Genomic DNA, 64081 nt, shown 5'->3' on the forward strand with positions numbered 1-64081 from the left:
TTATCAGTGATAGTTATAAGGGCAAGTCAAACAAGCACTGATTAATTTCTTCTGCTGCCCAATGATGCAAGCATCTTCCATATTTGCATGATGCCAGAGGTGTGAGGCAGGGAAGGAGAGGGAGTGTTGAAGGGGAAGATAGCCAGAGTGAATACAAGGAGATCTACAGTCTCCAATCTCACACATCTGTGTGATGCCAGACAAGCTCTCTGGCTTTCTGGATCTGTTTGCTCATCTGTCAAATGACAGCGGGATTTCTAAAGTCTAACTCCATTTTTAAAAAAATGTTAACGTTTACATTGAAAACCTTCTCAACTGGGGCACCTGGGTGGCTCAGTCAATTAAACAGTCCACTCTTGTTGTCAGCTCAGGTCATGATCTCAGGGTCGTGGGATCAAGCCCTGCGATGGCTCTCTCTGCGCTCAGCGGGCAACTCCCTGAGGATTCTCCGCTCCCCATTGCTTGTGCTTGAGTGTGTGGGCCCTCTCTCTCTCTCTCTCATTTTCTCTAAAATAAATAAATGTTTTTTGTAAGATTTGACAGAGAGTGAGAGAGTGTACAAGCAGGGGGAGCAACAGAGGGAGAAGGAGAAGCAGGCTCCCTGCTGAGCAGGGATCTGAATGTGGGGCTCGATCCCAGGACCCCGGGATCATGACCTGAGCAGAAGGAAGATGCTTAACCAACTGAGCCACCCAGGCGCTTTATAAAAATTAAAAAAAAAAATAAAAGCATTCTCAATTAGAACTCTTTTGGTTATCAATAACAGAAACTCACTGGTGCTAGCTAAAGCTAAAAAGAGATACTTGATGGAAACTCTAATGCGCAAGGAATGGCACATCAGTGTATTTCCTTTGACTCAAACAAAACCTGATTCTGATCCTTCTTCCCATTGTGCTGGCAGGAACATGCAGGGTAGGATGTCTGAGAGGGAAGGGATGAGGATTTGGGAAGCAAGATGATACACAGAATATTTAAAACCCACCGAAGCCACAAAGGTGCATACCAGTTCAACATCAGCTTGGGTAGAAAGCGTTGGAAGTTGAGGAAATGGTGGGGGGGAGATTTTTTAAAAAGTAGTTCTTCTCCTTTCTGGTTCTTTTCCTCAAAAACAAGAATTTTAGGGGTGCCTGGGTGGCTCAGTGGGTTAAGCCTCTACCTTCAGCTCAGGTCATGATCTCAGGGTCCTGGGATCAAACCCCACGTCAGGCTCTCTGCTGAGCAGGGAGCCTGCTTTCCCCCCGCCCCCCGCCCCGCCTGCCTCTCTGCCTACTTGTGATCTCTGTCAAATAAATAAATAAAAATCTTAAAAAAATTTTTTTTAAATTTTTAAAAAACAAGAATTTTGGTACCTTAATAAATTAAGTCAACACATAAAGATACATAAGCTTTTAATGGAATTTAAGGGTAGAGAAAGAGCCAGCCAAGGGTTTGGATGGCCTTAAGACTCTTGTTCCATCTCTTGCAGGCTTCTCTCAGTACGAAGGACTCCCTCACTGTCTTATTTCTCCTATTTGCTCCAACTGGCTTTGTCTAGTTTTCCAGTGTGCGTGCTGCCAGTAGATCTCCTGAATTTACTTTCCTGTTGTTCAAAACATCACATAGATTAAGGATGAACCAAATCCAAATGCTTCATGAAAGGGAACTAATTGTCAAAGCCTGGGTCAAGTGCCTTTTCCTGGACCATCTAGCTGTGACCAGCGCAGCATAGTCATATTGGAAAACAAACAAACAACCCGGCTGTATACTGTTGTGGCTACAGTGTAAATGACAGCACAGGAGTGGTAAAGAAAATATTTAACAGTTGCTATGGGATGAGCACCAACCACTGAGAATGAACACCAGCCATGAAGAACCAATACAGCTGGATAAGGGCATTCTAGCTGGATATCAGCCTGGAATAGGGATAGAAGAGGACCAGTTTCTAGAAAATGGGAAATAATCATGAACTAGGCAATTATCCAGAAGCAGTCTATCACAGAGTCTAGGAAAAAAATAGTCAAATCCATTTTTAAAATGAATAGCGTCCCTGGAAATGTTTTCGCGATTAGAGAGAGAATTTAAGTGTCATTTTGGTTCCTATTTGATAGTAGGAATAATTCAGTAGGATGTTGTGTTCAGTGTTGCAAACAATAGAAGAAAAATATAGCACAGGACACTCCCTACCCTCTCTGATTTGAGAAGGAAGCTTTCACTCTGATTTGAGAAGGAAGGCAGGGGAAATGTATAGAACCAGGCATTTAATTGCATGGTGCCTACAGTGTATGCCCTGGGGGTCAGAAAAAGAAGACATCCTTGTGGGCTGAAGAAGTCAGGGACGCCTTCAGAGAGTAGCTGAGGATGATTTTCATGGCTCCTGTCAGCAAATTCTATAGATGAATGAAGGGACCCACCTTCTCGACTTTGAGGGATATACTCCAAAGGTCCAAGAGAGCCTTAGAAGTCAAAGATGGGAATGCAGAAACTTTGCTAAAGATGAAACACCAGCCTTCTGAATGAAGTGCAGATGCCTGCTACGGCATAGAGGAACCTTGAAAACCCCATGCTAACTGAAGAAGCCAGACATGAAAGCCGCCTATTAGATGACTCCGTTTACATAAAATATCCAGAATAAGCAAATCCAAGGGAGCAGAAAGATAATTTGTGGTTGCCAGAGGCTGGAGGAAACAGGGAATGGGGAGTGGCCTTCTTTAATATCGCACGTGCCTGCGTGATTGATTATGTCTCTTCGTTCCTTGTCAAGGGCCGTAAGCAGGACTTACATCCACGCATGCCCTACGCACTGGCCCTTGTCATACCCTGCTAGTGCGCTGCTGTTGCTGTGCCTCTCAGCTTCTGTACCTGCTCTTCCCTCAGGCCAGAATGCTTCTCTCTTCTCCCATCTGCTCCTTAGTTCTCATCCTGCATGACTTCCCTTGAGCTTTTCCTGACCCTCTCAACACAATAAGCCAGGTGACAAAGGAGCTCGGTGAGGCTTCTCCCCTGTTTTTCCATACAGGGAAAAACATCCAGTATCTGTCTCTTATAGCCCTTGCCAGAGAGTATCATAATTATTTGTATAAATGTCTTCTCCACTGGATGGGAGGGTAGGGATCGCTTCAAGTGGACCTCTTTATCCTCAGGTCTTAGCAGGATGCTCTTAGCACCTAGGTGGTCAGAAAAAATGTTTTCTGAATAGACGAAAAAGTTAATAATAGAATAATAGACACAGGTCCCTTTGTCTCCAGACCAAATCTTATATAGTGCCCTCACAGCTCCAAGTAAGGTATTTCCCTCCTTACCTCACCTCAACGATTTGCTGACCCCCTTGTCAAACATGTAGAGATATCAGGGCTAATTGGATTTTTTAAAAAATATTTTATTTATTTATTTGACAGACAGAGATCACAAGTAGGCAGAGAAACAGGCAGAGAGAGGAGGAAGGAAGTAGGCTCCCTGCTGAGCAGAGAGCCTGATGCGGGGATGTGGGGCTCGATCCCAGGACCCTGGGATCATGACCTGAGCTCCCAGAACCCTGGGATCATGACCTGAGCTAAAGACAGAGGCTTTAACCCACTGAGCTACCCAGGCGCCCCTAATTGGATTTTTCTTAAGAGGAAGAGAAGAGAGAGAGACTTAAAGCAGCCCATCCTCATCTTGCTGCAAAGTTTACTGGGCCCAATCTCAATAAAATTGGATCAGCCAGCACAGTTCTCTTCTAGCCCCAACTTAATAGAGGGAAGAAGAGATGTCAAATGCACCATTAAAGAGGAACATGGCAGGAAGGGAAACCATTTAGATTCAAAGGAGCTGACTGAAGGAGCCAGTCATGCCCATTAGTGGCCGTTAAGAGGAGCACATTGCCTATTGAACTCAGTGTCCCCTCCAAGAACCTCAGGTTCTTGGAATCTAAGCATGCTGATTTTGACCTCCCTGCCACCTGCTTCCCCGTACCACTGATGATGGAGTGACTCTGACACTGTTTATGGTTGCCTTGAGCTAGTTACCTCTTTTAACATCTATTTTAAAAAGAGAATAAAGATACTTGTTTGTTGTTGTTATGAGCTCAGAAGCACTGACACATCACAATTGCTGTAATTAACTTCATTGTATTTTTGTCCTATAGAAATCTACAATTAATTATAGTCCATTAGAATTATATTTAGGTGCAAAACAATGAACAACAGTCATTTGTTTATGTGTTTATTTTATTAAGGATTTTTTGAAAAATGTTGAAAATTATTTTAAAAAATTAAGTTCTCCTGGAATATCATCATCTAGAAATAACCAATATGAGTGTACAACTTTCTTTTTCTTTTCTTTCTTTATTTTTTTTTTCCCTTTGGTGCATAGATCTCTCTCTCTCTCCTTTTTTTGTTTCCAGATTTTAGTTTTAAGTAATCGCTACACCCAATGAGGGGCTCAAACTCACAACCCTAAGTTCAAGAGTCACACTCTCCACCAATTGAGACAGCCAAGTACCCCCCATATAGGTCTTTTTTTTTTTTTTTTTTAAGATTGTATTTGTTTATTTGACACACCCACACACAGAGATCACAAGTAGGCGGAGAGAGAGATGGAGAAACAGGCTCCCCGCCAAGGAGAGAGCCCAATGTGGGGCTCCATCCCAGGACCTGGAATCATGACCTGAGCCAAAGGCAGAGGCTTAACCCTCTGAGCCACCAGGTACCCCCATAATTTAAAAAAAAATTGGATCACACTGCATAATCTGGTGTTTTACTAAACTGTAGTACTGCAGACTGCAAGTTTCTCTATGCCACGTACGTGGTCGGCACAATTTTTGATGACAATACAGTATTCCGTCTCATGTATGGACCCTTGTTAATTTGGTCAGGACTCAGTCATCATATTTTACTCCAAAGACTATTTGCCCTGTGAGATTCCTGTTGAAACTCCCCATTGGCATCGCCAGGGTTCTAAGATTCTGGTCAAAATACCCAGGCCGTTAGATTATTCTTGGAGGCTCTCAGGAACATTTAGGGAGAAAACCCCAATAAAGTTGGATCTCTATGTCTAGTGTGGCTTCCAGATTCCTCCCTGGGTGTCTTCAGGGCTGGAGAATCATGATCTAGTGGGAAGAGTAACCAGAGAAATTTAACTGAGAGGGAGAATAAAGGAGGGAGAGAAATTTACTTTAGTTTTTTGTTTGTTTGTTTGTTTGTTTGTTTTTAAATTTATTTATTTGACAAAGAGAGAGAGATCGTAAGTAGGCAGAGGCAGGCAGAGAGAGAGTCGGGGGGGGGGGGAGCAGGCTCCCTGCCGAGCAGAGAGCCCCATGTGGGGCTGATGTGGGGCTCAATCCCAGGACCCTGGAATCATGACCTGAGCCAAAAGCAGAGACTTTAACCCACTGAGCCACCCAGGTGACCCTAGTTGTTTTTTGTTGTTTTTTTTTAAGGTATTTATTTTTAAGTAATCTCTGCCTAATGTGGGTCTCAAACTCATAACCTCAAGATCAAGAATCACATGCTCTACTGACCGAGCCAGCCAGGCACCCAAGAATTTTACTTTAGTTTGAACTCTTCAGGATGAATTCCGCAACTCAGTTTACTTTTCAGTTCAATTCAGTTTGACTTAAAAAAAAAAAAAAAAAATTGGAGTGGTCTATTTCTGTAGCATGTCCTGCTAGGGACCCAGAATTACCCTTGCTCATTCTTTTTTATTCTCTCTTCCCCTCTCCCAAATGGAAAAACATGCTTCTTCTCAGTTGCTTTTTCTTGTCCTCATTGTTTCCACCCCAGGGGCATAGTCTTTTCTGTTCCATTTCTAGATCATTCTACCATCCTCTAAGGTTCTGGAGTGGCTAATCATGGACTCCTGGGCTCACTGGACTCCAAATATGCAGAGCATTCACATTATTTGTTCACTTATTTGGTGATATTTTTTCCAGCACATACTATGTGCTAGGTTATATGTGTGTGGCAATGAACGGCTGCCACAAACCTTGCTGCCTAGGAGCCTACAGTCTAATGGAGCTGAGGGAATTACAAAATGATGTAATGACATAAGAGAGGTCAGTTCAAGAAGCTTTATCTCATTAGGCCAAAGGTCACTTTTGACCAAACTTAAAACTTTAAATCTGGCACAACATTCAGGTCACTGGACTCATTCAGAGAGGTATATATATGAACTGGAGAGGACTTCAATTTGTCTATTCTACTCCTGTAGTCTGGACTGAGGTAGTCCTAGATCTTCCCTCTTCTCCCCCATACTCTCCTTGAGTATAGCCCTAGATCTCCAGATCTCCAGATGGCTACTTGGATGGGCCAGTTCTGGCTCCCTGGCTTCTCACTAAGCAGTAACAACAGACTCGGTGAACGTGAGCTGGCTTAAACTGGTCAGTTGTTGCATTAATTTTTTTTTCTTTTAAAAATCATTAAAACCCTGAAACCAGGCCAGAATCAAGCATGAATAATGCAATTGTAAGTCATGTTGGCCAGAATTGCCATTTTCATCTTTCCAGGCTCTTTAAAAGAGCTGAGAGCCAAGATAAGTCTCTTTTAGACAGACATCAACTAAAAGGAAATGGATGGAACATTCTACCACTGTAGGGGATTCTGGCCCTACCCCACCACTGTTTAACAGAGGATAGTCTGTGCCTTTGCTCAAGAACCTGACTTAGATGATAGATGATAAACAGGAATGAACTAAAAGGGGTTGTATACTTCCCTCTGCAGCACCGAGTGGGGGCATGGCGAAAGCCAGAGTTTCAGTTTTCCATCCTGGGTGACTTCGCATTGCTCTTTTTCTGCAGTCCTAAAGCTGAGAAACGTCCCTCCTAAATCTCCCTTTATTTTTTATTTTTAGAATCCAAAAATCGTTTATATCAATTTGTCCTTTTTTTTTCTTCTTGTTTGTTGTTGTTATGAGCTCAGAAGCTCATAACAGTGTTCTAAGATTCATTGTTTATGCACTACACCCAGTGCTCCATGCAATATGTGCCCTCCTTGATACCCACCACCAGGCTCACCCAACCTCCCACTCCCCTCAGTTTGTTTCTCAGAGTCCACAGTCTCTCATGCTTCGTCTCCTCCTCTGATTTCCCCCAATTCATTTATCCTTTCCTTCTCCTAATGTCCTGCATGCTCCACAAGTAAGTGAAACCGTATGATAATTGACTCTCTCTGCTTGACTTATTTCATTCAGCATAATCTCCTCCAGTCCCGTCCATGTTGATACAAAAGTTGGGTATTCATCCTTTCTGATGGAGGCATAATACTCCATGGTGTATATGGACCACATCTTCCTTATCCATTCGTCTGTTGAAGGGCATCTTGGTTCTTTCCACAGTTTGGCCAATTGTGGCCATTGCTGCTATGAACATTGGGGTACATATGACCCCTCTTTTCACTACATCTGTATCTTTGGGGTAAATATCCAGTAGTGTAATTGCAGGGTCATAATGTAGCTCTATTTTTAATCTTTTCTTTTTAAAGATTTTATTTATTTATTTGACAGAGAGAGAGAGAGATCACAAGCAGGCAGAAGGGCAGGCAGAGAGAAAGGGGGAATTAGGCTCCCTACTTGAGCAAAGAGCCTGATGTGGGGCTCAATCCCAGGACCCTGAGATCATGACCCAAGCCGAAGGCAGAGGCTTAACCCACTGAGCCACCCAGGTGCCCTGCTCTATTTCTAATTTCTTAAGGAATCTCCGCACTGTTTTCCAAAGTGGCTGCACCAACTTGCATTCCCACCAACAGTGTAAGAGGGTTCCCCTTTCTCCACATTCTCTCCAACACACGTTGTTTACTGTCTTGTTGATTTGGGCCATTCTAACGGGTATGAGGTGGTATCTCAATGTGGTTTTGATTCGAATTTTCCTGATGGCTAATGATGATGAACATTTTTTAATGTGTCTGTTAGCCTAAATCTCCCTTTAGAATACAGTCCAGATTGAATTGAAGTTGGGCAGACTAAAAAGTGTTTACTTCCCCAAATTTTTGACCTCAGTCTTAAAAGTTCAATTCCTCTGATTTTCCCTCCACCACCCTCCCGCAGGATGTAATGACTAAGAATCAGGAGCAAAATGAAGGGAAGAAACTTAATTGTTAGGACCTTTCAGGATGGGGGCAACCACCTTATTTACTCTGAGGCTTTTCATTCTTCTAAAGAATAAGTAAGGGGCGCTTGGGTGGCTTAGTGGATTAAAGCCTCTGCCTTCGGCTTAGGTCATGATCCCAGGGTCCTGGGATTAGGGCCACATCTGCTTTCTGCAGCGGGGAGCCTGCATCCCTCCCTCTCTCTGCCTGCCTCTCTGCCTACTTGTGATCTCTCTCTGTGTGTCAAATAAATAAATACAATCTTTAAAAAAAGAAAATCCCTTCCTGTTGATCATAGCTGCTGGAGTACCACAAGGGCTAGAAGTCAACATGTCAAGGAAGGTCCAGCATGAAGAAGTGTATATTTAAAAATAAATAAATAATTAAAAATAAATAAATTAATTTTAAAAATCTTAAAAAAAAAAGAATAAGTAAAAACCTCATATTTTAATAGCCACACTTCTATTTGCCATTCAATTATCATGACCCAATTATAAACCATATTTTCTAAATTTAAGGCTTGTTTAGAACAAATGTTAAAATTAACACTTAATACTTCGAACATCCTTGGAATGTAGGAATTTATACTGTTTTATTGATTATATAAAGGGTAACAGGTTGCCTATTTTATCATTCATCCTTAGAGTTTTCCACTGAAGCTCTTCCAAAAGAGTGGGAGGTCAAATGCAGGGCCACACAACCTAACACATGCCCAGGAGCAATTGCTGCATTTTGTCTCTCGCATCTACATGTGTTAATTGGTTTGCTTCCTGAATTGTTAGTTAACTGTTATCATTAAGAAATAAAATGGGGGGGGGGGCGCCTGGGTGACTCAGTGGGTTAAGCCGCTGCCTTCGGCTCAGGTCATGATCTCAGGGTCCTGGGATCGAGTCCCGCATCGGGCTCTCTGCTCAGCGGGGAGCCTGCTTCCTCCTCTCTCTCTCTCTCTGCCTGCCTCTCTGCCTACTTGTGATCTCTCTCTGTCAAATAAATAAATAAAATCTTTAAAAAATAAAATAAAATAAAATAAAATGGGAAAATGGAGTAAACCACTCCAGATGAAATTAAATTAATGAACCTCTACCATTTCACTATTTAATAAGAAACGTAGACACACAATACAAGAATACCATTATTTTTATTTTTATTTTTTATTTGGTTCAGTTCATTAGAAGCCTATGTGTGAAATTAGTATCATCGTCATTTCCCCACTTGGCCAGCTGCCAGTTTAGAAAATAGAAAAGCTGAGTGTGGGGGTGCCTGGATGGCTCAGTTGCTTAAGCTTCCTACTCTTGATCTCAGCTCCAGTGTTGATCTCAGGGTCGTGAGTTCAACCCTGTGTTGGGCTCCATGCTGGATGTGGTGCCTACAAGGAAGGAAGGGAGAGAGGGAGGGAGTGGAGGAGAAAGAGGGAAGGAGGAAGGGAGGAAGAGAGAGAAAAAGAGGGAGAGAAAGAACTAAGTGTGGATGTCTGTGTGAGGAAGGAATGTTAAGGAATGGATAGATTTGACTTAACAGTTAAAAATACAGATATTCGGGGCACCTGGGTGGCTCATTGGGTTAAGCCTCTGCCTTCGGCTTAGGTCAGGATCCCAGGGTCCTGGGATGGAGCCCTGCATCTGTCTCTCTGCTTGGCAGGGAGCCTGCTTCTCCCCCCTTCCCTGCCACCACACCTCTACCTGCCTCTCTGCATACTTGTGATCTCTCTCTCTCTCCATCAAATAAATAAATAAAATCTTTAAAAAAAAATACAGATATTCAACTTTCTCCAGATTACTCCTATGCAGTCCACTGGAATAATTATATCTTCTCTTCAAGTAGAAAGTATTAGAACAAAGATCCTATAAGCAACCATTTACAGGAAGCCCTTGCTTTTTTACTCACCTTTATCAAGCCCTCATTATGTGAAAAGCATAATGCTGAGTGCTTAATGTGTGTTATTTCACTTAATCCTAGCTATATATATATGAAGCAGGTATAATTATTATTTCCATTTTACAGATAAGGAGCCTGAAGTACAGTACCAAAGGCTCTAAGTGATGGTAATAAGACTCAGATTCAAGATGGCCTGATTTTCAAGCCCAAACTTTTTTTTAAATTAAAGTATAATTGATGTATAACACTATATTAGTTTCAGGTGTTCAAATAATGATTTGCTATTTGTAGATTGCAAACTTATCACCACAATGAGTCTAGTTTCTTCTGTCACCATATAACATTACATAATATGCATCACAATATTATTGACCGTAGTCACCAAGCTCTAAATTGCATCCCCATGACTTATTTATTTTATGATTGGAAATTTGCACCTCTTGGCTCCCTTCCAAGCCCCCTCCCCTTTAGCAACCACCAATCTGTTCTCTGCACCTATGAATTTCTGCTTGTTTTTGTTTGTTCATTTGTTTTGTTTTCTAGATTCCATATATACATGAAATCATACTTTCTCTGCCTGACTTATCTCACTTAGCATAATTCCCTCAGGATCCATCCATGTTTTTACAAATGGCAAGATTTCATTCTTTTTTATGGCTAAATAGTATGTCATTGTGTGTATGGGAGTGCTAGTGCGCACGCGCATGTGTGTGTGTGTGTGTGTGTGTATGCCACATCTTCTTTGTACAATCATTTATTGATGGACACTTTGGTTATTTCTATATCTTGGCTATGTGAATAACACTGCAATGAATGTAGGAGTGCATGTGTTTTTCCTAATTAGTGTTTTCATTTTCTTTGGAGAAATACCCAGCAGTGGAATTGCTGGACCATAGGGTGATCATATTTTTTGTTTTCTGAGGAACCTCTGTACTGTTTTCCATATTGGCTGCACCAATTTGCATTCCCACTAACAGCATACAATCATTCCCTTTTCTGTACTTCCTTGCCAATACTTCTTACTTCTTGTCTTTTTGATAATAGCTATTCTGACAGATGGGACATGGTATCTCATTGCAAATTTGAATTTGCATTTCCCCGACGATTAGTGAATCTTTTCATGTGCCTGTTGGCCATCTACATGGCCTATTCTCTGGAAAAATGCCTATTCAGATCTTCTCATTTTAAATCTCATTTTTAAATTGGATTATCTGGGGTTTGGATATTACTATTGTTAATGAGTTGTATGAGTTTTCTATGTTGTTTGGATATTAACCCCTTATTGGATATATCATTTGCAAATATCTTTTCCCATTCAATAGGCAGATTTTTTATTTTGTTGATGGTTTCCTTTGCTTTGCAGAAGCTTTTTAGTTTGATGTAGTCCCATTGGTCTATTTTTGCTTTTGTTGCCATTGCCTTTGAAGTCAGATCCAAAAAACATGGCCAAGAGCCATGTTAGGGAGCTTACTGCCTATGTTTTCTTTTAGTACTTTTATGGTTTCTGGTCTTATTCAAATATTAATCCGTTTTGAGTTAATTTTTGTGGAGGGTATGGGTAATGGTCCATAATGCAAGGTGCTTCTCCTTTTCTCTGCCAAGACAGTGAAAAAACTCACCACCCTCAGTTTGCCCATGAGATGTAAAAAGAAAACAAAAATAATTAGTGGTATTTATTTATTTATTTTAAAGTATTTTATTTATTTATTTGTCAGAGAGAGAGAGACGGCAAGAGAGGGAGCATAAGCAGGGGGAGTAGAAGAGGGAGAAGCAGGCTTCCCGCTGAGCAGGGAGCCCGATGCGGGGTTGGATGTGGGGCTCGATCCTAGGACCCTGGGATCATGACCTGAGCAAAGGCAGACGTTTAATGACTGAGCTACCCAGGTGCCCCTAACTTGGATTTTTAACCAACACTCTTTGTTGTATGAGTTTTCAGGAGTAGGTCTTTTGGGATAGACCAGTATAAACCAGTAGAGATGTCCAGCAGATGGTTTAACTACAGCACACTTCAATTTCTCCGTGTCACTGTAAGGCTAACAGTTCCTGTCCACTTCCTACTTCTCATAAAATACATGAAGTTTAGGAATACAATGTCATCACATGCACTTTGAGCTTCTTGGAAAAAACAATGCTATGTAAACACATTATGAAAGCAATAGAAAAACAGTGTCATTGTGGTATGTATACAACATAAAATGGACCAAATTATTTTGTTAGAGTTTGGGACAAAAATAGCTCCTTAATCTTGCATATTTATTTTTTAATTATGCTGTATATTGGCTGTGTCTGTGGCTCTCAAGGGCAGTCTGGACAGGGAATGTGTTGATAGAATGTTGATTGGGTTAGCAGTTTAATATTCCTTTTGAAGGAAATTCTGTACTATCCCAGACCTTGCCTGTTTCAAGCTTTTGGGAAAATCACAAGTCAAAATGTTGTTGTCAGATGAAAGTATTACATGGAGGGAGGTTGGCCGTGACTTTCTATATACTAAAGGCCTTCCTACTATCCTTGCGAAAGATCTAGGAGGCTTTTATTATTAATTCAAAAATAGTAAGGTTACTTTAGGGATCTTTTTTCCAGAATTACCAAAATGTCACTTGTACCACCCAAACTGAAGTGGGCCATTACCTCCAAGTAAAAAATGGAAGAAGGTAGCGTGAGATCTAAGTAGTTTTAAAAGTCATGAAGAATGTGGATGTACTTAGCACTACTGAACTGTACATTTAAAAAATAGTTAAGGTGGCAAATTTTTTTATTATGTTTACCACAATTAAAAGTGTTTTCAAAAGGTTAAGGTGGTAACATTTACCATACTTTAGAGAAAAAAACATGAGACAAATGAGAAACCAGCTCTCTTTATCTCGTGGCCTGGACGCACCACTTGTAAAACAGAATCCTCTGCTCCCAGATAAAAATGCCTGACACCCCTTACACTTGAGGCTGCACTTTCATACTCGTTCCCTAGATAAAGTCTCATAGGAAAGGAATATTTACCATTTCCTCTTCCTTTTTTTTTTTAATATTTTATTTATTTACTTGCCAGAGAGAGAGCGAGCCAGCCCAGTCGTGTGTCGTACAACCCCCCCCACCCCCAGCCGCCCGCCCAAGCAAGAACCCTGACAAGGGACTCAATCCCAGGACTCTGGCTGGGATCAGACAGTTAACCACTTACCCACCCAGGGGTCCCCACTTACCATTTTCTTACTGTGACACAGAGAAAATCTTAAAGGACTTGTTGGTTTTTATTTAAGACTGGAGAACCCTCTCCTCGCTCCAGGTGGAGGGACTCTCCCGGGAGAAGAAAAGCTGCAGGCATAATTAACATCCGTTTCACAGACTCCTCAGGTCTGACAGCCCCCTTCAGCTAGATTGAACCGTGGTTGGGCCTTCATATTTGCTAACCTGTAATTTTCTTTCTAGAGTGGCAGAGAGAGGAAAAAGGGAGACTTTTTAATCCCCTGTCAATCAGTTCTGCTGTAATTTATGATCTCTGGCCAAAAAATAAATGCCTATTAATATTGAGGGCTTGTTTTTTTGTGAGTATGGGAGAATTCCCTGACATCTTTGGGGGTGAAACAGAGATGGAGAGGGCAAATCTGCCAAGGGTCTTCTGTGACATTTCCACCAGTAACTGTGTGTGCTGGACCTGTGATTCTGTGGGAATATCAGCGGCCCTGAAGACAGGGTCCCTTACTCTTTCCTAGTCCTGATTCAGCTTTAAACCTGTCCGTTGGACTGCTGGATCTAAAAGTCTTCATTTATGAAGTTCAAATGACCTTGTTGGAGAACCTACTATCTTTGCTTCATGCTGTTTCGTTGAAGATAAAGACAATAATGGATTTTAAAATGTTTTGAAAAGTGAAAACACAGCACGAGTGTGAGGTGGTGTTAAACATGTCACTGGAGCAGGGTGGTCTAAGGGCAAAGTGTCAGGTTTCAACAAGCCAGAGCAAGGCCCCAGTGTCTCAGAAAAGTAATGAGTTGAATCAAACATTCTTCCTCCAGGAGAATTGATTCAGGCCATCTTCTCAGGATCTGATCGGTTTTTCTTTTTTTACCAGATAACGGAGAAGGCTTTTTCATAGCAAAGCCAATCTGATTTGTTAATTGATGCCCCTACATCTTAAGTGTATTTTTGTCCTGGTAAAATACAGACATTGTGGGCAAAGAGAGCAAGTCTGGGACCAGATGTGGCATTTCCTCTCCTGCCCTGTCCCCTTGTATTTAGATCATTGATACTGCACACTGGCTAGCCCGCTGTGGATTGAGGATTTAGGGGTAGAGACATGGGTCCCTCGCATGTCAGTGTAAGAGGTGTGTTTGTGTGGTGCGTAAGTCACAGGAGAGCACTTCCCGGGTGTGTTTCAGGGGCGTGAAAATGTGTCTGCAAGGGCCCTCCTTGGTGTGTTAAAGTAGGATCTCACAGGCAAAACGACCCAGAATGTGCAGATGCGTGTGGTTCGGAGGCCAGAATTTGAGTCGGTCCTGAGATCAAAGATGAAGTTTGCTGTTGTTGCCGCCGTTCCCCTCCTCCAGAAACACGTCGAAAAAGCAAAAAGCAAAAAAAAACTCGGAAACGGCCCCCTGGAGTGGGTTCTTCGAACAGACAGGACAGTAATGAACGTGTCTCTCTCTCTCCAGCTCTCGGGCCTTCCCGGCTGAAAGGGGGCTGCGTGGGTCTGACCCGGGTGGAAGGAAGAGGTGTCACTCAACTTCCTCGGCGAGGCGGCACCGAGGGCGCGGTGGGCTCGCGGGTCGGCGCATCCCGCCTCCGGCCGGGAAGGGGCGGAGCCGGGCGGTGCCCGCCCCCCGGCGGTCCCCTCCCCCGGGCCGCTCCCCTGTGCAGTGCCCGCCGCAGTCACAGCCGCCTGCGGAAAGCTGGTAGCTGGGGACCCGAGCCGGAGTGCGGCCAGGCTGGGTTGGGTTGTCTCGCAGGCTCAGCCGCCGCCCCTGCCGGTGAGTCGGGGGCTCCTAGCCGGCGGGCGAGCGGGGGGAGGGGAGGTCAGGACCGCGCCGTTGGGGAGCCCCGGGGCTCGAGCGCGGGTGCCGGGGGGTATGTCAGCACAGAGGGCTTGGGGAGCCCCAGACCCCGAGCTCCGAGGGTGTCCAGAATCGGGATGTTGAGGAACCCGAGGCCGTGGACCAGGGTCAGTGCTCCAGTGTTGGGGAGTCGCAGAGCTCGAGCCCTGAGAGTCAGGCGGCAGGTCAGGATTCAGACGTTGGGGACTCCCGGAGCCCGAGCCTGGAGGACTGAGGGGTCAGGACCGCAACGTTGGAGAGGTTCGCTGCCGGAACGAGGGTGTCCTGTCGGCATTCCTGGGGCGCCCTCCGCAGGGCGGAGGGGAACTGAAGGCGGGAGCGGAGTGTGAAGGGGAAGAAGCCAGAGGCGGGCGGGGCGGGAGGGGAGCCCGGGAAAGGGTCGGGGGTTGGCGAGGCTTGTGCCTTTTTGGGGGAAGGATGGAGGGGCCTCTCCTGGAGGGGGCGCGGGAAACGGAGTTGTGCGGCAAGCCGGGGATACGTTGTGCGGCATAGGGAGTCGGAGGGATGGAAGGCCGCGGCAGGGGACCCGGGGGGGGGGGCTGGGGTCAGGGGTGAGGGAGCAGGGACTCGCGGAACGTCTTGGCCTAGGGGACGCACACTCTCCTTGGAATGGGGTCATGGAAACCTCGAGAGGGCATGCTTTCCGGAGAGCAAGACCAGGCCACCACAGACCGGGGGCGGGAGGGACCTAGGGAGGGGCGCGCCTCGCTGACCGGCGCGGGGACCTGAAGGCAGCGAGGGCACCGCAGCTTCCAGTGCATCTGTGGGCCCTGGAGCACAGACCGACGGGGGCAGATCCGCGGGCCCGGACGGGGTTTTTAATGCTTCGCCTATTTCTAAGCTGGGTTAGAAGTGATTTTGCCCCGGGACCTATTGAGAACAGTCTGGGCTTAAAAGAGTAAAAAGAGTGAGATTGCAAATGTGCGGAGAAGCTCTACCTGTGTGTGTACCTTAGACACAACTCATAATAAAGGTGTATTTAATTCTTAGACCCACTTGTGTTACTTGCTCCCCACTCTCCTATACAGTGAGGAGCTGTTTCTGAGTAAAAACTGGAGGAAAATCAGCAAGAGGAGGGGCGTGCACGCACGCTCACACGGACACACAGCACCCACAAAGGCACTGCATTCCACAGCCGAGTAAACAGGAGAACTAGTGTACAGTTTTGGTTTGTGTTGGTATGGACTTCCTTTACTGAAGTTAATAGGAAGTTGCCTGCATGGAAGGTGGACGGCCTTTGACTACCCTCTTAAGATATTCACAGCCGGTACCCACCCCTCTGCTGCTACACCCTTGACCAGGTCCCTGGCAGGACACTAGTTTGCTTCGTGCCTCAGTGAATGAGTAGCCAAATGCATGTCTAAAGATAAACAAATGACCAGTTCATTTTCTGTTTTTTTTGTTTGTTTTTTGTTTTTGCCCCTATTGTTTATTTTGGGTATCCAGCTCCCTTCAACTAGTTAAATAATATGACATTGTATATTAACTTATCCATATGGTTAATTTTGTATGGTAATTAGTTTAATTATTCCATATAAGTTAATTTAGGACTACCCGGGGCTCCAGGAATCCTACTGAGTGGATTTCTCCCCTGGAAGTTTCCTGGGCTTTGAAGGGCAGGGGAAGAGAGATGATCCCCACTCCTTTCCTTCTCTGCTGTAGATATAGGTCGGTATTCTGACACACACACTGAGATTTAAGCTTCCTGGGAGGACCAAGAACTATTTTGGCATCTAGCTTATTTTGGGCCTCTTTTTTTTTTTTTTTCCTTCATGAAAAGGAAATCTCTTCAATAATTATTGCAAATTAACGAAAACAGATTTATTCATTTTGCAAGTATCATTTCAGGACATGCTTTTGTTTCATTAAGGGGGTGGTCAGAACTTTGCACCAAAATCTGCATTATCATTATTGCACAGCATATTTATTTACTTAGCCACAGCTAGCTGATTCTTTCAATTCTTTATCCAAATGTTAAAATAAATATGTCTGTATTTATACATTCAAATGAGTATTTCTCCCCTTCAGAAGACTCATCTTGGCACGCTGTGGACTGATTTTAGTGATGCTGTCATTGCTGAGCATAATTTTGGAGCTCCTGCCTTGGAGTTACCTTCAGAGTTTGTAACACATTTATTGAATTGCCTCTGTGATGGCAAACCTCCCTCAGTTGGGAAACAGCCAAATACCAAGTGGGATCAACTCTGGTTTTTGAGGTGAGGAATTGAGGTTGTAATAGGAAGTATGCCCATTAAAGTAATGGAAGTCCTCTTGAAGGACTGGCAGTTTTAAGAGGGGCATCAAGTACAGATATGCAAATGTGTTTAGGACTGGAAAGTAATTGCTTTGAAGTACAGCCCTTATTTGGGTGAATGTGCTCTCCTGTGCATGTAAAAAAGTTGGTTCCATCATCTGTTGTTATACCTCATGGCCTACTGGGCTGGAGAAAATAAGCCTTTCTTCTCTCTTTCAAGGTACTGTTTCCCAGGCAGATTCCATCACTGTGCATTTTTATAGAAGACAAAACAAACAGAAAGATTTGTTTTCTCACCAAAAAAAGGTACCCAGGAAATCACCTACCCTACATATAGTTAATGCCTGGTACTTGAGTTTTTATGTGAAAGATCTCTATAGAAGGAAGGGGAAGAGAGTGAGTTCTGCAAACGTGTTTCAGTTTTGGGATTCCATGGCATACAGTGTGAAAAATTAACATATCCTTTTTCCATTTTTTCCCCTAAATTACCAATTTTTTTTAAGGTTATATAACACGAGCTTCATATACCCAGAGCTTGGATCTTGATCTAGCTGTGATCTTGGGCAAGTGATTTCATCTCTTTCAGACTCAGTTTTCTTACCTTAAAATGAAGATGCTAATGAGTGTGCCCCCCACGAGGTTGCGATGAGATTTCTGCATGTAAAACACTGAATCCAGTGTCTGACACAAGTGCTCCAAAGAGTCTAGCTATTTTTGTTATTAATACTGTTTATTGATAGTATTTTTTCGGCGGGGGGATTTTATTTATTTATTTGACAGAGACACAGCGAGAGAGGGCATACAAGCTGGGGGAGTAGGAGAGGGAGAAGTAGGCTTCCCACTGAGCAGGAAGCCGGATATGGGACTGAATCCCAGAACCCTGGGATCATGACCTGAGCCTAAGGCAGATGCATAATGACTGAGCCATCCAGGTGTCCCTGTTTATTAATAGTTTTATATTAAAATACCTTTGAAGGGGTACCTGGGTGGCTCAGTGGGTTAAAGCCTCTGCCTTTGGCTCAGGTCATGATCCCAGGGTCCTGGGATTGAGCCCCACATCGGGCTCTCTGCTCAGCAGGGAGCCTGCTTCCTCCTCTCTGCCTGCCTCACTGCCTACTTGTGATCTCTGTCTGTCAAATAAATAAATAAAATCTGTTAAAAAATAAATAAATAAAATACCTTTGAAGCCATGTATGAATTTACTATTTCCAAGATAATGATATTTCCTCTGCTGAGCTTTGCAAATGAATACGTGAATGGGAACATTTTGTTTTTACTCTCCTAGCTTCTCAGGAATTTTTGAAGTGACCTTAAAAAGCAACTATTGCTAGCTGTTTTATTTTGAATTTAGTTTTTTTTTTAATGAACATTCTTATTTTTATTGTATATTAGGTATAACAGTTTGATGAAAATCTAAAGGAAAAAACTTTAAAACTCCTATAATTTTTTTCCTTGATCAGTCAAATACTATTCTAATATAATAGCTACCGTTCTCTTGGCATGTACTGAAAAGGATGATTCTGGTGCACGTTTGTTTTACTTAAACTCGAATTTCGATCTGCTTTGTTAAATGAAGAATAACTTGGCACTAAGCTCTCGGCTCTTTCATAAATATTGACATTAACTTTTTTTCCGATTCTATGATTTTTGTTGTAATACAAATTAGGGAGATGTAAAATGTGCAAAAAGAATTTTACCTTAGTTTTAATCAATCAAATAGCTAGGGGTTGCTGTGAAATAGATGTTTGGTAAAATGTTTAGTGAGTTCTCTGTTTTAGGCAGGTGTGTGCAGGAGACAGGTAGAAGCAGACTTGTCCTCCACAAGAGTTCACATAAGATGCTCCCTTAGGACTATGCAGTGGCAAAAGTTTTTTCTTCTCACGGCTTATGGGACTAAGGAGTCGTGTGGATTTCACTACCTGTTATTTTCCCTCAATTTCTTGGAGAAGACTAAATATATGGATCTCTTAATAGTGTTCATATTTTTGAGGTAGATTAGCTCTTGGAATGAGCTCCTGCTATGCAGTCATATGCCGTGAAAGGAGATAATGCCTATAAAAATACTAAGTGAGTTGTGATATATAACTATAGCATAAGGTGGTATTACTGTTATACAGGACTTTCCTAGCATATTCTGATTTTCACCTCCATAGTAGTGTTTGGTTCCAACTCTCTCTTCTAAGTAATTGTTAATGTACCTATAAAGTACCAGGAAACAAGACAGCCTGGTGATGGTTTAGACTAGAGTAGTAATCCCCTCCTCTGCTCCCTACATCCGATAATGTCTGGAAACATTTTTTATTATCACAGCTGGAGAGGAGAGGGATGTTAAGGCATGTAATGGGCAGAGGCCAGAGATGCTCCTAAGCATAATGTAATGCCAAGGACAGCTCCCTAAACAAAGAATGACCAACTGAAATGTCAGTAGTTCTGAGAAACTCTGGACTGGAGCATGGGATCTGGAGTGGGCATCAACCTGCGTTAGCATCCTGGCATATCCCTGGGTAATTTCCTTAAACCTGAGATTTTGTATAACTAGTGCCTGAAGAGATATTGTGGAATTAAATGAGATAATGTATAGAAATGCTTAGTGCACAGAAGGTGCTCGGTAAATTATAACTTTTACTATTATGTCTGGTTAGTAAATCCAGGACTAGGCTTCAAACGGACAGCTTTGGTCATTTAACTCATTGTAGACAGAACCAATCCAGGCCCTGATCCCATCCATCTGTGTCTGAGAGTAGGGCAGTGACAGGGTAGGGCAGAGACACCTCGGGCCCTCAGGGTTCCTTCTGCATTCTGGCCCAGGCTCTGCCCTGGTTCTGCTAGGTAGCCAAGTATAGGCTGAAGATGACTCCAGCCAGGTGAACAGAACAGTCAATCCCCCCACACTTCTCTGGTGTAGAGGAATCATGAGCTGTGTGGGTGGAGGCCCTTACGGTTTCATCTAGACCATCTCATCTAGGCTAACCTGGGAAGGAGATAGCCAGGCTGGGAAGCTCCTTCCAACTGAGCTAATCTCCAGGATCTCCTCAGGCCCTTGTCTGTGTCAGGGTCAGAGCTTTCTCTGCTGTGTTAACAGGCTATCAGCAAGGTCTGGCAGTTTCCCTTTTTCTTTTTCTTAGCCCCTCCTACTCCAGCAACTTCTTTAGGGATCCCTTTACTTTTTAATTTAAAGAAAGGTCCAGATCCACTTCAGTTTTTTACTCTGCATGGGGTTACCAGCCATCTGGGAGAAGATAGGAGACCTCCCATAAAACCCAGGCTCTGCTTTGATCTTCCTGTCTTTCTGTGTTTACCTTTTTTTGCACTGGAGCCACTCAGTGAGTAATCCACTCAGGGTAAGCCACAGAATTTCAGCATGGTGGGGGTGGGGCAGCCATTCTGGGGGCAGAGAGTGTTTAGCAGACCAGGATGTAAATATCACAGTGGGTTTTTTTGTTTGTTTGTTTGTTTGTTTTGGCTGTGAACTAGAAACTGGGGCACTCTTAAGAATGCTGATGCCTCAGCCCCACCACAAAACCATTGATTCAGAATTTTTTTTAAGATTATTTATTTGATAGAGATTGACACGGTGAGAGAGGGAACACAAGCTGGGGAAGTGTGAGAGGGAGAAGCAGGCTTCCCTCTAAGCAGGGAGCCTCATGCAGGGCTCCATCCCAGGACCCTGGGATCATGACCTGAGCTGAAGGCAGATGCCCAAACTGAGCCACCCAGGCACCCCTGCTTCCAAATTTTAATGGGTAGGGTGCAGGCATCAGATTTTTAAAATTACTCTGATGCCTAGTGAGAATTGAAATTTAGGACCATGCCTTGTGAAATTAATGACCTGCATTAAGAGGAAGGAAGGAAGAAAGGAGAAAGGAAGGAGGAAGGAAGGAAGGAAGGAATGGAGGGAGACTGATTACTTTGTAAACAAAGTAACGTAAGAATTATTTTGCTAAGTTTTTGTTTTAGTGATCACTGTGTGCCTGGTTTGCAATAAAATGCATTTCTTTTAATGCATTGCAGTCAAAGAGTTTGAAAAACATTGTTTTAGAGCTTTAGAGGTATTTAATTAATATCGACAAATTCACCTCTTTCCACATTCCTTTGAGCATCTGCTGGACAGATTTCGAAGTGCTTTTATTTTCCTCGTCAAATACAACTTGCATTCATCCTCTGGAGGCCTAGAGAACAGATATCATCATACTGATTTAAAAAAATTTTTTTTTACAGATGACGGGAACTTGGGGGTTGGTGAGGGTAAGGCATTTGTCAAAGTCACAATGAGACAGTGTCAAAAACAGGGACTCAAACAGGGGTTTCTGATGACTGCTACACGGCTCGGTCCACCACATCTTTCTGCTTCTTCTGATTAGCAGACCCTACAAGAAAGAATTACAACTAGAGCATGAGTCTGGCTTCAGCGTTGTAAAAATAATAACTGTTGATCGAGCACTTGTTAGTGTCGGGGAAGTGTGTGTCAACTTCATTTAATTCTCAGGACAATCCTGTGAGATAGGAACTATGATGAGCCCTATTGTACAGATGAGGAGACAGGCTGTGACTTGCCCAAGAAGCGGAGCTGGGCCCACATTCTTTATGGGAGCTCTTTATTGCCCCAGTACTGGTTTGTTGCCATTTCTCTAACATCTAGATTCCTGCATCTAGGAGACAGTTTAAATAACAGGGAAATGGCCTTATGTCTTAATATGCTCCGGTTGCCATAACAAAATGCCACAGGCTAGGTGGCTTAAACAACAGAAGTGTATTTCTCACATTTCTGGAGACTAGGAAGTTCAAGATCAAGGTGCCAATAGATTCAGTTCTTGGTGAGGGCCACTTTCCTGGTTTACAGATGGCTGCCTTCTTGTGTCTTCCCATGGCAGAGGAGGGTGGAGGGGACAGAGGGGAGGGCAACAGAGCAAGAGCTCTTTTCCTCTTCTTAAAAGGACACTCCTCTCATCATGGAGACCCAGTGGTAATGATCTCATCTATACCTACTTACTTCTCAAAGGCCCCACGTTCAAATATCAAGTCATCACAGGAGAGGTTAGGGCTTCAACATAAGAATTTAGATAATGGGGCACCCGGGTGGCTCAGTGGGTTAAGCCTCTGCCTCCTGCTCAGGTCACGATCTCGATTCTGGGATCGAGCCCCGAATTGGGCTCTATGCTCAGCAGGGAGCCTGCTTCCCTCTCTCTCTCTGCCTGCCTCTCTACCTACTTGTGATCTCTGTCTGTCAAATAAATAAACTCTTTTAAATAAATAAATAAATAATTTAAGTTAGGGCTTCAAAACAAACTCTCAGTCTAGGTCTTGTAGCTTCCACTCAGCTTTCCTGTTGTATGTGGCTAGAAGGCCTTCTCTGCTGCCTGATCTACTTTATGCTTCCTTATTCAGGCTGTTTATGATGCTCCGTGCCATGAATTGCTGAAATACATGATGGGGCTTTGGTAGTCCTGCCTGAGAAGGAACCTGAACACTAACGCTGCGGAGTGAGATCTTGATGGATTTCTCAGTGGTGTGGGAACAAAAAGATACCTTGTTCATGCATGCCCTCATTCATTCATTCGTTCATCAGATATTACAGACTCATTCATTCATTCACTTGTCAAATATTATGGAGGATACGGCTCGCAGGTAAGTTTTAGAGATGACAATCCCTTTTAAAAATTGGGGGAAGTATTTATCATGGTTTTCTAATACCTGTACACAGGGCTAAAATGGCCAGACCAAAGCAAAGTTCAGGCCAAGGGTAAATAGGAGGGGGCTAGTTGGTTATCTACTGACAAGTTTAGAGTAGAAGAATTAGACTTCACGTTCTCCCACATGATGTTCAGAAACCACACTTCCGCAGAAGTGGTGAACCTCTGCTCTCTGTCGTAAATCAACTGGGTTGGATGATCAGGTTGAGTTAAGCCTGGGGCTTAAGGAAAACCTACCTGCATGTCTGGGAGGGGACAAGCTTCCAAGCCATCTAGATAGTCAGTAAACTATTAATATTTTCTATGTGAAGAGATTTCAATACTATATCAGAATAGTATTTGTTGAATGAATGAATTAATAATAATTATGATGAATGTTAATGTAAAACAGAGGTAATGGGAGACTTCAAAATTTTGAGAGAAATACACCCAGAGAAGTACCAAAGGGAGAGAATTCATCCTCCAGGCTGAGCTGACATTTTAACTTTAACCAATTCCCAGTTCCTAGGATTTGAAGATCAAAGCAAAGGTTACTGATTTTTAAAGTTACTGTTGGCCTTGAGAGGTAGCTAGCATTAAGGGCCATGACATTTATCCTTCTAGGGTGATGCAGTCCAAGATTAAGAAAAGCAAAGAAGAAAACATGTTTCTATTCTCAAGGAATTAAGAGTTTGTTGCTTTTCATCAGTAGCTTGAAACTCTGCATTTGCTTTATCCTTGACACCTGCTCTTTAGGTCTAAGAGAATACCCAAGAGGTTAAGGTAAGTCCGTAGGTGGGAAACCAGAGGAGGGCTATACCTACCCCAACCAATTAGAGATGGGATTAAAACATACGTGCTTTGCTAAATATGGTTTATAGATCATACTTCTGTGAGATATAAACCCTTTTTTGGTGAAAACCACCCTCTTTTAGACTCTGCAGGGGATTGGTAAAGAACTTTTAAAAAATGGATGAAAAAGGGAGGATGATGTAAAATCATTGTTGAAGTATAATGGCTCTTGAATTAGAAAATTTATATTCTCTGTGGTATACTTAAGTCTGTCCAAAGAACTCATTCCAAGAGTTCCATCTTAGCTTTTTTATTCCCGGACTTAAGCAAAATAAAGGCACTGGTGTTATTCTCTTGAGCTGCCAGGAACCCTGAACACTTCAGAATGTGGAATTAGTTTCACGCATATGCTGAGTTTGGAACTGGCTGCAGTACTAGAATGTCACCCACCCAGGTTCAGGTAAAGCTGCAGGAATGTCATTGAAACTGGGCAGCATTTCAGGTAGAAACTGACTTAGCAGGCCTTGGCTTGGTGAAGGGTTCAGGTTCATTCATGAGCGGCTGTAGGTGTCTCTTGGGTTCTGTGGCCTTTTTTTCTTTCCCTTCCTTAAAGCATTCTTTTTTTTTTTAAAGATTTTATTTATTTGGCAGACAGAGATCACATGTGTAGGCAGAGAGAGAGAGGTGATGTGGGGCTCGATCCCAGAACCCTGGGATCATGACCTGAGCCGAAGGGAGAGGCTTTAACCAACTGAGCCACCCAGGCGCCCCTCCTTAAAGCATTCTGAATGATGACTTGTTTATGGCTTAAGTCTCTGGATGGAATGCCACCTTGTGAGTTGCAGCTGTCAGGGTCCTTGACACCTTTCAGTCTCAGTTAAGATGGTAATATTTTAGATCTCTGCAGCTGGAGGGTCATTCTGATAGAGGAGCCCTTGGAAGGATGAGGGAGAAAAAGGAAACAGACGTTCTTGTGGGGAGTAGGTGGAATCATGCCTGAGCAGCAGAGGTGGGATTCAAATTGGAAATATGTCAGTTCATGTGTGGGGATTTTTTTTGACTGCGCAGTAAGTGCCTAACGCTGTCCAAGTTACTTTGAGGGATTCAGGAGAAACATAAAGCAGGCTTCTGCTTAAGGAGCTTACACTGCATTTGGAACATCAATTTTTTCTCTTATGAAGAAGAAAGGAAACTTTGAACTGCTTATAGTTATGGGCAGGGCTGTAAAGCACTGGTAGGGAAGGGGGTTCCACTCGGTTTAGCAGAGGTCAGTCACCATGATCTCTTAAAGTCAGCATAATTCAGGAGAAAAAACCCGAGTGAGATCTGGAAGGGGGTATCATTTAGGTCAAGAGGTGGGTATTTCTAATGGGAGAAACAGCTTAAGCAATAGCACAGGGGCAACAATCGGAATGGTACCTGTATGTGGTGCACATAAGGCCCCAACGAAATCACTTTCTTCTGCTTCATTTTTCCTCCCCTCACATGACACTGCTTCCTATCCTACGAGCTTAGCTACATGCTTAGCTATTTACACTCTGTCTTCTGCACTGGGTCCCAGTGGTCAGCCGTGTGAGGAATACATAGGGCAGGATTGCAGACCTAGATGCCTTTTTGTTGCTGGGTGTTTGGAGAGAGGAAAATATTTTTCAAGGGCCTAGTCCATGCTTGGCACTCGTTCAACAGTGTTGTTAGAGATACAGACGTGATCAAGACCCTTGCTTTCAGGTAACATCTATTCTCTCTGGGTGGGGGAGACAGACAATAAACAAATAAATCAGGAAATACATACTTTGAGGTAGTGAAAAATGTTTTGAAGAAAAATAACTCAGGATAAGGGGAAAGAGCATGCTGGTTTTAGGTAAGATTAAGAATAAGATAAAGATTTCCAATTGGCTCTAAACTTCCCAGAGAAGCCTAGCTTGCCACTACTGATCGTTACTGAAGTCTTTGCTGATGGGATTCTGGCTTTATCATTTGTAGTCATCTCATCCATTGACTCTCTACCATATACATATATAGGGTGGACACTCAGCAGGCATTTCACAGTAGTAATAGGAATGGCCTGCTAGACTTGAATTGGACCACATTTTTCTCCTTTTTAACCCTTTGTAATTTTTTTTTTTTAAAAGATATGGTCACAAAATATGGAAGGAGAAGAGGGAATCACACAGGCGAGGACATGTAGGTATTGGTGACAGAAACATAGTTACCTATACATCAGGAGATTGAAGGCAGCTGCATTAAAATTTTATCAAATGAAAGAGAAAATATTAAACTATAATTATGTGGTTTCAGTATGTCTTATGGCCTGGGGGAACCACTGGGTCTAAACATGAACCAAATTCCCAAGGAGGTAATAACAGTACACCCATGCATACACACAAGGATAGAGAGACCTCACGTAGCTCCTAGGAACAGGAATTACCATGTGCCAGGCATTGTGCAATGTAGTTTATTTACGTTATCTCTAATCCCTAACACAGCCCTGGAAGGAAGATGATCCCAGTTTACAAAGGACAAGACAAAGATGAAATAGCTAGCCCAAGGCCATTACAGTTAGTGTCAGAGCTGGCTGATTCCTTGTTTGTGAGAAGGCATGGAGCGGATGAGTGTGAGTTAAGTAAGGACTCCCTTAGGTTGGTGAAAATCCAGGGTGGATTTTTCTGTCCATCCAGCTCATTGCCCTATCTAGGGGATTCCAGGAGTTGGGAGTTTCTGAAACTGACTCTGAAAGTATACATGCAGTTTCCTGAACCTATTGGAGGCACAGACTGGTGGCAGGGGCTGGGAGGTGGGGGAGGGGGCATTTTTTCATTATCTCCTGTGCCTGCAAAACTGCATATATGTGTGCTGCTCAGGCCATTAAAGCTGGGAAGTGCTTTGCTTTGGACTGTGATGGCGACTCAGTTTGGAGCCATTCACCAGTTCATCAAAAGCTGACTCAGACCCTGACTTGTGTCTAACTAAAAAGATGAGGGATAATGAATACTTATTGGACTTGGTTGATTTAGTAAACTTTCAAAACATAGAGATTGAATAATAATTAATTTAAAACAGGTTTGATGGTGAAAAGGCTAGGCAGTAACGGATGAGTTGACGATGAAGTACCGGGCTTGTCTGGCTTCCCCCTCCCCCACTGCTGGCCCCAGGACCCATCTGTGTCTCTAGACAGGTAGGCTGCTATCCTCATGCCCCTTTGACCTAGCAAGTGTGCCGTCAAGACCCTGTCTGATCTCTAACATTACATTTATTGAGCACATCATATTGTGTGCTAGCAGCTTTATACATATTATCTTCTTTTTCTCTCTCAAACTTCCTTTTATAGAACTATTTCAAAAAGATGGAGGGTGCACAGAACAGTATCATAAACCCCCATGTACCCATCCCCTGACATCAACAAATACAAACTTATGGCCAACTTCTTCGTAAATATACCTGACCTCCAAATGATTTTTTAACGAAATTTTTTTTAAAGATTTTATTTATTTATCAGAGAGGGGTGGGAGAGAGCGAGCACAGGCAGACAGAATGGCAGGCAGAGGCAGAGGGAGAAGCAGGCTCCCTGCCGAGCAAGGCCCGATGTGGGACTCGATCCCAGGACGCTGGGATCATGACCTGAGCCGAAGGCAGCTGCTTAACCAACTGAGCCACCCAGGCGTCCCATGACCTCCAAATGATTTTGAAGCAAATCCCAGAATTCATATTATTATTTGTGAGTATTTTAGTATGCATTTCTAAAAGATAAGAACTCTTTTATTAAAATTCTTAAAAATTCACAACAACCCTATTTATTAGTCAGGTGCTATTGTATCCTTATAGATGAAGACAATGAGACACAAGGAGATTACATTACTTGCCCAAGGTCACGCAATTTGTAAGCTTCGATGGTACAAGTTGCCTAACTCCAGAGCCTGTCCTGTTAACCCCATGTTAGGGGTTTGCCGCTAGGCCTCTCTGCTGTAGCTAATCCTACACAACAACCAGATCTGGTGGAAGAACAGAAATCCAGGAATGTGACTATGATTTCTGTCAATTCCATCCCCTGACCAGTGCAGCAATTTGAGTCTCTTTAGGTGCAGAGGGACAGAATGTCTCTGAAAGGCTTGGAATTGTCTCCATGAATGACATGACCAGCCTGAAACATTAGTGGATTCTGTCTGGTCAGCAAAACTGGTAAATAAAGCACCATTGCCATAGTATTTGAGATGTTAGGGAAACCCAGAAGAGAAAGAACTTGATGGAAACTATGACAGTCAGTGGCCCATGGCTGCCAGGGGAAGTAAAAGGTTTCTTTGAAAATGAATTTCCCTTTGGTTTTCTTTCTTGGCATAGGGAATCAGTCTTCCCACAGAGGCTTTTCAGTTTGTTTCTAGCACAGCTAATTGTGTTTATTTGTCTCCAGAATCACATGCCTGCCTCCTCTCCCTTGCCTTTTCTTAAGGTCTCTTGCCTGCTCTCTACTACAGTTACTGCCAAAAATGTTCTCCTCACCTGGGAGCCAGTTGGCTGACAACACAGAGTAGATGTTGGGAGGCCAATTGTGTTTCTCCAGAGGGCTAACTTGGCTTCTGGCATCCAAGCCCACCTCAGGGGAGACGGAGAGAGATTTTAAGCTGCCTACGAAAGGAACCATGTCTTTTGCCTTGTCTGTACCCACTTGATCCATCAGTGTTAAGAGCAGAGCAGAAAGCAAGTAAATATTATTGACTGAGTGAAGAAGAGAGCTTTTCTGGTTCAAGTTCAAGAAATTGATTCTCCATTTTTCCTATCAAAACAAGCATCGCATTGACTTTTCTGCTTAATATTTTTCCTTTGTCTTTGGGATCACTGACATTTACTTGACTCTCAAACCTTTGTCTTTTTTTCTTCGTCCTTCCCCATGCAGTCCTATCACAGAAGCCACATAACTGCTGGAGGACTACTCAGCTCCTACTTAACCCTCTCTCAGTGGAGCTCTAAGAGGTGGCACCTGTCAGGGTGCAGGTGAACAAGAACTTAGAAATTCCACCTTTGGGGGCACCTGAGTGGCTCAGTTGGTTGAGCATTCACTCAGGGTTTCAGCTCAGGTCATGATCTCAGGTTTGGCTCTTAGTGTGGGATCTGCCTGAGATTCTTCATCTCTCTCTCTCTCTCTCTCAAATAAATAAAAATATTTAAAAAATTAAAAGTAGGGCACCTGGATGGCTCAGCCTCAGGTCATAATCCCAAAATCCCGGGATCGAGCCCCACATCAGGCTCCCTGCTCAGCAAGGAGTCTGCTTCTCCCTCTGCCTTTCACCCCACTCATGCTCTCTCTCCCTTGCTCTTGTAAACAAACAAACAAACAAACAAATTCCACTTTTGGCTCTCTCTGGGACATGTCAGCAAGGACTTCGCCTGGGGTCCCTTTCAGGGAGCATGGATTTTCTTAAATATTTATTGTCGTGAATATCTCAAAGTAGATTTTTATGATTGCTTTGACCTCTATTTTTTTAAAAAGTCAAGTGGGGAAAACAGTGGACTGCAAGTCTTTTAGCTCCGTATTGTAGAATCAACTCAGGAATGGCAAATACATGGCTCTGTGCCATGGCTCCCTCCTGAGCCTGGTGACCCTCAATCAAGAGCCTGTGGCAGTAAGTCAGTCACAGAAGCTTTCCCTCTGAGTTCGGCTCACGCCTAGAATGCCTCTCAGCACAGGACTCTAGGAAGCCCTTACCAAAAAGGTTGGCACTAGGGCTAAAATCTATTTGCTGTTTCCCAAGTAAATGGTCTTTAAAGCTCTCCCCACACTAAAATCCCTTGAGCCTTTCTGCCTACGGTCACATTAGGTCCTTAACAGCTAGGGACGAGCTCTCCTCTTTCAGCCAGAATTAGATCAAAGGTCGGGAGTAGGGAGACGTTACTACCATCTGGAAAACAGATGATAGAGGAAAATGTTTTAATTGTTGATGGTTGGTGGAGGATTTAGAGGCGGTGACTGTGCCTTTTCAACCCATAGTAGGTTTGTGTGGATTTACATAGCACAAACCCATAGTGGATTAGATTTGTAGATTGTTAGTTCGTCAGTAAGACAAATTAAAGTCATTCTTTTCATGGGAGAAATGGAATGCTTAATGCTCAAAGGAAATAGAAAGGAAATGGCAGCCCAGATCCCGTCTTTAGGAGTTCCTAATCTGAGGGGACCCCTCAGGGCATCTGCCTTCGGCTTGGGTCATGATCCTGGAATCCTGGGATCGAGTCCCACGTGAGACTCCCTGCTCCACAAGGAGTCTGCTTCTCTTTCTGTCCCTCACCCCACTTAAGCTCTGTCTCTCCCAGCCTCTCTGTCTCTCTCAAATAAATAAATAAAATGTTAAAAAAAAAAGAAAAGAAAAAGGTGTTCCTAATCTGGTCTACCAGTTGTATTAAGCTGAATTTAGATTTAGTGTAGTTGAATGAGAAGTAAAAACAAGAAGCTTAGTGCTTAATTGTAATGAATTTACTCTCCACTGACTGACAGTTCTTTTTACTTTTGAAGAAATTTGGAGGTTGTTAAGTTAATGCGTGTGAAGCAACAGGACTTCCTTGACAGAAGGTTTTAAGTACTCAATACCATATTATAGATGATAAATATAGACTGTAGGAATAACCTGGGCCAGTCTATAGTCACCAGAAAAAATTACCGTCTGATTAACTGTGTGGACAGAGGCTGTGAGGGCTGCTCCAGGCCTGGTCATCTCTCAGAAGACTGACAGATCTTGACAGAAGATGCCAGGCTGCCCTCTGGGTGGTCAAGATCAGGCTGTGTTCTCAAGTGTGGTTTTCTCTTGCTGTTTTAATCGACAGTACATTCTTTTGCAAGCAAAACTCAAACCAAAGCTCTTTCTGGAATGCTCTGATTTACTAGCAAGGACCTGCAGAGGCCCTTTTCCATTTCAGAAGTCTCAACTGGATATGGGGGCTGGGGGAAAAGGGCGGGAAAGGGAAAACCCACATAGGTCAACAAAGCGTTAGTTTGGCCAAGTATTTTTTATTTTATTTTATTTTATTTTTAAAAGATTTTTATTTATTTATTTGACACAGAGAGAGAGATCACAAGCAGGCAGAGAGGCAGGCAGAGAGAGAGGGGGGAAGCAGGCTCCCTGCTGTGCAGAGAGCCTGATGGGGGGCTCAATCCCAGGACCCTGGGATCATGACCTGAGCCGAAGGCAGAGGCTTTAACCCACTGAGCCACCCAGGTGCCCCAGGCCAAGTATTTTAAAGGTATTTTTAAAAGTCAGGTTATGTTTAGAGCCCTGCTTCCTACTTTTATTTAGCAATGCTTATCTGAAAAACAATCAATCACACTTCAGCTGAAATCACTTCTAGTTAACAGCATTCTTTACCTTCTCCATCCTTTGGGATGTTGTAAAAAAAAAAAAAAGGAGGGGGGCAAAAACATCATTTGCCGCTGTTATTTGGGAATGTGTGAAGGAGGTGGATTCTCTGGTGGGGATGAGTAGTTGGTGAGGCTGAAATAGTGAGCCGGGGAATAACTGCAACTTTTCAGTAGATACTACCGTCCTTTGTGGAAGCGAGCCCTGGGGTGGTGGAAATGGAACTCCAAGTTCTGACCTTGAGTTTTCTGGTAACAATCAGTGCTTGTCTCCTCCCAAGACCGTATGATCTGTGCAACTCGCCTGAATAGCTTCTGGCTGGTACTGCGTCAGTTTGTTTTCTAAAGGCGCTCTTGGGATGCTAAAGTGCATCCTTTTGGGTTAAAATCATCTGATCTAAAAGCATCTCATTTGAATGCTAAATGGATGATGCACTTAATGTAGGCTGTTACACATGAAATCGGCTTAAAACTTGGAAGTGACACTTTCTGGACCTGCAGGCATCTTGTCTTAGGCTTATAATTACATTCATTTTTTATTTTTTTTTTAACTTTAATTCAGAAACCTCAAATTGTTGGCCTTTATTATTCTCGGTTTACAGATGGCACCATTGATGCCAGAAGGATTGTGGTTTATTTTTAAGTACGTGACTCATTTAATTTGAGTAGGGTTTGGGCCTTCTGCCTTCCAGCTCCCATGGCCTCCAAGATCAATACAACCTCAAAGTAGAAAAAAAGTTGTCCATTTTTAATAGTGTTTATATAATGGACATGCCTTGTTTACATAAATGACAATGAAGTCTTCAGTTAAGCTAATTGTTACTGACACATTCCGCTTTGGGGAAAAAAAATCAAAAGAGGACGATAAAGTCCTATTAAAACTTTTATTTAAGAGGGATGCCTGGGTGGCTTAGATGGTTAAGCATATGACTTGGGCTCAGGTCATGATCCCAGGGTCCTGGGATCAAGCCCCGAATCAGGCTCTGCTCAGCTGGGACCCTGTTTCTCCCTTTGCCTGCCACTGCTTGTGGTCACTTTCTCTCTCTATCTCTCTGAAAATAAATAAAATCTTAAAAAAAAAAAAAAAAAGAACTTTTATTTAAGAGCAACTTCCTAGTAAGGCTCTAGGCTCACCATAGATAACTGTCCACAATCTTTCTGATGATTGGTACCTCTATTACCCAAGCTGCTTAATGATCAGTGATATCCGGAAGGAGCTGAAGGACTTGTACAGTTCTGAATTAATATACATTATTTTCACTTACACATGTAGGAGAGTGAGCTAATACATTTTAGAATGATTTTTCAATAAATGAGCTTGAGACAGCATTTCCTGAATAGTGTAGAAGTTCAGGGCATAGGCTCTGGAGCAATACTAGCTGGGTACGAATTCTGGCTCTGCCACTTCCCAGCTGTGTGGTCCCTTCTTTTGGACAAGAGACGTGACCTGTTGCCTCATCTGTACTTCATGTCATAGAGTTGTGAGTAATAAATAAGTTAGTAACATGCAAAGAACTTAGAAGTGTTCCTTGCGTAGAGTAAGAGCTCAATATATGTTAGTCATTAGAATAGTTATTATTGGCAACTGGATAAAGGGGGGAGGACCAGGTTAGGCTGGGGGAAAATACATATCTCTGGTTTCTGGGAGCCATTTACTGAGATTGGTACAAGGAGCATGGGACAGAAGCAAGGTCAGTGGAGGAAGAGGCTCTGTTCTGTTGTGTTCATTTTGAGGTACTGTGTTACAAATGAGCAGAGATCTCGAATGGACATCGATAATAAATGGGCATGCCCGATAAGAACTAAATTTTCTGTGTACTACAGATTCTCTCCTTGGTTTTCTTACGGATTTCTTGTGCGCTCTCCAAAAACACGGAATTCCAGGTGCTTTAGGATTTCCATCTGAACAATATTGAACATAATAATGGCACATAGTAGACACTCAGCAAATATTTGTTCAAAGAATAATTGCTTTCATATGATGCTAAGTAGCTTGCCTAAAGGTAATGTGTGGATGGGGGTGAATGGATAGATACACAGGTAAACAGAGAGAGAGTGCCAGATTGAGATTTTGACATAGAAACAAGGAAGTTAAAGACCAGTATACGGTCAGTGTGTCTTTCACCAATTCATTTATTCATTCTTACAGTGTATATATACTGAGCCCTTACTATATGCCAAGTCCTATTTTCGGTACAGGGATACATCAGTGAACAAAACAGGCAAAGATCCCTCTGCTAATGGAGTTTATATTCTGGGCTAGCAGCAGGGCCAGGAAGGACAGACAATAAACATAATAAATAAAAATAATATATTAACAACATACCCATTAAGATGGCTACCAAAAAATTCCAACAGAACAGCTAGATAGTAACAAGTGTTGCCCGAGATGCTGAAGAATTGGAGCCCTTGTGCAGTACTGGTGGGATTTTAAAATAGTGCAAGCAGTATGGAAAACAGTATGGCAGGTCCTCAAAAAATTAAAAAAGAGAATTGCCGGGGCACCTGGGTGGCTTAGTCAGTTAAGCATCTGACTCTTTCTTTTTTTTTTTTAAGATTTTATTTATTTTGACAGACAGAAATCACAGGGAGGCAGAGAGGCAGAGAGAGAGGAAAGGAAGCAGGCTCCCCGCTGAGCAGAGAGCCCGATGTGGGGCTCGATCCCCAGACCCCGGGATCATGACCTGAACCGAAGGCAGAGGCTTTAACCCACTGAGCCACCCAGGTGCCCCAAGCATCTGACTCTTGATCTTGGCTTAGGTCATGATCTCAGGGTCGTGAGCTCAAGACCCATGTCGGGCTCAACACTCAGTGCGGAATCTGCTTGAGATTCTCTCTCTCCTTCTCCCTCGGACCCTCCCCTCCCTCTCAAATAAATAAATCTTTAAAAAAATAGAACACCCAATGATGGAGCAATTGCCCTTCTGAGGTAATAGTAATCCCCCCCCTTCTCTGTAGGGGCTATGTTCCAAGACCCCTAGTAGATGCCTGAAACTGCAGAGAGTACTGAATTCTCTATCTGTCCCATACATACATACTTACCATAATGTTTAACATAAGTCAGGCAAAGTGAGAGACTAACAGTAATAACTAATAATAAAATAGAACAATTATACCAATGTACCATAACAAAGATACGCAAATGTGTTCTGTCTCAAAATACCTTGTTGTGCCCTACTCCGCCCTCTTGTGATGTAAGTAGCTAACATTCCCACGGGAAGAGAGGAAGGGAGGGGAATGACACAGGTGCTATGACCTAGTGTTAGGCTCCTGTTGACCTCCTGAGGATGAGGATCACCTGCTTCTGAACCACACTTGACTGCGGGAAGCTGAGATGGCAGAAAGCAAGACTGCGGATAAGGGGGACTACTCTCTACTCCTGTGAACTGAAAGCAGGGTCTCGAGGAGATGGTTGCACACCCATGTTCATAGCCGCGTTACTCACACTAGCCAAAAGGTGGACGGACCCAAATGTCTATGGACAGATGAGTGGATGACCAAAGTACAGTGTATACATACAATGACATATATTCAGTTTTAAAAAGGAAGGACAGGTGGCACCTGGGTGGCTCAATGGGTTAAAGCCTCTGCCTTCGGCTCAGGTCATGATCCCAGGGTACTGGGACCGAGCCCTACATCGGCCTCTCTCTGCCTGCCTCTCTGCCCACTTGTGATCTCTCTCTCTCTCTGTCAAATAAATAAATAAAATCTTAAATAAATAAAAGAAAAGGAAGGACATTCTGACACATGCTACAACATGGATGAATCCAAGGGACCGCATGCCAGGTGAAATAAGCCAGTCACAAAAAGACGAGCGCTGCCTGCTCCCATTTATCTGAGGTACCGGAGTAGCCAAAGGCATAGAGACAGAAAGTAGTAGTAGTAGGGTTTCTGCCTGGGGCTGGAGGAAGGGGGCAGGAGAGTTGCTGTTGAATGGCTACAGAGTTTCAGTTTCACAAGATGAAAAGAGTTCTGGATATTGGTTGTACGACGACATGAATGTACTTAATACACCTAGAAAGGGTTAAGATGGAAAATTTCATTAGGTATATTTTACCGCAATCAAAAAAAAAAAAAAAAAAACAAACCCATGGGAAAGGAAGTAATGTATGAAGGCACGAAGTGAAAAGTACCACAGAAAACAAGAAGTAGAGCAGAGGAAGGGGCCCCAGAGGGCTGGGGAGGGTGCAAGTGATAGGAAGTCCGTAGGGTGGTGGGGACGGCTCCTTGAGAAGGGGCGATCTGGGCGAGGACTGGAGGAATTGTTGGTGTCTTGGCGGCTGTTACAGTCGGAGTCTCCATCGTCCAGGGCCCCCAGGTGGTGTGCGGCTGGCTATGCCAAGGCAAAGACCAAATGGTGTGTGGCTGTAGAGTTTATGTTGGCAGGCAGCTGACGCAGAAACCGTGACCATGGGCATTTCAACTCAATTGGAAAAACAATCCAGGCACTCAGGTGGCGCTTGCACAGATCATAATCAGATGTCACCTGAGACTTGAGGTCATGTTACAGTAAAGAGAAATGGTTGTTCTCATCCTTGGCCCTTCCTAAAATCAAACTCCAAAACCTAGAAGCAGAAAGTCTGATTTCCTAGTGCCTCGTAAGTTTGCTTGTCCTTGTTTAGCCCACTTCCAACATGAGTTTTAAGCTACTCCATAGGACTAGGATTTTCAGGGCTTCAGCTGACCTTTCTATCAACCCTTAACTGGAGCAGGCATGGGGGTGGGGGAACAGCTTCTTTTAGTTACTGTCTCTCTGGTAGGTCATATTGCTTGGAATGGTGAGTGCTTATAAAAATCCTGTGACCTGGGGCGCCTGGGTGGCTCAGTGGGTTAAAGCCTCTGCCTTCAGCTCAGGTCATGATCCCAGGGTCCTGGGATCAAGCCCCGCAGCGGGCTCTCTGCTCAGCAGGGAGACTGCTTCCTCCTCTCTCTCTGCCTGCCTCTCCGCCTACTTGTGATATCTCTCTCTGTCAAATAAATAAATAAAATCTTTAAAAAAAAAAGAATTTATATAAAAAAAAAAAAATCCTGTGACCTGGACATGTTCTATTACTAATTTATGAGGCATGTATAAACAAGTGTCAACTTGACATCATTTAAGCCAGTACTTTGTACTGAGGAGTAAAATGGAAAGCGGTTTGCAGCATTGGGTTCTTGAACTGATTTTTCCACATCTCATCTGTGAACCTTATCCATGTCTAGTATCATGGGAATGTATCTCTGCTCTGGAGTCAGGAGGAAGTCCCTCACCATGCCCCCATCGCCACACCACTGAACTTGGGAGGGGAGATGAGCATCTGTGGGTGGACAGGCACATCGCCTCTCCACAATCCTGTCCCTGGTCAAGGTTTCTGAAGCTACACGGGCAGCCACTGGCAACACACACTCTGTGTCTCTCTCTGCAGGCTAGAGTGATAGAGTGATTGCGGAGGTCTAGGGACTATTAGGGACTAGGTAGAAGGAGAAATGGATTCCCTCTTAAGTCCTGCCTACAGTGGTGGCGCTAAGCATTGTTTGACTGATTTGTCACATGCTTACCTGCTCAATGTTTGATATCTTTTACATCTGAATATGTTTGCTTTGCTCTTAACACATAGGCACCGCCTGTAGTCATTTAGCCCCAGGAAGTTACCAAGTTCAAGGTATCCCATTTACCTCCAACATATAGTGTTGATGGTAGTAATGGGCTTCTCTTTACCCTCATGGTGAAATGATAAAGAGAATGCTGCAGCCATTAGGTGTCTATTGCTGTCATGAGAGCTGTCATTAGAAGGTGATAGCAGTGCTTGGTAGCAAAGGAAGGAAAGCTCAGTGGCTTCTACAGACATTCCCTGTGGATCTGCCCTGGGAATCTGGGCGTCTATCTGCACGCGGCTCTAAGTGGGGGTGGGGTGGGGAGAGATTTGAGTGCCATATGACATAGTACTTGCCCATAAGAAAGTCAGGGGCTGTACCCAAACAACTGCAGGACAAAGTTATATGCGATGATGTGATGGTGTCTTTCAAGAGATACACACTGAAAGCTGCAGGACAATGGATGGACGATACTGCTTGGACTGGGTGAATAGGAAGGCGTGGAAGACTCGGCATGTGGGAGGTGCCTTTGGGGATAGATGAAATTTCCCGAGCTAGAGATAGATAGATATCACTAAAGAAGTGTGAAGTTTCCTGAGCTAGAGATAGGTAAAGGGAACAGCCTGGGCAAAGATCTGAAGAGGAATCCGCTTCAAAGGGATATACGGAAGAAGACATGTAGGAACTACACTCCAGCCTTGTCTGTCACAGCAAATAACTGGCAACAACCTGTGTGGCTATCCACGGGAGGGTGGACAAAGGAATTACTCAGAAAATACTGATCAGAGAAAATGAATCAACTAGAGAATCATGTCACGATTAATGTGGAAAAACACAAAACATATTAAAGAAGGGAGGCTGCAGGATGTTAGGTACAAAGTTTACATAAAGATTAAAAATATTCAAAACAGTATATATTCTTTATGGATATTTAATTTCATGATTTTTTATATCATTACTTTAGTTATATAATTTTATAGTGTCATAATATGAAAATATTGGAATGAAAAACACCAAATTCAGTGCATAGAGACTGTCAGTGGGAGGGAAGGATGGAATGGGTGGACACAGAAGGTTAAGTCTCAGTTGTGGCTGTTTTATACACACACACACACACACACACATACTATACACATATATAGACTCATACATAAACAGACTCATGTATACACACACATAAATGCATATTTTAAAATCTGAAGTACAGGTTATATGTTAAGGGTTGACCAACAATTGTTTATTATCCTACAAACTAGTCTGTGTACTTGCAGTATTTCATAATTTCAAAATGAAAGAGAAAGTCTCAGGGCACGCTTAGGTATAGCAAATGGCACAGATCAGCGGTTGGCAAGCTTTAACATGACCCTTAGTAACAAGCAGATTTTATTTTAGGAACCACGAGTTGCATGACAGACTTACCCTTTATATGTGAGGTGCACCCTGACCTGTTCTGTTCTGTTTACTTCATTTTGTTCCACATGAAGTGAAGCAGGGGGTGATGTCTGAAGATGCAGATTAGGGTCAGGGCAGAGAAGACCTTGACTGCCAGCCTCAGGAATGTGATCTGTCTTTGGCAGAGAGGAGAAGGCTACCAGTGGTTTTGGGGCACGTTATCAGCCAAACTTTAGTCAAGTCGGATAAGATGGAACTTGGGCCAGAGATTAGAGAGAGCAAGCTCAGTTGTGAAGTTATCACCATAGTAACACTAGGACAGTATATGGGCTTACAGGGGAATGAAAAGAAGGAATCGGTTTTGGATATACAGCAACTTAATTAAAAAAAAAAAAAAGTTTTGATGACAGCTTTGAAGGAAGGGGAGAGGAAAAGGAGAAAGTCCAGTTTGATTTCCAGGCTAGGTGATTGGGAGATTGGTCACACTAGTCACAAAACTCAGTACATCGTAGTTGGTTTTAAACACAGTGCTTAGTGTGGTTCATCCGGAGGTATATTGTGAAGCCTTGGTGGAGGTTAAAAGGCATGGGTTCAGAATGGTCTCAGTGTTTCATGAGTGTCTCTAGCAGCACACAGTAGCTGGCAAGGAAAGAGAGAAATTGGTAGGGCTATGCAGAATGACCCAGAGAAAGGGTGAAGGGTGAAGGGTGCCGGCCAAGGTAGAAATGAAATCAGCTGTCCATGGGGCCAAATGAGGTGGGTGGGCTAAGAGAGAAGGGTTGGGGGACCAGAGGTTTGGAAGAGCCCAGCGTGTTAGAGGGTAAGGAGTGACTCAGGTGGACATTGGGAGTATATAGTAAGGAAGGAAGAGCGTCAAATCTGAGATCTTGGAGCTAACGCCATCCTGAGTGATAAATAGTCACTACCTTGGTAGACCTTGCAGGCTAGGCAGGTGGGCAATTGTCATGTGATGGAGAGGAAAACTGAAGCTATGGGACAGTTTACAGTTACTGATCTGAACTTTTCAGACTTTTCAAACAGAAGCTCCTCAATGGAATGACTAATGATTTTTAACCAGACCAGCTACTAATCATGAATTATTACTCCAAATTGTAGAAAAGGTCACACTGGGAAGTGGAGAGAGGTCTTCACGGGTACCCTTCAGAGGGTCCTCCTGAGAAGTCCTAGGAGAGGAGGCTCTGGATGCCACACCCAGGATGTCACAGGGAGCCACGATTCCTCGTCTGTCATCAGGTCAGAGGCACACAGGCATTCACTTCTCATCCAGCTCTTCTTTTTCCACTCATGCTTGAGGGACTTTCTTTTTCTGAGACACGGGTAGCTGGCTCTGGGGTCACAGAACTTAGAAGCGGCGGGGTCTGCTCATACTTCAAGGGCCGATTTGGTTCAGGGCTTTGAATAGATCACTTAAGTGCTTTGCACCTGTTATCCTCACAATCAAGTAACAGAAACTAAAATAAATAAATAAATAAAATTAATGTCTTGAATAACATCCTTGTGCAACTTAATGAGTTTCATGCTTTAATGTAAGGGAAGACATGTGTACACCCAGTTACAACATAATGCTAAGGGGGAATAACAGGACATGATTAGTTCTGCTAAGTTGCACAGAAGAGTTTATATCTGAGCCAGAATGTGGCTTTGCCAGGCATAGAGAGGGGCACAGTTAACCCTGGTGAAGTGTGTGGCTTGCTCAGGGAACCAGGACAGTCTGTTCTGACTTCTATGCACCAAGGATCAAAAAAACTAGGTCTCCTAATCTGCGAACTCCTGCTCCAATGTTATTTTATTTTACCCTTCTTTCTGCCTGGCCTCTCTCTATATTGAATTTTGGCTCGGGCATTTTTGGGCACAAAAGTACCAATGGTAAGACGAAATAGACCACAAGTGAGCTGGTGACTGGAAATCAGTTAACAGTTTAAACACCATTATGGATACCTACCACATAGATGAACCACACCCAAATAAATAGCATCCAACTCAAATGTTGTTTCCTTTTGAGAAATAACTCCCATTTTCATTATCAAAGATCTCACTGGTTTTACCTTTAAAAGCAAAGAGGGCCAAAGGGGAATCTTATTTCACTTTGTCTTAAACAATTATCTTTTGACACATTCTGGGGCACCTTTACTCTGATAGTTGCTGATAGGAGAGAGAAAGGATGAATAAGTCAGTGTCCAAGGAGGTGCAACCCAATACACAGGGGACACAAGGCTTCCTACACAGCAGTGAAACGGAGCTTGTATCTCGATGTTCTGCTTACCAAACGTGTGGAATAGGCAGGTGAGTGTTCAGGGAGAAAAGAAATCAGGGTGGCCTGGAGAAGGCTTCGTGGTCAATGCAGAATTGAATTAAGGCCTTGAGGACATGTAAAGAGAAACTGAGAATTGAAGTGACTTGCTTGATTCATGGGAGCAAATAAAAAGTCCGGGCCTTGGGACTACCAAGAGAGTGGACTGTGTTAGTGGCAAAAGGGTTAACTTTTCATTGCTAGGGAAAGGGCTTTCCTTACATCCTGCTCCAAACTGGGCTTAATTTGTTATCAGATTCTTCTGCTATGGAAAGTACATTTCCCAGACTGATTTCCTGCCAGTGGAGTGTGCAGTGCTCTTCAAGGTTCACCTGGGTTGGCCCCAGTCCCAGCAGGACTGCGGGTGGGTGACGAAGCTTCCTGCAGGCGAGAGGCTGCGTTACTGTGCCAGCCCGCACCTAAGGAGGCCGGTAGTTACACTCTTACAGAAAGTCTGGGGGGACTCCTGTCCCTAGGCATCAATTAGCAGGCGGTTCAGACATCAGCGCTTACCTCTGCCCAAACAAGAAGTCTCTGAAGAGAAGCGAACCTCACACCCAGCTAACCTGTTGATTGACTTCGGACTGTTCAGTGTGTTCTAAACTGTTCCCAGCTCCCCTCAATCGTCCCACTGGAATGAAACACAGATACCATCTATTGCCTGTGGAAGGTGTGTTCTGTCTGTAATGATGCATTTGGAAAACAGTACCTGTTCAAGTGAGATGACCTGAGATGTGGGAAGTATAGGAAGTAATGAGGAAAATGCAGGAATCCTGGCCAGAGGGTTCCAGCTGGAGAGAGAAAGGCACTAGGAGGAAATAAGCTCTGTTCAGATTCCCCAGAGCACAGCGGCAAGTTAATGTTGTCTTTTCTTTCTCCTATCAATATTATGGGGATGCACAGAGGAAGAGATCCAGAGCTGGAAGGGTCACTGAGCCCAGAAGTTGACATGTGTTTCTGGCAATCTGTAGCACACAGGAGCATCTCACTTTTTTCTCGGGCAGGGTTCAGCCATGTCAGGTTCCCATGTGGTCAGGGACTGACTGGTATGAAGGCCATGTGGGTTTGTGTGCAGTGATTACCTCTTTAGACAATATTGCTTATGTTGCCTTTCCCCATCTAAGAGAACATGATTGCCACTTTAATGGTAGATGTTAATATATTTATTTTTCCCTTTCTAAGCCCCCATGAGCATTAGCTTACATTATGGCAAGTATAAATAGGTTGCTTCCAATAATAATTTTATTAGTATGGAATCTTAACTAGTCGAACTCAAAATCCATAGAATAATGCAAATAAGTATATATTTCTTTATAATCCTGGGGTGATTTTTGTGTGGGGGTGAGGGAGAGTCTTAAAATCCATTGTACTCTTTAATGATGTTTTACCAAGTTTTACATTCTTATGTCAAATATTCTTATTTGTAGAATAGCAATAACTATTTTTCCAATTACAAAAGTAGTAAATGTACATTGTTAAAAAGTACTGTAATAGGGGGCACCTGAGTGGCTCAATGGTTTAAGCCTCTGCCTTCAGTTAGGGTCATGATCTCAGGGTCCTGGGATCGAGTCCCATATGGGGCTCTCTGCTCGGTGGGGAGCCTGCCTACCTCTCTCTGCCTACCTCTCTGCCTACTTGTGATCTCTGTCAAATAAATCAAATCTTAAAAAAAAAAAAGTACTGTAATGCGGGGTACCTGGTGGCTCAGTCGGTTAAACATCCGACTCTTTGATTTCGGCTCAGGTTATGATCTCAGGGCCTGGGATTGGGTCTGGCATCAGGCTCTGCACGCAGCATGGTGTTGGCTTGAGGATTTCTCTCTCCCTCTGCCCTTCTCCACCCACGCATGCACGTCTGCATTCTCTTTCTCTCAAAAATAAGTCTTTTAAAGAAAAAAGAGTACCATAATGATAGTATCTACCCTAGAAGAAAAGTAGAATTCTCCATAAGCCCACCACTTAACAATGTTCTGTATTACTGTTTTGATTATATGCAATCTCATACTTATTCTGTGCTATATGTATATGTTTACAAAAGTAGGACATATTCTTTTTAATTTGCTTCTTCCTTGTCACAATGTCTTTCATTCATTGTATTCAGCAAATGTATTCAGCATTGTATTCAGCAAATCCCTGCTGAGTACCTACTATGTGCAAATCAGTCCCTGTTCTAAGTGCAGGGGAGACTACATGAAAAAAAAAAACCAGGAAAAACATATTTCACATTCATCTTTCTAAAAACAATAAATGTTAAATATCTACATAATTATTTTAATAGGTCCATAGTATTCTATTGCGTAGATTTATCAGAATTTATGAAATCAGATCTCCCATTTTTGGATATTGAGATATTACTTACGATTGTTAGGTTTTCTTAAATATGGACAGAATATGCATTAACCCTTTGTGAATCCGAATTCATGTCAAATTTATCTCTGCTAATAACAGGATTCTGCTGGTAGTGCCACTCTTTAAAATGATTTTATAAACATTTTTATGTTATCTGGCAGATGTGGCTATAAAGATCCATGTGGGCCCAGCAGCCTCTTGCTTGAAGGATGCTTAGAGATCCTGGAGGTGTTTGAGGCTGTTTACAGCTTCACGTCTGTCTCCGTTAGGCCAAAGGCTGCTCAGAGCAAGTTTCCAGTTCTTATAAATGGACCCTAAGTTGGCATTTTGACTGTTGTTTCTTCCTAGCCCTTTATAGTTATGCAGTGACGTGTAACGCTGGCCTTCTTTGGATTCTGGAAGCATTTCTTCTGCTCTCTTTGATGGAAATTGCTGCTCTTTTGTTCTCTGTCCAACAACCAGCAGGCCACCTTCCTGCCATCTGTGTGAGCCCCCCACACAGTGACATGAGGTGATGTCATAGAATCTGTTTGTTGGTGGTTTTAGCACACTGCTTGATCTTCCATACAAAGCAAAACAGCCCCGATGAACTGCAGAATTTTACAGAAAATTGCAGGATTTTACAGAAAATGCAGAAGATTACAGAATTTTACAACCCCATTTTGTGGACAATGACACCAAGGATAGAAAGGTTGCATGATTTGTGTAAACTCCCATAGTTAGTGGTAGAGCTGGAACAGGATGTTGGAATCTCTTTCTTTCTTTCTTTCTTTCTTTCTTTCATTTGAGAGAGAAAGAGAGAGCACATGCACGAGCCTGGAGAGGGGCAGATAGGGAGGGATAGAGAGAATCTGAAGCAGACTCCATGCTAAGTGCAGAACTTATCACAAGGCTTGATCCCTCAGCCCTGAGATCATGACCAGAGCAGAAATCAGAAGTCAGACTCTTAACCGACTGAGTCACCCAGGCGCCCCTAGAAGTTGGGAGGTCTACATCCTCATCTGGTGCTTTCCTAGAGAATCAGCTTTTCCAAGACTGTGTTCCATTTAAGTAGGAATTAGATCAGGGAACACCATTACTTTGAAGCACTTCTATTTGGCCTCCAGATACAATATCATCAATACCAAACTATGTCCATTTGCCAAATATGGAGTTTTTCATCTAATTCTCTACTTTGTTAATCAGGGAAAGACTTTTTAGATAGCATGCTACAGACAGCAGAATTCAGTGACTACTCTCAGTGTTGGTGTGCCTTCCTCCAACAGGCTGATAAATGACCTTGGTCTTTAGGTTTATGATTGGAATGCCTCACCACACCAGTTCTGCAAAGCCGGCCATAACAAATGGCATGTCTCTACAGTGAGAGGCCCACTGGGTTTATGATCACTTTTATCTGGGTTAGAGACCCATTTGGATTTTCTGATAGATTTCAGTCAGATTTTCTGGAAGTCACATTTTCTTCTCCTGAAATCTGATTTACAGATCAACTAAGTGGCAAAGAAATGAGCTTGTAATACTGATTGCTTTTGTAAGGCCAACTGCAAATTATCTTTGTTAATGGAGCAGAGAAGCAGTCCGATATACAGCAGTATATCTGAAGTTGCATGTCATCATTTCTGGGTATGCATTTAGAGCGCAGTTTTTAAGGACATAGTGGTTAAGAGCCCAGACTCTAGGGCCAACTGCTTTGGGTTACCTGCTGGCTCTGGGGCTTACTGTGTAGCCTTAGGAAAGTTACTTAATCTCTCTGTGCTTCTATTTCCTCAGCTGTAAAATGGGAATAATGACAAGAACAGTACTAATGCTAGATAGTTGTTAGGAAGTTTAAATGAGCTAATATTTGCAAAGAATCTAGAATACTTTCGAGCATGTAATAAACACCATGTAAGTGTTTGTTGTTACTGTTATTCTGACATTTTCATTCCATTTAGTCATTTATTCAACAACAATTTAACTGGAACATCTCCTTTGTGTTAGGCACAAGTAGGAGGTGATAAAAAATTCTCAAGCCCTCAAGGGATCTAATAGTTTAGTGGGCAGAGAATATAACAGGCACAATTCAAAGATACTGTAGGTTTGGTTCTATACAACCAAAGTGTTTACTGCAATCAACTGAGTCAAATGACTTCTTTGGTTTCCTAACACATATACAAGTTATATTTATACTATTCTGTGTCTGTCAAGTGTACAATAGCATTATGTCTTTAAAAAACAAAGTACATTCCTTTATTTGAAAAAAAAACTATTGCTAAAAAATGCTAATCATCATCTGAACTTTCAGTGAGTTGTAATCTTTTTGCTGGTAGAAGGTCTTTCCGTGATGTTGATGGCTGCTGACTGATCAAAGTGGTGGCTGATGAAGGCTGGGGTGGCTGTGGCATTTTCTTACAATAAGACAACCGTGAAGTTTGCCTCATCAGTGAACGAATTCTCTGTAGTATGTGATTCTGTTTGAAAGTGTTGGTATTTGACCTCTTCCCATGAATGTTCTTAATGACATCTGGAATCATGAATCCTTTCCAGGAGGTTTTCGGTTTACTTTGCCCAAAGCCATCAGAGGAATCACTATCTATGGCAGTTATAGCCTTATGAAATGTGAATTAAATAACATTTAATTTAATTTATATTGTAAATTCTGTAATTTATAAATTATGGAATTTATTTATTTTTAGGATTTTTAACTATTCATTTGAGAGAGACAGAGAGAAGCACAAGCAGAGGGAGAGGCAAAGGGAAAGGAAGAAACAGACTCTCCACTGAGCTGGGAGCCAGACATGAGGCTCAATTCCAGGATCTGGAGATCATGACCTGAGCCAAAGGCAGACAACCAGCCATCTGAGCCACTCAGGTGCCCCTAAATTATGGAATTTAATTAAGAATTAAGTTAGATTTGAGAGTTGAAATGACTCCTTGATCCATGGGCTGCAGGATAGACGCTGTGTTAGCCAGTGTTAAAACATTAACCATCTCCATAGAGCTCTTGGGTGATCAGGTGCACTGTTAATGGCTGTAATATTTTGAAAGAAATCTTTGAGTAGTAAGTCTCAAAAGTGGGCTTAAAATGTTTAGTAAACCACGTTATAAACAGATGTGTTATCATCCAGGCTTTGCTATTCCCACTTATAGAGCACAGGGAAAGTAGACCAAGCATAATTCTTAAGGACCCTAGGACTTTTGGAATGGTCAGTGAGCACTGGCTTCAACTTAAAATCACTAGCTGCATTAGCTTCTAACAAGAGTCAGATTGTCCTTTGAAGCTCTGAAGCCAGGCACTGACTTCTCTGTAGCTACAAAAGTCCTAAATGGCATTTCCTTCCAATAGAAGGCTGTTACATCTACATTGAAAATTTATTTTGTTATTTAATGTAGCACCTTCATTAATTCTCTGGGCTAGACCTTCTGTGTAACCTGCTGCAGTTTTCTACATCAGTACCTGCTGCTTCACCTTGTACTTTTATGTTATGGAGATGGCTTCTTTCCTTAAACTTCAAAGTCAGCCTCTGCTGGCTCCAAACTTTTCTTCCTCAGTTTCCTTACCTCTCTCAGCTTTCAAAGAACTGAAGAGAATTAAGGCATTGCTCTGGATTAAGCTTTCACTGAAGGGAATGTTGTCGCTGGTTTCATCTTCTGTCCAGAATGTTGAAACTTTCTCCACATCAGCAATTAGGCGGTTTCACTTTCTTTTCATTGGTGTTTCACTGAGGTAGCACTTTGATTTCCTTCAAGAGCTTTTCCTCTGCATTCACAACTTGGCTGGTTTGTGCAGGAGGCCTAGTTCTGGGCCTGTCTTGGCTTTCAACATGCCTTCTGCATAAACCTTAATTATTTCTAGCTTTTGATTTGAAGTTAGAGATGTGTGAGTCCTCCTTTCACCTGAATACTCAGAGGCCATTGTAGGTTTATTAATTGGCCTAATTTCAATATTGTCATGTCTCAGGGGACAGGGAATCCCAAGTAGGGAAAGAGAGACCAGGGACTGGCCAGTCCATGGAGCAATCAACACACATTTATTAAGTTTGCAGTCTTATATGGGCACAGTCCATGGTACGAAAACAAATATCATCGTAATAGCAAAGATCACTGTAACAAATGTGGTAATAATGAAAAAGTTGGAAATATTATCAGAATTACCAAAATGTAACACAAAGTAAGCAAATGCTGTTGGAACATGGTGCCGACAGACTTGTTGGATACAGTGCTGCCACCAACTTTCACTTGTAAAAAATGCAGTATCTGGGGGCACCTGCCTGGCTCAGTCAGTAAAGCATGCAACTCTTGATCTTGGGGTTGTAAGTTTGAGCCCCACACTGCATGTAGAGATTACTTAAAAATAAAATCTTTTAAAAAATGCATTATCTGCAAAGCACACTAAAACAAAACTCAGAAAAACAAGGTATGCCTATAATGCAAACCAGGACACTGTAATTATAAAGGATAGTGCTGTTTTTGGGGGGGAAGGGTAGTGCAGTGGTAGTATAGGCAAAGAAGCACTTGTTTCCTGGGGAAATTTGAACTGGGGCATGAAGGATGAATAGGAGTTGGCCAGTGGGCATCAGTGGTGGGCATTCCAGTCATGTACACAAGCACAGAGACCTGAAAGAATGGTGGAATTAATGGAATACAACATAAAAGTGGCAGGGTTAGAGGATGGTTGGGAATAGTCATGGAGACACACAGGTAGGGACCAGAGGAAAGGCCTCCTATATCCTACAAAGGTGTAGGAGATAATGAGCACCCAAAGTAGGGTACATGTGAGCACCCAGAGTGAGGGAACCCAGCAGATGGAGGAGGTTGCAAGGAGCAGGAAGGGCCATGGGCATACCTGGTTTAAGCAGTTATATCTGTTACCAGGAGACTGGAGACCAGGCCAGGCGCCACACTGCTCATCTCTCCAGCTCCTCTCTGAAAGTTAAATGGTTATTTATGGGCATTTGACATTGCATAATGCAGAGAAACACAACACTCACAGAAACAGGTCATTTCATTGTTTTATTTATTTAGCGTGAAGAGGGGTTGCATTCTGGGTAGTTTTCATCCATCAAAGCTAGGTAGACAAAAACCAAACCTTCAAAATGCATACTTTGGTCATGATTTCTTTTTAAAAAGAAAATGTAAATATATAATTTTTTACTAAAATGTCAAATTATTGCTCTGAACATAGATTTTACCTGTTCTTCTCTTTCTATTTTTGTCTTACAATAATTATCTTTAATTTTTCTAAATCATCTTAAAGGAACATCTGAAATAAAACTTTAAGATTGGACCCCTAAATGGTCCAAAACACAATGTAACTTTTTTTTGTTTTAAAGATTTTATTTATTTATTTAACTGACAGAGAGAGAGAGAGAGAGAGATCACAAGTAGGCAAAGAGGCCTGCAGAGAGAGAGGGAAGCAGGCTCCCTGCTGAGCAGAGAGCCCGATGTGGGACTCGATCCCAGGACCCTGAGATCATGACTTGAGCCGAAGGCCGTGGCTTAACACACTGAGCCACCCAGGCGCCCCTGCTGCATACTATTTTAAATGTGGGAATTTGCATACCACGCAGTTCCTGCCTCAAATGGAGCTGGCCAGGAATGGAGGAGTGAGCAGAGTAAACCAACAATCAGGACCCCAGACCGAAGTGTGCTGGGGGAGGAAGGCCAGGGTAGAATGTTGCTGGGGAGAGTCTCAAAACTGGCTTAGGGGTTAGGAAAAGCTTGCTGGTGGAGCTCCTGGGAGGAACGTTGATGAACTGGAGTTGCCACTGGAGTTGCTGGACTGGAGGGTTGTCTTTGTATGCAGAAGAATGCACTAGAGATAAAAGAGTGTGGCACTTTTGAAAAACTTCCAGTGCTATATCATCTAGGCCATCAGTGAAGGGGTGGAGGGGCATGTGGATCCTCTCCTGGGAGAGGAAACTGGGAGTGTTAGGAAGTCAACAGAAGTTGGCCTGTTAAGGGCTAAGAGTTTGTGTTGTAAACAAGCAGTGGTGAGCTGCTATGGGATATGGGGAGGGGAGTGGTGATCAGATTTCCATTTTTAAACTAGCACCCTGAAGTGGCTTGGAAAAGAGGGTCTGGGGGACATGAGACAGGGGAGCTGGAGGAAGAAATATCAGTGATGACATTGCTATTATCCTCTGCATAAGTTCATTTTGAAGGCCTAAATGGAAAGCAGTAGAAATAGAATGAATGAGTGGATTCCAGAAATGTTCAGATAAAATCAACAGACCCTAAATGACTGATTTGATGTAGGGGAAGGGTTAAATCTGGGTTGAAGAAGTTTGAAAATGTTGAATTGAAGTGCCCGTGGAATACTCAGTTGGAAATCCAGGGCCACTGGATAACTGAATCTAAATTTCAGGGCAGATTTGGCTGCAGATGTATGTGTGGGAATCATCTGATACAGGTACTAGCTGAAACCAGGGGTATGGGAGCAGTACCCACATGAGAGGGACTGTGGATGTGGAAAAGGGAGCAGATGGTGGACTGCAAATACCACAGTTGACAGGGTGGTGGAAGGAAACAAACAAAAAATCAGGCAAGACTAGAGAGGACTGTGTCATTTAAGCCAAGAGGGGAGGCATTGGTCAGCAGCCTGAATCCCCATAGCTTGGGTGAGATAAAGAGTAAAAAAGCTAAAAGCTTTCTGCAACATCAGATCTAAACTTTTGCTAATGCCATCGCACCTACCCCACTTGCTGCCTTATTCCTCCCCAAGAGCCCCTCTGCTCAGGGACCCACAAAAAAGCCACTGCATTCCCTCACTCATATTCACCCCTCTCCTGGAATGCCCTGCTCCTCACCCCTTCACGTGTCTCAGCCCCAGCACACCCAGAGTATGCTCTGTTCTGGAGACCTGTTTGTATTTCACTCTGCTTAACACCCAATTATAAGTGGTCTAGTGATATTGGCTACAGATTCATGAGCTTTCAGAATTACCTTGTAGGCTGTTTGAGGTGAGGGGTCTTATTTTTATTCTTCCTTCTTGGCTTTTGTAGTCTGCAATATTGTTGAGCTGACAGTCTTTGCTCTGGAAGAGCTCTGTTGTTGATCAAAATATGATGAGCTTAGCCAGTTCATGAGAATTCTTCAGGAATATTTCATTTTGACTGTCTCAGCAGAGGAGCTGGAGATAACCCTGTGCAGAAGAGATCATTCTAAGGTAATATCTTGGTTGGCTGATGATGACATCATCAAGGAGAAGTCCATGGGGACATGAAGGGAAGACCCTTACTTAGGGCCAGCACCAGGAAGGATGGAGGTATGTGCCTGCACTAACATCATGAGGCCAATATGTGGTTTCTTCCCAGATAGGTTCTCAGACTTTACAGCTGGCCCTTTGAAGCCCATTTCTAGAAGCACAACACACTCTGGCTCAGTGAAAGTAGTACTGTGTGGGGGGGTTGCCACTGGACAGGGGCTTCTGAAGTTAATGAAGATAAAACAAAAAAGTCTACCCTCTCACCATTGCTGTGGCTGTGGTGGCTGTTCTCAGATGAAGGGAGAATTTTATGGCTGGGGAAGAGGCAGTTGCTGAGCATGGGACAAAGAAATAATCCCCTCTCTTTCTATTATTTTAGAATTTTTCATGACCCTGCACTTCCAAAGAGGACTTTAGATCCTTTCACCCATAGATAGATGACCTAGATCTTTATAGTATCCTCATTGCTGACAGAGATAAGAGATCATATCTTGACTCAGAGGCCAATGGGGGTGGTGTCCCTGCAGCAACCAGGTCTCCTTGTGTTGGGGTGCACACTCCAGAGGATGGAGTTATTAAGGAGACCCTGAGGCTGGTGTGGCAGCATTTTAAAGATCCTTGGGAAAGAAAGTTTCATTTGCAGGAGGAATAATGATTCTGCCAATATTTTTTCTTGTGCATCCTTTCCTTTGAAGCTAAAGTTAAAACCCTTATATTTTGTACTTCTCTGCTTCTTAGTTCTATAAACCTCTCCTAGTTTATTTTCCATAAGTATGAGAGAAGTAGAAATAATTTTCTGAAAAGGACTTGTCAAGCTAAAGCCATGAAGTGAGGTTGGTGATAAGAAGACTGGAAGAATGCTTGGGGTAAGAGCCCTGCACACAGGGCTTTCTGGAAACTGACAATAAAGCAGCATCATGATCTGTCCTTTCTCCCTCAGAAGAGACAGATGCCAGTTGATTCCCAGGTCTGCATTGTGTTTGGTTCCAACTATTAGACAACCAAAACCCAGTTTTCAGTCCTTAGAAATTCATTTGTATTATTGCCCTAGACACCGTATTTTGTGGAGACAAACATAAGCAGAAATGGTGCAGTCATGTGTTAACTTTGGATGTGGACTTGTTTCCAGTTGGTTTGGGTGCCCAGAGATGATGGAAACACCCTTAGATGGCAATGCTTGGTGGGGCCTACCTGGGAGCATCCTTAGGGATACCTTCCTCTGCAGCTCATATCCCCAGTGACTCACCTCTTTTACTCCCAAGGACAAAATCAAACCAATATTTCTATCTGATTTCCCTCTCCACAAGAGATGGCAGAAGCCTATATCTAAAGAATAGCACTCTTTAATTCTGCAGGGCTCCAACAAAGCCCAGCTCCCCCAGGCCACATGGTTCTCAGCCAGTAGCCACAGGACAACTTGAAATATTATCCAGTGTCCCAGGCCCAGTCATGCAGTGGGTTCACTTGGTTCTGGGGCCAGCATACTCCACCTGTTCCCACCCTTCCGTCCCTTTCCCTTAGCCCTGATGTCCTCTGTCAGCAACAGCCACAGGAGGTCAGTTGGAGGAGTCTCCATCTAGAACTTAACTCCCAGTTCTTGGATCCCCCTGCTGGCCAACAGCAGAAGCTCGGCTTAGCTTTTTTTGTTTTAATGAATAAGGTATTCTGATGACTGTTTTCTTTCTCTCTCAGTCACCTTCTTTTTGTCCTTCTGACTCCATAATTCTTTTTTTTTTTTTTCTGACTCCATAATTCTTAATAAGCATTTAACCACCACAACCACTCATACAGTATGTAGAATTATTACTCCCATTTTACAGATGAAGAAATTGAAGCCTACTTAGCTCTATCTAGCCCAACCCAGCAGATGGCCCCAAACCAAGGACTGAATCCAGGTCTCCCTGGACTTTTTTATTTTTATTTTTATTTTTTTACATTTTATTAATTTTCATACCCTGCATTTTAGACCTGGTATTTTTTTCCTTTTCAATATTGATTAAGAAATGTGAGTAGGAAGATTAAATTTTCCTCACTAAAATTAGTAGTGCCTTGAGCAGCACTTGGTGTATCTCTCCCAGCTGAAGGGCTCTGAAGCGAGGGGGCCATTTAGATAAATCGATCAAGTTTTGAACTTCTCTGAAGAAAAGAGGCTGGGAAATACGAAGTAGAGAAGGTAGCTGGATATATGCTGAAAATCCATTTCCAATCCAATTTCTAATCCATTTACCCAAAAAAATCCAAATGAAATTTTGCAACTATTTTGTGAAATGTTTTATGAGACAATTGCTATGCTCATCTGGCTCATCTGTCATGTAAAAATTCCAAGTGTAGGGTAAATAAGAATTTTTGAGATCTGAAATTCATGGAGTATAGATTTAGGTACCCAGGAGAGGCAAATCCAAAGCTACTTACTTTCCAGAGCATAATTTAAAAAAAGAAACACCCCTCCCAATCTTTACAATTAGATTTTACGTTAAATTTAGGCCACATGCTAATTTCCTTTAATTGTTAAATTATTTCCCAGAATATGTACTGGTCTTTATCAACCAAATTCATGACTCATTTGCCTGTCTTTACATTGAAGTTCAAGTTAACTATTGCTTATCTCAGAATTTCAAGTTACTGGCAAACTTACTGGATATTTTAAGATGAGGTACTTAAGAAGTGTAGGCTGTGGTTAGCACCATAAATATTTACAATTTTGTAGTATCTCATACTATTAGAGCGTATGTGATGTCTACATTGTAATAGTATCTAGGAATACTCAAAGCCCCTGAAGGCACCCTTACTTATCTTGTGGCTGCCATTACAACAGGCTGGCTAACAGCCCCAGCCTACTAGATGGGACTTGGCTTCGCACCGCAGTGGGTAGCAGAGACGAAACCAGAACTTTCAGAACTTTCGGGTGGGAGGGGATCTTGGTATAACTCCACTGGGTACAGATGCAACAAAAATGAGGCTCAGAGAAGCCGCACGCGGCTGCCGGGCTCCCTGCCGCTCTAGAAGCACTAAGCAGCCCCACAGCCCTTGCCGCCGCCGCAGCTCCGAGCGCCTGCCCGCCCCCCTTGCCGGTGTGCCCCCCCTTGCCGGTGTGCCGATTCTCCTGTGTTCTCCTCAGGTCCGGTCGGCCGCGCCGGCAGCCATGACGACCGCCATCTTGGAGCGCCTGAGCACGCTGTCGGTGAGCGGGCAGCAGCTGCGCCGCCTGCCCAAGCTCCTGGAGGACGGCCTTCCCAAGATGCCCTGCACCGTCCCCGAGACCGACGTGCCCCAGCTCTTCCGGGAGCCCTACATCCGCACCGGCTACCGCCCCACGGGCCACGAGTGGCGCTACTACTTCTTCAGCCTCTTTCAGAAGCACAACGAGGTGGTCAATGTGTGGACCCACTTGCTGGCCGCCCTGGCCGTGCTCCTGCGATTCTGGGCCTTCGCCGAGGCCGAGGCCTTGCCGTGGGCCTCCACGCGCTCGCTGCCCCTGCTCCTCTTCATCCTGTCGTCCATCACTTACCTCACGTGCAGCCTGCTGGCCCACCTGCTGCAGTCCAAGTCGGAGCTCTCGCACTACACCTTCTACTTCGTGGACTACGTGGGCGTGAGCGTCTACCAGTACGGCAGCGCCTTGGCCCACTTCTTCTACAGCTCCGACCAGGCCTGGTACGAGCTCTTCTGGCTCTTCTTCTTGCCCGCAGCTGCCTTCTGTGGCTGGCTGTCTTGCGCCGGCTGTTGCTACGCCAAGTACCGCTACCGGAGGCCTTACCCGGTCATGAGGAAGCTCTGTCAAGTGGTGCCGGCAGGGCTGGCCTTCGTCCTAGACATCAGCCCGGTGGCCCACCGTGTGGCCCTGTGCCACCTGGCTGGCTGCCAGGAGCAGGCGGCCTGGTACCACACCCTCCAGATCCTCTTCTTCCTGGTCAGCGCCTACTTCTTCTCCTGCCCGGTTCCTGAGAAGTACTTTCCGGGTTCCTGTGACATCGTGGGCCATGGGCATCAGATCTTCCATGCCTTTCTGTCTGTCTGCACGCTCTCTCAGCTGGAGGCCATCCTTCTGGACTACCAGGAGCGGCAGGAGATCTTTCTGCAGCGCCATGGCCCCCTGTCTGTCTACATGGCCTGCCTTTCTTTCTTCTTCTTGGCGGCCTGCAGCTCTGCCACCGCAGCGCTTCTGAGACACAAAGTCAAGGCGAGACTGACAAAGAAAGATTCCTGAGGCTGGCAGGTGGGGTGAGGTGTAGAGGCAGCCTGCCGTGATTTGGGGAAAGCTCAGTACAACAATAGGAGTTGACTTTTTGTTTTTAAGAGTTACTTTTAAATTAACACATATTTCCAAGGATATGCTATGGCATTGGAAAGCCAAAGGAGTCAAGAATTTTGTTGTTCAAAGCTGTTGCTAATAAAAGGAGTATTACTTTTCCCTCTGTGTCACAGCCTTACGAGATATAGGAAAGGAAGGGACTTTGGCTAGGATTCATGGGACACTGAATTAAGGACGATCTTTCTGCCTGAAAATTTAGTGGAATTTTGATTTTGGCCTCTAGGGCCAAGCCCTGGAGCTAAAGGGGTTATAAAGTTGGACTGGAAAGTGAGTATGTGGCTGGTCCACACCGTATTGGAATGGCCATACTACCATACTGGTCTTTGGTAATTGAATAAACTGACCCAAGAACTTGATTTCATTTGGATTTCAGATTGTCCAGGGTGGAGAAGTCAGAAACTTCAAGATGATTCAGTGAAACCCTTAGACATAATGAATTACTTGGTTCATCTGATTTCTGGTCCCTCCTCTCTGGCCCACTTTGACACTGACCCTTTTCTCAGGATGACGTCTGCCTAGCTGTTTTCTCTACAGTGTACTCCCATCTGTACTTTGCATGGTAATATAGAGGACTATGAAGCAGTCGTATTTCCAGGAAAATGCTTGGATCCATGTGGACATTCAGGAAGCTTATTTTCATATACTACTAAATGGTACTAGAAAGTACAGTGCCAAGAGCCATCAGAAGGTCCAGCCAACAAGCATGGATACTGTTTTGTGTCCTGAGACCCTTCTGTTTTATACCTGTGGACTGCAGTACTTGAGATCTATCAGGGCTATCTTACAGGCCAGAAAATCTGGGGCTTGTGCTAGGAAATCTTCTCCAGATTTGGACCAACATGTTTAAAGAAACAAAACCCCGAATAGAATGAATTGGTTCTGGCTCTTCTAGGGAACTGATTATTTCAAGAGGAACCCAAGGTCCAGATTCTTAACTAGATGCTGCCATTTACGGACCCACATATCTTCCCTAGTTCAGGGTCTTCAGGCAGGAGGCTATGCCTCAACTTAGAGATGGATCAAGCTCCAGGACAGATGAGCATGTGTGATCACTGTGGGTTGGTCCCTGAAGACTCCTGTGGTAAGATTGGTGAACCAGGTACCCTGTAGCTAGAATTTTCTGTTGTCCAGTAGCTCCTGTGGGATAGGGGGTACTTGTGATTGATGTGTTCTGGCCACACAACCCTCTCTGAGGACTGATTTATGTATTAATCCAGTGAAGGAGGCTATGTTGATGGAGGAGCCATGGGAGTCTTCTCAAAGGCTATGTTTCCTATCAGTATAAGGTCCCTTTTACTACAAAGGGAAGTACTTTGTTTTCACTCCAGTTTGATGAAACTCTTCTATTAATAGGTTATTTTATCTTCAGGTCTTTATTTTCTTCCTTTCTCTGAGCAGTTTGTGGATTTTGTGCCTTATAAATGGAAACATATGAACAGTTTACTTAATACATGGGCATGCACAATTTGCAGTTTTGGGTTACTGGGATAAGAAAAAAAGAATGCATTGCTTTTGAAAGAAGAGTCCAGAATTACTTATAAATCAAAAGGCACTGTCAAAAAAAAAAAAAAGACATTGTCAGTCTGCATTTTGGCAAAACAAAACAAAAAAACACAACCTCAACTGAAGTTTTCCTATAATCTTCATATCAAGAAAGCGTATGTCTTGTCTGCTACATGGATTTCCTAGGTGGATTTCTCTGTTAATCCTTAAATACCTGAACTTCTGTGCTACCCAAGTGTCTTACATAAGTTTCTGGGGTGCAGGCCAAATTCATCACAAATAAAGCTGACAAAACTGAAGCCAGTTGAACCAAACAAGGTGATGGGGGAATTGTACAAACACATCACAAGAAGAGGGTCAGTTTAAAATGTTTGAAATGTTCATTTTTATGGAGTGAAAGATCATATTCTTCTAAAAGTTAGGAGGAAAGTGTAAGTCAGGCTCTTGAATATGGCGGTGGTCCTGGTGGACAGAGATCTTCAGGCCAAATGCAGATAAATTTTAGAAAATAGGAAATAGGACAATAACAGTGATCTTCAAATGCAGTTGACAGACCAAGGTAAGCTGACACACTCTAAGCAGTCTGTGACAAGTTCAGATAGATTAAGCTCTTTAAGATATTGCCACAAAATTATTACTTTAATTTACACAGGTATTGGTCCCTCAAGTGGTAGGAAATTTTTTAAAAATGAAGTTTTTCACCAGAGGTAATTGAGAGCACTGGGGACTAGGTACCTCATTAAAATACCAGTATCATAAAAACAAACAGATGAGATAATCAGTGTCTTATTAGAAATATATAAACATAAGAAATGCAAATGTTTTAAGTTACTCAGACTTTTGAGGGACTAAATACTCCTTTTAGAACATTTTCATTAAAATGAGAGTATCAGCCAGGAACAGGTCTAGTTTACTTAAAAGAAATGATTAAGTATTTGATAAAGGAGATGATTGTTTTCTTCCAACATAGCCTTCCCAACAGTTGACATCTGGAAATTCTGCCGGTTCTCTCTCTCTATTAAAATATAAATGCTTCTGGGAAACCTAAACCATCAGTCATTTACATCTTGTGAATAAAAATTCTGATGGATTTGTATGAGGCCCACTCAGGGTAAGGAAATGGGGCATCAGGACGCAGCTTACTGGGGACACATTTGCCTATTTCCCTCTTGTCTAGTACTTTCTGACTTATATTTACTAATGAGCTAACGTCAGTACTCAGATGTTGAAAGTTTCATTCCTCACCTCTGCTAAGAGCACTTCACTAAATAACAACACTCTGAGTCCTCTATTGGAAGCTTGAAATAGTAGGAGCTCAGGTTGTGGAATGAAGGTAGCTCATTCCTGACTCCTATCCACAAATGGTACTTTAATACTTAACAGGTTCTTCAGATGGTACACTGTAGTTTCAAGTGGACCCTCCAGATGGCGCTCATGTCTTACTCAGCGTGGCTATTGTATCCAAGTCTTTGGGTGGTTGATTGTATTGGTCCTAGTGTTTTGCTTGATTGCTTGGCGAAGAAAAAATGGAACTATTTTCTGTTTATATAAATCTACTTATAGGAATGACCATTAAACAAATTTTGTATATATGGATTGTTGTACTGTCGGCAACTATCTTGTTTTTTTGACAAGGCCCCCTTGTCAAAGAAGGTCTTTGTAAACAGGGTCTTTTCATAGTTCAAAAGAAAAACAAACAGCTTGCTTTCTTAAGTCGGTTGGCTAAAGATCTCTACCTTAAGGAAAGGTTTTATCTAGACAAACATTAACAGAAGGAGGAGGTCAGGACATTTTATATCCACCTAGAAGTAGGGAAGTACAAAATCCTTAAAAATCTCCATACCCGAGCCCCCCAAATACACACACACACCCTAAATATTTCCCCACTTGTGGAAAGATCATATTGCCACCTCCCCCCAAAGGTTATGGAGTTGATTTCTCTGAGAATATCCATCTAATTGAATAAGTACTTCTAGTTTCATGGAAAATAGTGTTAAATGTTTTCAAATTTTTGAATCAATGGACTACATTTTTAAAATACAAAAATTATGAATTATAATTGTACTGTAACAGCTACTATAATGAATGTGTTATATAATGTGGCACGTATACCAACTGTTATATTTAGTAACTGTGGAAAAAAAGTCATTCTCCAGACTACTCCAGCTTCAAGCCATAGTACTATCACAACAGGGAGAAAACAGCATTTGTCTGGCTTGAGGTACCACTGAGGGAATTATGGATATCTCTCTTGCGCTAACCCTTTTCCATGACCCATGGGGGCCTTAGGCAGTTTGCAAATGCTTCTGTTGTCACTGTTAATAGTTTAACTGCTCTTCAGTTACTGGTTCATCAAGTATTATGATCACCTCTTGGTGCCAGTACCCGTGTTTACTCTGGAGATACCACAGTGAGGAAAAGAATGCTGGGACCCTGAGAGTTTTCAGACTGCTAACCGAGACCCAGCATCTTCCCACATTGGGCCATCACAGGATCTCCCACTAGGTCTCAGTACTAGTCTGAGGGCCAGATGGCCAGCCAAACCCAGGGGAGTCTGGGACTTGCTCTGTACCAGAACATTTTTTTAAAGGATTGAGGTCTCTCCCTTTGCCCCCCCAGAGACTAAAAATATCTTCCACCAGCAACACTGTGTCACCCGTGATCACCTCAACCCTTCTTGTTATTCCTGTTGCTTTTCTAGCCCTTAACACTGTCCTCTAGTGTTTAATCCAGTCTCAGACCCACTTGGCTCATCTGGGCACAGAGAAGCCCTGTATTTCCACAGGCAGTAGTTAAAGTCCTAGGTAATTAAAGCCCCATCAGTCAGGGAATGTAAGGTTCCAACATGAATACAAGTTCTTGATTTAGTAAATCAGAAACAACGTGTTACACTCTAGCTGCCTCCTTTAAAAAAAATAATAATCATCTTATCCCTTAAGGAACTTTTATTAAAATAATATGGAAGGAAAAACTTTGAGATAGAAGGAAGATTGATTTAAATATTAATTTTAAGAGCATATCTGTCTAAGGTAAAGGAAGATGTATGCATTGTGTTTTAGATTACAAGAGGCCTTGACCAACTCAAAGGCTACATACAGATTAACACCTCAGATCTTTTCATGCATTATGCTTTCGAAAACATTTCCACATCCATTCAAGCTTCCAAATAATCATGTGAAGTAAGGCCAAAAAGATCTCCATTAAACTAGGAAACACACTGAGAAAGTGGAATGATTGGTTCAAAGTCACATAACTCGTTATAATGTTTAAACTCAAATGCATTTTTCCTTCAGATAAATCCAAGGCTCCGCTAATCAGAAACGTCAACACCCAAATGTTTGCAGAGCCCATTACATGTATGAAGCACTTTTAACTATTGCGCGTACTTCAACCTAACCTCATTTCCGCTTTTGTTCTAAATACCTCACGAATAGTGAGGGTTGTATTGTTTCTTTGCAGGTTAAAGTGACTTACTTCACACTGAGTGCTTGGATGCCAAATAAAGCAATCTTTGCACCTCACAGTTTTCTCAGAGCCCAAAAGGTCATTGGTGACAGGCATCTGGTGGCCTAGAGTATAACATCAAATCTCACTCTCCAGTCACAGATTCTTGAAAATACCTTGATTCCTTGAGTAAGAAATTAATCTAGTATTAGTAATTTTCCCAAGGTTATGCAAACCCTCCCTCTTATTTTTCACTAGGGATTGTCAGCTCTTCAAACAATCTGTTCTCCCAGGGATTCTAACAAGTGGTATGACTTTGAATATGGGGTTTAAAAAAAATTCTTCTCTGCCTTCTGAAAGTTATCCAGACTTAGCAGCAAGTTCCCCCAAAGTCCTTATTTATCATTTTCAAGTAATAGGTGCTTATTAAAGAAAATGCAGAAAAATAGGGGAAATGTCCATGGGCCCATCACAAATAAATCTCTCCAGGCGAAAAATAAGGCTATGGTAAAATGTCATCAGTAATAGGTAAATGAGCAGTGTCACATAAAAGGTTCTTTAATCAACAACAAATTGGGAACTGGAAATTTTAAGCAACCTAATACTTTCATTCTCTAACATACAAAATCAACGGTTTCTGGCTCAATTTATGGGAATACCAAGAGAGGTGTATCACACTCCCTTCTGACATTATGCCCTGTCGATAATTTGGTGATGCCATATCTGAGATACTGGCTCATGTGACAAAGCTGATGATACGTTATCTTGTGCTGAAAGAATTCTTTGAAATGCCTCTCTTGAATCAAGCCATCGTCTGAGAGTGCTGTGCTAGAAAGACCTTCACTGGAGCGGAGGCCTCACCTTTAGAACTGGTGAGTATGCTTATTCACTGACAGCTGCTCCACAAACACTGAGCACCACTCAGTGCCAAGCCCTGTTCTAGGCACCAGGAATACAGCAAGGGACAATCCTTGCCTTTGGGGATTTTACATTCAGGGGTCGGAGGCAGGAGTAAGACAGACAGTGAACCGAATAAGTAAGTTAAACAGAATGTTAGAAGGTGATGGTGCCAAGGAGCAATAGAAAGCAAGGAAGAATAGGTCAGAAGGTCGGGGTGGGTGTGCAGTTTTAAACAGGATCAGTGAAGATCCAGAAAGAGGTGAGGGAGTGGCTCTGTTTCTCTCCCAGTCAGAGGGAGGAAGGCAAGGGCCCTGAGGCCAGAGCACACTAAGAATAGCAGGTGGCCAGTGTGAACCGAGAGAGGGAGGGCAGTAGGAGATGCAAACAAAGTGTTAAGAGCCTTGTAAGCACTTTGGCTCTTACTGTGACTTCAGGACAGGGTATGATGGGAAAGAATTCTGTTTGAGAAAATTCAGGGTCGTTTGCCTGGATGGACACATTACCTTGCCCATAGAAAATAGAGTAAATCTTATTCCCTGTAGTCTACACAAAACCAGGTTATCATTAAGTGATTCCATCTGTGGAATCCCATAGAGACTCTGGTGCCTGCAGGATTCCTCCCAGACTCTTTTTAGCATTTTAGTAAGTGCTCAGAAGGCAGACTTCCACTTCCTAGATATGCTTTGATTGTTTTCCGGTTCTGTCAACACTGGTTTGTACCCTGGGTAATCCTCTGGGCAAAAATGCAATGCAACGGGAGCACCTGTTGACTCAGTCATCAGGTGACTCAGTCGTTAAGCATCTGCCTCCAGCTCAGGTCATGATCCCAGGGTCCTAGGATTGAGCTCAGAATCAGGTTTCCTGCTTGGCTGGAGGCCTGCTTCTCTCTCTCCCCCTCCCTCTGCTTATGTTCCCTCTCTTGCTGTCTCTCTCTCTCTTTCTTTCTCTCTGTTAAATAAGATAAAATCTTAAGAAAACAAACAAACAAACAAAACAACAACAATAATGCAATGCAACACCCAGGGCAGAGTCTATAAACTAGGAATAATAATATTAAGTTTACATTAGCTAGTGCTCCCTCTTTGCCAAGTCCTTAGTCAAGCTGTTTTCTTGGGTTCTTTCATTTAACTCTTCAAACAACTCTATGAGATAATATTATTGTTGCCTCCATGTTACAAATGAGGACACTGATGGATTAGGTAAATTTGCCCCAAACTACTTGGCTAGTATGTAATGCAATCTCACAGAAACTCAGGCCTTTGAATCCAGAATCTACATTTGTATAACCAAAACAAAGTGAACATAGGTCTTTTGGTCTAACTTCTCCACTGCCAATTGCGTGAACCAGAAGTGTAGCATTGGGAAGGAAAGGTAATGTGGATTTTTGTTTTGTGTGCCCTCATAAATGAAATAAACCTAAAGATGCAGTTCTTGTTTCGTTCCTAGACACTTGGGCCAAGCATACATACATCATTAGGCTGTTACTGCTGAAGCAGCATCGATAGTGAAATTTTTTAAATGTACTTTTGTGCTAGAATCCAATGTCACACGACAAACATCAGTCTCAGAAGCCATCTGTGACCATCCAGAAGACCTTCGAGAACTCAAACCAGCTTTAAGAAACACTGACTCTCCTCAATTTTTTCCCTACAATTCTCTAGTGGATACTTCCTTGTCTTTGGGACCTGTTAAACATATCCTATTACTCATTAAAGTGAACTAGAACACTATTCAGGGCTAATGCAATTTCTTTTTCCTCAAAGAGGACTATGGAAACATGCAAAGCATCTCCACTCAGTGTTTCTCCCCTGTTCCCCCCCCAACAAGAACAAATCATTTTGGAATCTCACTAATATTACTATGGGAAAAATACCTTAGCACAAAGTCTGCATTCAGTGAGTACTAGTGGCGATCTCTGATTCTGTGAGGTAATGTTTGCTAGGCTTATTCAGAGAGGAAGGAATTCCACCTGAATCAGCTAAAGTCATAGAATGGGTTTGACTTATGGAAGAAAAAAGCAGCAGAAACACAAATTTTTCAAAACCCCTGGCAGGAACCCACTGCAAGGCCAAAACAGTCTAAACCCAAATTGCATGAGTTTGTGTTCAATGAAGATTACCTGTGGCTCCTAAATCTGCTCCTGTAACTACTTGGAAATCCCTGATGATATTTCTCTCTCCTTCTAGCATACTTTGCAAAGATTGAGGTAGCTTGACTGGGCACTCTTCTTAGACAAGAGATTCCAGGAACTAAGGAGTGAGTGGTGGAAATGAATGCTGGATCGCACTCTGAGGGACACTCCCCTGCAAGGTCTTACCACTATGGTCAGTAACTAGCCATTCCCCCTGCACTTTCAAACTTACAGGTGTATAGTTTTCCAAAAACCATGCCGTACCATTTTTATCCAGCAGAGGGAAGTAGAGCACCTCAAAAATCATTGAGGTGCTCTATGCACGCGCACACACCTGTTTGATGTAGTCCCGTGACTTTAGGTACGCAAGAATAATATCACAGGATTGCAAATTCTGGATAAAGCCAGTGCTCTGGGCAAAATGCTGAAAAAGGAGATGCTTAATTTAGGCAACTTCTTTATTTTAACCTCTGCTAGTCTGATACCCATCAGTTCCTGGGAGTGGTCATCCAACATGAGGCCCTCTTTCAGCTTTGGTCAGCTGGCAGACTGATCTTTCCATATTTTCCTTTCCCCAAGTTTTGAAACACCTGCTGAAGTCATGCAATATCTCTGTGGTCTTCTTAGTCCACGCTTTATGCACAGCCTTCAGACCATGGCACTTTTTTTTTTTTTTTTTTAAGATTTTATTTGACAGAGAGAGAGGTGGGGGATGGAACATAAGCAGGGGGAGTGGAAGAGGGAGAAGTAGACAGCTGGATGAGGCCCTTGATCCCAGGACCCTGGGATCATGACCTGAGCAAAAGGCAAATGCCTAACAACTGAGCCACCCAGGTGCCCCATGGACCATGGCACTTTTTACTTTAGCTGCCAGGTATGGTCAGGTTCCTACTCTCTCCTGTATATTGCACAAAGTAGAAAATGATGAGTGCAAATTGAAGTGTGATCCATGCTGAGTAGTCATATTTGGGCGAAATGGGATATAAACTCTTTTTTAAAAATATTTTATTTATTTATTTGAGTGAGGGAGAGATATAGAGAGAGTGAGCAAGAGGGAGAGCACAAGCCAGGGGCAAGGGGAGAGGCAGAGGGAGAAGCAGACTTCCCACTGAGCAGAGAACCTGACATGGGGCTGGATCCAGGATGCCGGGATCATGACTTGAGCTGAAGGCAGATGCTTAACCAACGGAGCCACCCAGGCACCCCGGGATATAAACTCTTTAATCAGGGTTCAAGAAATTTTCTGAAGCCCTACCTTTATTTTTAAATTTTTCCCCCACTTCTTTACAGACTTGTCCCTGTAATTTTTAGCATTTACCAACACTGCCCAGCTTCCTCTCCTTGGAGGTGATGGCATTTTTAGGAGAATATAGACCAAGAAAAGTTTTCCTCACCACACATTTCCAGGGTCTGAAAATAGTTAAAACACACTTGGTTAACCATTTAACTAGTGTGTTCTTCTGGAACAGAAAGACATTTGAGCAGAGGCCACTCCTCAAATAGAAACAGATGTCGCAATGGACAATAAGCTTAGACATGACTTGCCTTTCCAGCCCCCATGGACTCTTTCCCTGCCCAATCTAGGGAATATAGACCCAAGTGCAACCACGCAATTAGTCCGGAAGGGCTCTTTCAAGCGTACCCTAATACCATGGATTTACTTTTTTTAAGATAGAGGGGAGGACATGATCATATAACTGGTAAGAGTTAAAGGTTATCATCAAGCGTAAGCAAGAATTATACCTAGCAGCGTTTCTGGGTACTCAGCATCAGTGAGGTGTAGAGAAGTGAGAGAGGCATCCTCAACCTCTTTGAAAGTTGAACTTGCCATTTTGAGATATTCTTCCAGTAACTGACTTGAATCCTAGGTAAGTTGCTATGATATAATGCAATGGACAGATACTTTACAAAGTTTTCGATAAATTCAGCAATGGTAATTGATTTTTTAAAAAGCATTAAATGCCCACATTAAGAAAATTTA

At 43.0% G+C, this 64081-nt stretch overlaps 1 protein-coding gene across 3 annotated transcripts; it reads left to right on the plus strand.

Moving 5' to 3' along the window:
- Positions 1-14701: 14701 nt before the first annotated feature.
- Positions 14702-57221, plus strand: PAQR8 (progestin and adipoQ receptor family member 8). Of its 3 annotated transcripts, XM_059178241.1 has the most exons (3): positions 14760-14867; positions 39085-39222; positions 52929-57221. In XM_059178241.1, the coding sequence occupies exons 2-3, from the start codon at positions 39172-39174 to the stop codon at positions 54015-54017; spliced, it is 1140 nt and encodes a 379-aa protein (XP_059034224.1). In that variant the 5' UTR covers positions 14760-14867; positions 39085-39171; the 3' UTR covers positions 54018-57221. The 3 variants fall into 3 exon arrangements, with proteins under 3 accessions (XP_059034227.1, XP_059034224.1, XP_059034225.1); XM_059178244.1 differs by lacking the exon at positions 39085-39222 and having other exon boundaries at positions 14702-14867; XM_059178242.1 differs by lacking the exons at positions 14760-14867; positions 39085-39222 and adding an exon at positions 49741-49870.
- Positions 57222-64081: the final 6860 nt, after the last annotated feature.

The sequence above is a fragment of the Mustela lutreola genome, chromosome 6 (assembly GCF_030435805.1).
Source record: "Mustela lutreola isolate mMusLut2 chromosome 6, mMusLut2.pri, whole genome shotgun sequence".
Taxonomy (NCBI): Eukaryota; Metazoa; Chordata; class Mammalia; order Carnivora; family Mustelidae; genus Mustela; species Mustela lutreola.

Excerpts from the sequence above, each read along its gene's own strand:
- PAQR8 (XM_059178241.1), top strand. The coding sequence starts at position 39,172 with ATGCCACACCCAGGATGTCACAGGGAGCCACGATTCCTCGTCTGTCAT. Across the intron at positions 39,223-52,928 it reads GATTCCTCGTCTGTCATCAG|GTCCGGTCGGCCGCGCCGGC; the intron begins GTCAGAGGCACA and ends TGTTCTCCTCAG.